At 49.3% G+C, this 60,948-nt stretch overlaps 1 protein-coding gene across 1 annotated transcript; it reads right to left on the bottom strand.

Annotated features, from left to right (window-relative positions):
- Nucleotides 1-3,278: 3,278 nt before the first annotated feature.
- On the bottom strand, nucleotides 3,279-25,166 carry Znf507 (zinc finger protein 507). Its single transcript, XM_051162181.1, has 6 exons — nucleotides 24,997-25,166; nucleotides 17,321-19,404; nucleotides 15,866-15,980; nucleotides 12,075-12,189; nucleotides 3,965-4,099; nucleotides 3,279-3,873 (listed from the first exon to the last, which is right to left on the bottom strand). The coding sequence occupies exons 2-6, from the start codon at nucleotides 19,400-19,402 to the stop codon at nucleotides 3,507-3,509; spliced, it is 2,814 nt and encodes a 937-aa protein (XP_051018138.1). The 5' UTR covers nucleotides 19,403-19,404; nucleotides 24,997-25,166; the 3' UTR covers nucleotides 3,279-3,506.
- Nucleotides 25,167-60,948: the final 35,782 nt, after the last annotated feature.

Here is a 60,948-nt window from a genome sequence, read left to right as displayed (position 1 = left end):
AATTACTCTAACTCGCAGTTCTTCTGGGGGTTGAGGAGCCGGAGGGCTTGCTGCACGCTCCTCAACAGGTGGCCTGCTCCACAAGCACAGCTCTAGAGTTTTGGCTTTAAGGCTCACAGCTCGATGTGCAACTTAACGTGACCAAACGCCGACCGTCCAGTCTTAATGACACGGTTTCAGGAACAACTGTTGCTTATCATGTGGTGTTCCAGAAGTTTCTCTACTTTGGCTATAGAAGCAAAGCCATAGTGTTACACAATATTTATTTCTTTTTTAAAAAAATACATGTCTTTATGCCCATGGATGTCAAACTCAAGTTTCTATTAAATATATTTAGACTATTACTTTGAGCACCTTGCTGTACAACTTAAAAAAAAAAAAAAAAAGGATTAAATAAGTGTTTATGAAACTGAGAACAGAGAAGCCTGCTTGTCTTTGTCAAGCCATGTATACGCTGTGGAGATGTGATGTAAACACGATGCTCTCACTTGTTGTGTGAGGAGGGAGACAGTAATTACAAAGCCAACAGTGGTCACCTTCAAGAGGACTGAGCGGCTCAGGGCAAAAGCTTCAGCTGTGGTCACTGCACAGTGTGGCCTAGGCACAGACACACTGGGTAAACGTGTGGCTGTCAGGCCAGGGAGGGCACCTGCCAGATTCTCAGCCAAGGGATAAAACGACAGGGTCCTAAAACAGTTTCAAGATCACAGCCACCACCTCTCCACCTCATGTTTTCTGAATCCAGGGACTTTTTAAAGCGGTGTTCTCCGTTCCATCTTAGAAGCACAGCTGTGCAGAGCGAGGGCAGAGAACAGGGCTTCCCCTGCTAATGCTTCTAGCAGCGGTCAGTGCACTCCACTGATCGCTGTCCCCGGCCGTGGAGGTGTCTCCCCAGTGATGACAACACACACGCATGCTTCTGTGGCTGTGAAGCTTGCTTCTCGCTAGACACTGGCTACGACCTGCTCGAAGTGCTGGCAGGCTGTGCAGGGAACAGCGCGCGCTACCTTTCCCGGTCCAGGCCAGGGAGCTCACGGGAGCAGGTGATGGGATGGAGGTTTTGAATCTTTGGGTTAATTTTTCCCCGTGGAGTAGCGGAAAATGTAGACTCATGATTGCAATCATAGGGTATGAAGAGACTAAGAAGTCTTTTGAGGAGCCACAGTACTGAAATGGTGGGATGTTTTGAGTGATTACTAATTACTATTTTTAAAGCAATGCTGGAAAATTAAAGTCACAGAAAATTCAGTAAAGGCTACTACTATTTAGGCTAACAGCAAAATGAGAAGTGTGCACAGCAGCAATAGGTGATAAAAATGGAACCATGTATTTGGCATTAAATATGTTTTAATTGTGAAAATATGAGAAAAATCTATCTAAGCCCCTACAGAGTAAATCTAGGGCAATCTAATTAGTATCTATAAATTCACTTTCTTATTAAAATCCATGTATCTGAAATGGATTAACTTTCACAAATAAATTAAGCCTACCTTGGCCAGGTGCAGTGGCACCTGTCTTTAATCCCAGGGCTTGGGAGACGGTGGTAGCAAGAGGATCTCTGTTAAGGCCAGCCTGGTTTTCATAGCAAGTTCCAGGTCAGCCAAGGCTATACAGAGAGACCCTGCCAAACCCAAAAACAATAACAACAAAACTACCTAAAATAAAAAAGTGGCAACATTTTTTTTTATCAATTTTCTCTAAATCGTGTTATCAAATGAGCGGTGGGAAAAGAGAAAGCCTAATCGGAAAGTGTTTCCACATGCTGGCCCTATGCGACAGCTCCCAGTACCACGTGGGAACCAGCACTCACTTTCTGCACACCTGACCGTGGGAACAAGAGGTGTAAAGCTTGTCCACACCCGCGGCCCCTCTCCTTCCGTGGGCTGCCCCCTAACCCGGCTGTGTGAAGAGCACCACGTTAGCAGCGCTGTAGATCTGCTTCAGTGGAACAGCACGTGACCAGAACCACACCACCACCACCACCCTGCTTGCCTTACCCTTGAAAGCAATGATGGCACAAAACGCATAGTGAGGTCACATGTGTGTGATGCAAACTGTAGCACAAATAGGCTGAGCTCGTCTTCAGTCTGTTCTTTGGCACGCTCACAAATGGACTATACCAGCCACCTGCAATGGTGTCTCTGACAAGAAATGGCGTCTGTTGTTTCCTGTGGCTACATGCACACTAGTGTTCAACCGCTGGGCCACAGCCCCAACTCTCCAGACATCTCATCAAAATTCCACCTTTAGAGACTTTATTTTTTAATTAGTGTTTCTGCCTTAATTCTATCTGTGTGCCACATGTGTGCTTGTGTCTGAGGAGGCCAGAGACCACCAGATCCCCTGGAACTGGAGTTACAAATGGTTGTGAGCCACCGTGTGTCCGTCCACAGGGAACCTAATCTGGGTCCTGTAGAAGAGCAGCCAGTGCTCTTTAACTGCTGAGCCATCTCTCCAGTCCTTTTGGAAATTATTTTTCGTTTTTTGAGCCAGGATCTCACTTTGAAGCCTTGGCTAGCCTGGAACTTGCTATGTAGACCAGGTTAGCCTCAAACTCAGGCATCTCCCTGATTCGGCCTCCTGACTACATGAACCACACTCAGCACTTTGCTCACCTGGGTTGCTGTTAAGTGTAACTAACTCATAAACTCTAAGAAGGCAACGTCTCAGCAGTTGTGCTTGTTTTGAGGCACCTGTCAGCCCTCACTCTGCAAGTGATCCCTTTCTTAAGCTCATGAGGCCCAGTCCTGCTAGCCCAGGCTGACCTCAAACCTGCAATTCCTCGCTCAGAAGCACAGGTGCGGATTATAGCCTGTGCCACCACGCCCAGCCTCCCCAATGATTCTTGCCTTGGTGCTAGGCTAGCGCTAAGGCTACGCGATGCGGTGCCAGTCTCTGGCCTCCATTGCCTGAGGAGGCTGTCAGGAGTGCTGTGGTGGTGCTGGAGGGGTGTGCGGCTGTTTAAGTGCGGAGGAGTGGGCTTGGTTTGTTCACACTGACCTCTGAAAAGCCACTCATTGCTGTGAACCTGAGATTTGGGTTGAGTCTTGTGGGAAGTCACTGGAAATTTGAACAATAATTTACTTCTCAAGTGTTTACAATCCAGGAGGGATTTGGGTAGCTCCCTCCTTTTTTAGGGAATAAGGACCATACCCTACATTGAGCCTGTGATAAATTCTTATCAACATAGGTAAAGCTTTATGAAGGCCATTCTACGGCCCCACTGCTCTCTGGAGACAGCGGGACCACTCCTCCCTGCTGCCCATTCCACAGTGGCCCACTGGCAACAGCGGGAACTACCCTCCCCGTTTGCTGCTTTCCCCACCTCAGCGCTGGCCACTGTGCTCTGTGGAGCCTTCTCGACTCATCCACGTGCAGATTCTGAACTATGGAAAGCTTTTAATAATAAACACTCGACACCAAGAAGGGACGACAGAGGCTCCCAGCTCTGTACCCTCACTCAGCACACCATGCTCCCTGCGTCTACGGAGGCTGACTCCCAGCAGCTAGTTGGCGCTCAGGGCCGTGCTGTGGTCCTTGTTGAGGATGATGCTGACGATCTCCCCCTCATGCTCCTTCATGTGATCCAGGAGGCTCTCCTTGCTGGTTGACTCGAAGCCACAGATGCAGCAGCAGAAGAGCAGCACGCAGTACTCGGTGCCCGGTGTGGCCAGGCCGCAGCTCCTGCCTGAGACGTCAGAGCTGGCGCCTGTGGGGCACAGTTTCTCAAGCTCGCTGGCATCTACAACGTCACCAGGTGGCTGAGAAGGCAGCTCTGCGGGCGACACCAAGGTTTCTGGACTGCCTGTGGCGGGGTCAGCTCTCTCCTCGCTGCTGGGTAAGATTGTTCTCCCAGGGGACTTCCCCACAGCTCTTAGAAAAACACAACACATCAGACTTTCAGTGAGTTGCGTGGGAGGGGCAGGGGACGGCCCCGCCCTGCCCTGTGGCTGGGAGGACGTACCTGCTGCTTTGTGAGATCGCGTCGTTGATGGCCTTGTTAACCTGCTCGTAGTTGTAGTTCTGGTCACTCGCATGCTTCCACATGTGTGACTTCAGGGAAGGAGGGTGGCCGCACACATACCCACACAGGGAGCACCTGGAAGACAGGCACTAGGGATGTCACAATCCCCTCAACACGTTCTGACGCCCACGGCTCACTCACGTTTTATGCGAGAGGCACCTTTCTCTTCACTGCAAATGGAGACAACCACAGAAAACCATGACACAACATACTTACATCCCAGGTCCTGCACCTATGCCTCAGGGAACATCACTGAAGAGAGGGAGGAAAGAGCCAGGATGCCAGGACACCAGGAAGTGTGCTGTGACAACCAGTCTCTCCCAGAAAGAGCTGCATATACAAGCCTGGGACAAAGGCTCTATGTATGGTTACGCTAACACAGAGGCCTGGACAAAGACTACAGGTGACTAGTGACTGCGGAGAGGGAGACTTAGCCTCTCCCAGCGATGAGCCTCCAATGCACAGTGGCCATGCCTGTAAACACACACACACACACACACACACACACACACACACACACACACACACACACACACACACACACAAAGCAGGCTCAACAAGTTGTACTTATATATGTTTGTGTATGCACATACATGAAACAATGATTAACAAGGCTAAAGGGCTAACAACAAGTGGTGGGGGACATGGGAGAGGTACAAGAAAGGATGGGTGGGAGGGACTAAGGGAAGAAAGGGAGGAGGGAAAGTGATTCGTTAAATAAAAACATTGAAGGTAAAATTTGAACCGCTCACAATGGCTCTCTAGGCATAACCTCCTAAGCATTCTCAGTTGAGCCACCATTCACAGAATTTAAGTTATTACTGGTGCTAAGGCACACACTGACTTCACAGAGGTCTTAGAAAGAAGTGTAAACAATCACAAGGGTGTGGGGGGGACCCCACAAAAAACAAGGAAAGAGATATTTTATAATATAAAGGTTTTCCAGGAATGTAAACAAACATCCATTTTACTTTAGCTAAAATGTATGTATGATGCAGAAAGATTTCTAACAAGAGTAATGTACAAAATTTTTGTTCTAATTTATTATTATTATTATTATTATTATTATTATTATTATTATTATTATTATTATTATTATTATCATTATTTTGAGACAGGGTTTCTCTGTGTAGCCCTGGCTGTCATGGAACTCATTCTGTAGATTCCAGTGCTGGGATTAAAGGTGTGCGTCACCACAGGTATAATGATCTATTTTGTTTATCAAAAAAGCAGAAAGTAGGATTCGGGGCTGGGGAGATGCTTGGCAGTTAAAAGCACACCAGTTGCTCTTGTGAAGGACCCAGGATGGACTCCCAGCACCCACACAGAGGCTCACAACCACCTTTTCAACTGCAGGGAACCTGACGCTCATTTGGGTATACCCAATGACCTTCAGGGGCAGTGCATATGTGAGGTTCACAAAGTACATGCAGGCAAAATGCTCATAAACATAAATTAAATCAATCTAGAGGAGTGTGTGTGTGTGTGTGTGTGTGTGTGTGTGTGTGTGTGTGTGTAGGTAGGTAGGTAGGTAGGTAGAAAGATGGTTTAGTCAGTAATGTGCCTTCCGCAGTTAAGTGAGCCACCATGTGGGTGCCGGAAACAGAACCCTGGTCCTCTGGAAGAGCAGCCAGTGCTTTGGACTGGTGAGCCATCTCTCCAGCCTCAAACTAAAGTAATCTAAATGTGCTGTATTAGTGTGACTTGTTATCACTCTGAACAGTTAAAGTGGTGCTCAGAATTTGTCTAATTTCTTCTTAGAGTCAGAAAAGCATTCAGCTCTGTGCATCTTGCTGCAGTGTCGTGCTGGGGTGTGCCACTGTCATCAAGTCCTCTGTGCTCTGCTGAGTCACCCATCCCTCCTGTGTCAATTCCAGGCAACCACCAACCCATCCTGTTTTCTGAGTCAGAGTCTCTCTCTGGTCTGGAACTCACCAAGGCTGGCTAGCTCTACCTGCAAGGAAGCCACCAGTCTTTAACCTGTCAGTACCAGGATCACAGCCACCACGTCACTTTAGTTTTCCTTCAGTGAGCTCTGGAGAGACAGGGCGGGGATCATAATGCCTGCTCAGAAGCACTTCCTGCCTGAGCTATATCAGGCTTGCTTCCAGTTTTTGCTGTTATGAATAAAGTTACTCCCAGCATCTGTATGCAGGTCTTCTGAGATAAAAGTTCTTATTATGTAGGTAAATACCCAAGTCTGTTAACTTCTAGCTTGTGTTGTACAGCTACGATCTTTTTATATTCAATCACATACCTAACAAAGCAGACCAGGGCTGGCAGGCTGGCACAGCTCTGAATTAACTCTTATCCTAACTTATCTGTAAGACAGCACGTGGCATTTGTTTTCTTCCATGTCCTAAGACTAAGTATAAGGCTAAGGGTCACTGACCTTGGAAAACACTAGTCCACGCAGCAGCACCGAGCATAAAATCCTCTCCTACCTGGCCATTCTCTGGTAGCCGGGGCCCAACCCCTGGGCCCCACAGAAGGTTGGAAGGAGAAAGTCAACCTCACAACGCTGTCCTGCCATCCACATGCACAATGACTCATGTTCCCACTCACTCATACACACGTGCGTAATAGATTTAAAATTCAGACTGAATCATTGTCATGGTTTATTTTTACATTTATTTATTTACTGAGGGAGAGACGGAGAAGAGGGAGTGAGGAACGGGGGAGAGGGAGAGCAGGAAAAAAGGAGCGAGGCAAACGGCAGGCAGGCATTGCAGGCCATGCCCAGGGGGAGGGAAGAACTGTGGGAGCTGCTCTGCAGATCAAACTCAGGCCACCAGGCCTTCCCTACTGTCACCTGTGGAGTGAGAGCTGCCCCCTGCTGACAGCACTGCATGTGTAGCACAAGCAGGTCACAGTGGGCCCTAGTGCTGGTACACACTCTGCTTCCTGGTCCTCTGAGGTGCAAACAAGCTAACTCCTGTTCCTGCCTTCGTGGTCAAAAGCCATTCCAGTCAGCACGGATTCTACCCTGCCATCACCCTACCAAATGAGGGCTAGCCAGACCCACTCCCCTAAGTTGGTTCTACCAGGTGTTTCATCACAGCAACTAGGAAGTAAGAAATGAATACAACGGCTGTCACAGCACCACCCTATCATGTCACTGCGCTCACCCTCTGAGCCTTAGTGTTATCTTTTTTACCAACGTGTACCACCTTCCATGCTCATACGCTCTGCTAAGCTAGACTGTGAAGCACTGAGCCTACTTCAACCTGACCAAAACCCATCAAGTTCCCAGGGGAGGGAGAAAGGACAACATGTGTGCTAAGAGACCAGCAGACCACATCTATTTGGCACGAGGGCAGCAAGCGCCTACCTCCATCTAGACGCATCCACTGGGAAAGCAGGGGGAAGCACCTGGACACAGTGGCCTGGGCACATTTGCCCTGGCTTCACCTGTCACCAAACTACTCTGCTCCTTTAGTGGAGCTGCCTGCTGCTGCTGGCGACAGAGCCACAGGCACTTCAGCTGTGCACATCTGTCCAGGCAAAATGAGAAGACCATCAGACACTCTGGCTGTGGGGCTCCTCTTGCCTGGGAGTTGCTGGCCATCAGCCCACGAGGACAGGAGCAGTAGAGGCAGGGTTCAGGGCTCAGGAGCAGCAGAGGCAGGGTGCAGGGCTCAGGGGGAGCAGAGGCAGGCACAGGGCTCAGGAGGAGCAGAGGCAGGGTTCAGGGCTCAGGAGCAGCAGAGGCAGGGTGCAGGGCTCAGGGGGAGCAGAGGCAGGCACAGGGCTCAGGAGGAGCAGAGGCAGGGTGCAGGGCTCAGGAGGAACAGAGGCAGGGTGCAGGGCTCAGGAGCAGCAGAGGCAGGGTGCAGGGCTCAGGAGCAGCAGAGGCAAGGTGCAGGGCTCAGGAGGAGCAGAGGCAGGGTGCAGGGTGCAGCAGGAGGAGCAGCAGAGGCAGGGTGCAGGGCTCAGGAGGAGCAGAGGCAGGGTGCAGCAGGAGGAGAGGAGGCAGGGTGCAGGGCTCAGGAGGAGCAGAGGCAGGGTGCAGGGCACAGGAGGAGCAGAGGCAGGGTGCAGCAGGAGGAGCAGAGGCAGGGTGCAGGGCTCAGGAGTAGTAGAGGCAGGGTGCAGCAGGAGGAGCAGCAGAAGGGAGGCAGATCAAGTTTACTACAAGGGCAAGGGGAAAGGGAAGCAGGCAGGAGGTACTGATAGGTGCGCACAGTGTGCTTCATTTGCACTGAACAGCACAGCCCTATTGCCAGTGCAGGGACACTCCCTAATTATCATCTGGCCAGCAGGGGATAGATAGTGCTCTGCAGGAAGCTGTGTCAGAGGCTACTTCTAAGATAAGCCAGGCATCTAGTTCAGGGACACCTTCCAAATAAGGACAGGAGAGAGAAGGAAGCAGTGCTGGGGGAAGGAGCCCTCACCCTGCACCTTCAGGAGCAGGGCCCTACAAAAGCTGGCCAGTCCTCACAACCTGTCAATAAGCCACAGCTGGCTCAAAGCCCCGGCATGACATACCCAACCATTTTCTATGCTGATCATAACACCATGTCCATAGCTGCATAAAACACTATTGCTTCCTGATGTAAGACCACAACACGTTGGCATCAAAGGAAAGCTGATGTGGAGATCTAGGGCTTCTCATGTCTGCTCTGGAAAATAAGTTAGAATTATTTTACAGGCTTTTCATCATTACTTCATCACTAGTACAGCAGCTAATAGTTCCAGAACCCCACACAAGGGCAGGTGCTGGTGCAATCAAGTATGTCCCTGGACTGGGCTCTTCCTGGTTGGTCTCCAAAGTCTGAATTAACTCAACAGCTGCTGTGAGAAGCCGGGTGGGAAGACAGGAGAAGCTGGATGTTTCCTGCATATTGGGGAGGCGTGAGTATGCTTTTACTATGCTCAACACTTCAACAGAAATATTGCAACTGACATTGTGTCATTACATACAATTCATTTTCTATGCATTTGTTGTTGGGTCTTTCTATGTTGTTCTGGTTGTCCTGGAATTCACTATGTAGATCAGACTGGCTTTGAACTCACAGAGATTGGATTGTTTCTGCCTCTCTCCTGAATACTGAATTAAAGGAATGTGCGTCCACACCTGGCTCACTTTCTTTTTTTTTTTTAGACGCATTTATTTATTTTATTGTTTTATGTGCCTGGGTGTACCAGTGCATGCCTGGTCCACAGAAGTCAGAAGAGGGCCCATAACCCTCTGGGACTAGACTTGGAGACAGCTGTGAGCCACCATGTGGGTGCTGAGGATGGACCTGTGTCCTCTCTAAAAGCAGCCAATGTTCTTAACTACTGAGCCAACTCTGCATCCCTCATTTATTTTCTTTCTTCCTGGGTTTTCCGAGACAGGGTCTCTCTGTGTAGCCTTGGCTGTCCTGGACTCACTTTGTAGACCAGGCTGGCCTCGAACTCACAGTGATCCCCCTGCCTCTGCCTCCCGAGTGCTGGGATTAAAGGCGTGCACCACCACACCCGGCCCCAGCCCTCATTTTCTATGCTTTTTGGAAATATGACCTAGGAGTTATGCAATAAAGCGTGAGATGTCTGCAAAGGCTCCTGCCGCCATGGGTACACATTCCTTCAGCTGTCCCCTTCAAAGCCCCATTGCCCACGCCACTGTTCAGGGTCAATCATCTGATAAGCAGTGTTCTTTAAAGTCAACCAACACCTCCAACGTGAGTTCTCCTGTAAGCCAACAGCCCTGACTCAACATGTACAGATTAGAGTCTAACTGCGGTGGGGAAGGGATGTGGCTTTCCAGTCATAAGAGACAGCCCGGGTAGCACTCCACAGCCACAGGTGGAAGACATCTGGAAACGTAACCTCACCTCAACTCAACTGCACATGTTCTACCTCCACTACCCCTTAACCAATCCACTCAGCCAGCACTGCCACTGCATTAGATAGTATAGAGTTGACTCTCTCTCTCTCACACACACACACACACACACACACTTTGTGGAAACACTATATAGTGACGTGATATGAGGGACATGATTTGCAGGCTGGGGCACCTGTGGACATGTTCTGGCTGACATGCAGCCAGCACACTACCAGCCACAGACAGGTGAGGGGGCTTGGGCAAATGAACCCCCAGCTGTCTGCTCTTCTCCAGTTTCAAACCTTCCCTGCAGAGGTTCCTGTTGGAGGAAAGTCCAAATATGTTCTCAGATGCTGATTTCAGTGCCTTGAGATCTGGTCACCGCCCTGCCACAGGCATTGTTATGAATGTTGAACTATCTCCTGTTACCCGTGATGATAAGGAATGTTCCCTGATTGCTGGAGTGTGACTGGGTAGAAGAGAGGGAGGTGGGGTTTTAGGTGCCTGGCTTGGGGTCCAGAGAGAAGAGAGGACAGCAATGGGGAAGAGAAGAAGCCAGAGAGAGGAGTGGCCATGAGGCAAGATGGCCGATGAGCACGTGGAGGCAAGGACAGACTGATGGAGTCATCAGATTTGTATGTGGTGGCAAGGCAGAAGCCCCCAGAAGTTATCAGATTGGCAAATGATTGTTTTTTTATGTGGGTTTAAAAGGTATTAGGATCAGAACAGCTCAGAACCTGCCCAGCATAGTGCTTACTGCTTAAGTTATCAACTGCAGTGTTTTTGACCTGCAAAGCCTTCTGCTCTTACAGACACACACAGCTTAGTTACATAAAATAAAGATTCACTTTTTGAGAGAGACATGGTTTCATGTGGTCTACGCCAGCCTCCAACAGACTCCAGGAGGGCACACAATGACTTGGACTTCTGACCCATGTGCCCTGCGCTGTCTGTGCCCCCACACCCAGTCACACAACACTAAGGACTGACGACAAGACGTCATGCTTGCAAGGCAAGCACGCAACAAGCTGACCTACATTCCCAGCCCCAGCATATAGTCATCAAATCCACGTGTCCTTACATTGTGCTGCACTGCGAAGTTTGATTTTTAAAATTGCTGCTTGAGATACTGTTTTGGCTTGGGATCAAGACAGAATTTCCCACAATTCCTGAAGTGGCCCCAAACAGGCTTGTACTCATGTGAAATGATGTTCTCAGCTTTGGGGAGTAGAGTCAAAATATTAACTCTGAAAAACGCTGAAGATGACCTCTATTCTTCAGCTTCAATCACCAGCCAAGGTGTAATTCTTTATGTACAAAGAGGTAACATCTCACTAACACTGCTTCTGTCTTTAATAAATGCTAAAATATACAGATACCAAATAATGTTTAACAAAAGTTTCCTTGTGATTACCAATAAATGTTTTGATTTGTATGCCTATTTTACACTGTTACATACCTAGAGCCTTTTCTCAGGTAAAAAGGGGCCACAGGTAGAGAAAGTTAAAATTAAAACCATGATTTGGATTAATGGAGCAACTTGTTCAGACTCACGAGCACCACACCGACAACTAGAGGCAGTGAAGTTGGGGAAGAGCTGTTTTGCTAAGGGCTCCTGCTCCTGGCCTTGTGGACAGTGCCTGGCAAGGCTCTGTGACGTGTGGACACACCCTGACAGCGCTCACACCTTTACTCAACCTTTACCCTCCCCACCCCCACCAGGCAAAGTTTATCAAACAGTGGTTGCTGCTTAGCAGCTGATTCTGCCCGGCCAAGGGCACACCTTACTTTCTCTAAATGCATGTTAGGCAGAATCTGCTTTTGTGACAAAACTCTATCGAACGGCACTGTAGGAACACAGAAAACAAACCTTCCACAGGTGTGTGTAGGGCCTTCGTGGCTTTGCTGGGATGTGCACGTGTCCAGCCCTTGCATGGGGCTATGAGCTCTGTAGCACTGGACACTGCTGTGGTAACCTACACCCAAGGGGAGGAGGGCATAGACATGATGGGCGCAGACATCTTCTACTATCCCCACAACCCCAACATGTCTGCTGGGCTAAAGACTCATGTTTCATGTTTCTCAACAAACTAAAATGAGGCTTAAGAAGCCAATATGCACCCATTTCTTAGTTTTCAACATGTGTTTCAACCACACATTTCCAACTATTTCTAAAGTATTTCTTTATCATAAAATAGTCTAAAACAAGCATTAGAGCTCTGGAGCCATCACACTTACCTGTATGGCTTATCTGAGTTGTGGACTCGCCTGTGGTTTCTGACGGCCACATACGTTGTACTTGTGTAATCGCACGCATCACACCTGTACTGCTTCTGAGTTGACGACTTGTTCCCTTCAAGGAAAGCGGGTTAGAGGGATGATTTGGAAAGACTCACACAAGAGCACGCATACCCCACCATGAACCATGAAGGAGTAATTATGACACACCATGCCGACATTTTAGTCAAGGCTCTCTCACAGTGTAACTAACACATTTAAGCAGCTCCCTAGACTTTCTTGCATCTAGACCACCAGCAGCATGAGCCGGACGTCATACCAGTCAGCAGACTGTAAACACGGGCAGGTTGGTCTGGCTCTGTGCAGCCATGTCCTGGGTTCTATGGTAGAGTGAACTGTTGTGCTGACTGTTGATACACTGTGAACTTGAAAGGTGTTGTTCTAGTCATGGTCACGGTGTCTTAAAGAAACACTTATTTGCCAACAAGCTAAAATAATGAAGTATTATCAAGTGTGGCCAGAGGCTGGAGAGATGGCTCAGTGGTCAAAAGCACTGGCTGGCTCTGCAGGGGACCCAGGGTTAGTTCCAAGCACCTACTCAGTAGCTCTCAATTGTTTGTAACACATCTGTGACTTCAATTCCAGGGGATTCAATGTCTTTTTCTGGCTTCTATGGGCAATGCACTCATGTACATAAATGGAGGAAAACACTGATCCACATAAAACAAAAATAAAGAGTAGCCACGAGTCATACATAGCGAGCTACATACAAAAAGTGTGAGGTTTTTACCTACAGGCTAGCTTGGTTTGCTAACTGTTGGCCATCACTTAAGACTGCAGAGGAAAGGCAATTGCCAATTCTGACGCGCTCTACAATTCAGCACAGTCAAACCTAGCAGGCTGAGGGGTTTGGGGGACAAAGGCTGTGAACACGCAGCTTCCCTCACGTGCAGTAAACCTGGATCCATGCACACAGGCGCTACTGCTGGCTCTTTCTGCGACTGAGCAGTTCCCACATGATTAGACAGGCTGCAGGGTGCCACCCTGAGCCCTGTCTCCTGGAGACAGCCTGTGCTCTGTGTGCCCAGGGCAGCTCACCCTTAGGCAGGGTGGGGAGAGCTGTGTGCTCTCGGCAGGAAGCAAGCCAGGAAGAAAGCCGAGGTGGGAAGGAGTGCACACAGTAACAAAGTAATACCAGAAAAGAAAGAAAACCCACGCTGCAATTTCAACAAAGAAGATTCTAAAGTTAAATTTAAGGTTTCTAAAATTGAAATTTTCTTTGGCTAATAACTACTGCTAGGCAGAACAAAATGTCCCAATTTCCTGGTATAAATCTATAACATTAATACACTAATCATAATTACAATCTAAGTATTGCTCTTAATTGGTAGGTTAAAAACTTGGACTTGATTATAAATGGCTTTGTTCCAAATATAGTTTAAAAAAAAAAAACTTAAAAAAAAAAAGCGTGAAATATTGGATAATGGTTTTTGTGAGAAATATTACAGATCAATGACAACTATTAAACTGGCAGATGGAGAAGCCTAGCAGAGAACAGCAGGAGAGCCCGTGCTACTTCACGCAAGCGCTCCCAAAAGAATCAGGACTGGACCTGGAGCTCAGCAACTGGGGCTGCCTTCTGCTCGGCTACTGGTCTGAGAACGAGCGAGGTATGTCGGCTCCCGGGCCTTGCTTTGCCTTTCCCAGAGGGTGTGAAGCAGGGGACACCCCCCATGGCTGAATGCGCTGTCTTCTCCCTGCTCATATACAGGCACAGTAAACCCAGGGCTGCACAAACGACAGCTCCAACGAAGGATAATTTAAGCTTCATAAAGAGACTGCCCAAAAGTCTGGAAGCACCATGCCAGAACATCTGCTGCTGTCACATCGGCTAGTCCAGTTCTGACTTCCTCAAGGGCACTGACACCCTTCACCTGGCAAGAGACCCTCCTCAAGATCACCGTGCCCTGCCCTTTGCCTGAGTGGAGCTGTGCAGTAAAGCAGTACATCAGTTCTCTGTACTGAGAGCAGGCTGAATGGTGCCTGTGCTGTAGCCCCAGCAGACTGCAGCGACAGTCACCACCTCTCACCTTGTCTAATCAGCATACAGAACAGGTAAGAGAATGCTAACTGAACACGGACCCCAGCCATACCGAGCCGTCCAGGTGCGCTGTGCAGGAAGACATCAGCTCTGCCCGCTACACTACCACAATACAACAGCAAGTGCAGCTGAGGGGGGTTAAAACTGACAACACCGCAAGGGCTGGGGTGAAGCTGGGTTTGGAGAGTGCTTGCTCGGCATGCATCTAGCCCCAACAAAACCAAACACAGAACAAAACCCCTAAACCAAGTCAAAACATAAGATGATCACGGTATGCAGTTTAAAATCTAAGCAAGTATATAAATCACATAGGAAAGCTGTGCAGAGAGAGCAAGGTGTGGACACTGTGACTCTGGAGTGGCTATGTTGATGAGGTTTTCACTAAATCTGCTAAAACACTATGTAGCTTTAAGCCCTTGCTGCTGCAAAGATGGTCCCAGCATCAGTCAACTGCAGGTGGCGCTACTGAGTCGCAAGCACTTTACTCCCTCATTAGGATTTACGGGCCAATCATGTCTAATGCTTAATGTCTCCTTTAGAAGGGATATGGAAACATAATGAATTAAAATAAAAAGAGGCATTTAGGGCTATTCTGTAGAAAGGAATCAAAACTGTTTTCGCTCAGCCATCCACCTCGGAAGCAGATGCCATGTCGTAAACTCCTTTTGTTTGGGACGGTTTTACGGGGATGGCATCTGTTTGACAAGGGGATTCCGGTGCTACAGTGGTGTCAGAACCAGTTCCTTCACAAACATTCTGGAATCAGTTATGCTTTCTGGGGTATAATTTAATGAGACATTATGGTAAAACATTTTACTCTGCAGTTGTTCCTAACTTTAATTCTTAGGAAATCTAAAAAGGAAAGTCACCCCAATATGTTTTATTTCCCATAAACACTGTGTACCACACTAGAGACATTTAAAGCACATCAATTTACGTGAACCAAAGCCAGGAAGCACAGCTTACCACACTCAATCCCTCATTCTCTGGATGTGGCATCCGCCTTTTCATGGAACTCTAATTAAATCTTCTGATTCTAATATTCCTATTACCAGCTACTTGGCCGACTAGCACCTAACTAGTACATAAAAGGCTCCTGTGTGTGTTTAAACAATGCAGATGAAGTCTGGGAGCCACACTTGGAAAAGAGTAAGATCACAGCAGGAGGCCTCAGCTGAAGTTTGAGGTGGGGGCTGCCATCTGCAAAAGCTCTGCCTCCTCGGAAGGTCCTTGTGCTGGAGAGGGGGAGCAGGGGCTTGCTTTCCAGGGCTCCCACTTTCCTGGCTAGCTGGTCATTACCTTCTACGAGGTTCTGCTGTAGTTTGGCTCTTACAGACCTCTGCAAATTTTAACCACAACATCTACTTGCCTGGTTGCAGCCATGCCCTAATTTTGTGTTTCTGACCCAGAACTAGATGTAATTTACTTTAGTCAGTTCTAGGAACAAAGGGAAGACTCAGCCCACCCACAGCCCAGAAGCAGAGGAGAATATAACACAGTGTTCCATGACAACCAAGAGCATCTTCACCTCACGAGCTTGTCAGTGCAGCCTGTATTTAACAAGGCACAAGTGAGGATGACGGGGTGTGTGTGTGAACACGATCAAAGTACATTACACACATTTACAAAAATGTCCTGATGAAAGCCACCCTCCTGTACAGTTAATAGACGCTAATGAAAATGCAGATACCTTCCTGAACACACTTTCCATCAGCGGCATCACGGGAAATTCTTGGCTCATTCGAAGCTACTGACAAGGTGTTGGGCAGGCAGTGCTGCTCTCTCTCATGATTCCTCAGTTGGCTCTAAAAATTAAAATAAAATAGAGCAAGAAAATTAACCCATTCCTCCCAGCAAATATACCTGTGTGGCTGCCGGGAGGCTACGTGAGGGGCTGACTGCTTTTGGGACGTTCGGCCTAGAATGCATTAGCAATTGTGTTCTAGGGTGTTTAGCTTCCCGTGTTTTTAAAGAATCACCACCTGGACCCCACCTACTCACCCAGTTGCAGCCAACTCCTTACTAATTTAGCACTTGCTTTTTAAAAAATTAACATTTTAAACACAAATCTACTAAAAATCATGTGGCACATGTGAAATCACAGAAAGACACCGGGTGATTGCAACTTCATCAAAAAGTCAGTCTCTCTTCTCATGCTTTCTGAAAGGTGGCCCCTGTTTTCTGAGGTATACAGGCCCTAAACGGGCACCGTCCCCAGATAGTGAGCAGGCCAGAGGTGCTGCAAACAGAAACTTGAGCAGCAAGCGCTGGCCTTCTTGTGACACCTGCCTCTGAGAGCAGCTAGACAGGTTACAGGGGCTGACTCCACCCATGTAAGGAGGGCAGAGGCAGCAAAGGCAACGGTAGCTACTTCTGGACCTTGCTACTGGGGCCTCTCTGGATGTGCTGCTTGGAATTTCATGAGTGTAATCGAGTGCCAATGAACCTCGGACACAGGCAACTTTTGTTCCTAAAAAAAAAAAAAAAAAAAAAAAAAAAAAAACCCCAAAAAAACCACACACACACACACACACACACACACAAACAAAAAAACCCAGATCTGGACCCAGTCTATACCCCAGTTGGCCAATAAAGACTCATCCTTGTCACCTGAGGGTTAGGGAGATATGGCTCCCAGACTGACTGCAGGTACCCTTTTCAAAGGTAAGACACTGTATACTGGCTGCTGGCTCGCTATGTAAGATAAAACATCTGCCTTGAATACCCATGAAAGTCCACTCAGTGGCCATGTGTGGGGATACAGCCCTGTAATCTCAGCACGCAGGAGGGAGCCTGAAAGACGGAAAGTTCAGGTTCTGCCTGGGACACCCAGCAGAGTCTCCCAAAACCAAGGGCTAGGAACGCACCTGCCTAGCAGGTGTGAGGTCCTGGGGTTGATCCCCAGCTAAGTCCCTCCAAGCATCCTGCAACAGCAAACAGGGCCTCACTTCTATGGTGCTGCCTCCCGGTCAGTCTCACAGCCTGCTTTTGTATCTGAGGTGCTGAGGCTACAAAGGAGGTGTGTGGGGAGGTGGCTCTGGGCAAACTACCAAACTTCCCTGGAATTCATTTTCACTGCTACACGAAAGGAGAGGGCTGGGAGTACAGCCATCAGGTCCTGCCAACCCTGGAGACCGCCGCTCACCTTGTAATGGAAAGACTCTTTGCACTGCTTACACTGGTGTATTCTGGTTTTACAGTGGTTGATCATGTGGCTTTCCAGGTCTTTGCTGTTCTCGGCTATGTGCTCACAGATAGGGCATTGGTAAGGCTGCCTCTGCCGATGGACACGCAGGTGCTGCTTGATGTAGCCCCTGTTCCCACTTGAGTAGTGGCACAGGCGGCATCGGTAGGGCCGCTCGGCATCTGGGATGTACTCCACCACATTGGACCCCAACAAACTCCCATCACTGCTGGGCTGACACTGGGCATTGTCCTGCAACTCTTTCAAAATGTCATCATCTGTCGCATTTTGGTCTGTCCTTTCCCTCAGTTTTTCTATTACGGTAAGAAGGGACATACTGATGCCTGTCTTAACTTGACCATCTGACACTTCCTGCCTTCCCTGCGGGAGCGCTACCACAGTGGAACTGCTTTGGTTTAAACTCGTCACTCCATCTGCAGAGTTCTTAAGAGGAGACATGATCTTTTTTGAGTATGCTGCCAATGGGCCACTGACCTGCCTTTGTCCAGTGTCTGGATCTAAAAGGTTTATGTCCCCATAGTGGCCAAGGCTGGCTCTCGTTAGTTCAGCAGCTCTTATTGGCATGGTGACAAGGGCTTCTGCTGCTAAGGAGTGTAGCCTGAGAGACTCAGAGTTTGTCCTCCTTCGTCCTGGTGGCGCATTCTCATCAGTAGCCAGGCCCTTACTTAGCTCACTGTCTTCCTTCTCTGCGCTGCTCCAGCCGATGATCAGCCCCCCAATATCCACAGCACATTTATCAGCGTGGTACATCTCCCCTGCTCCTCCACACTCAGCCTGGGCTTCGGTCGCGCTCAGGCTCTTCCCCTCGTCCATTTCAGCATTCACGAGGAAATGTTTTGGAGGGAGGGTTTCCTCGGCACTAGGCAAACGTTCCACAATGACATTCACATGACCTTTTTTGTTTGGGCTGCTGCTAATGATTTTCTGGGCTGATGAGAGCAAACTATCAGCAAACAGATTCTCCTCAGAATCAGACATCACCTCCAGCATCTCCTCATCATTAGGGTCCAGGGTGACTGGCTGGCTCAGGCGCACCCCCTCCCCCGTGTTCGGTTCTAAAGAAGATAAAGATGACGGTGGCTCAGAGCTGCAAATCTGTACTTGCACAGAGGGCCCGTTGTGGATGCTCAGTTCACTGTCCCCAATAGCAATGACAACTGCATCGACCCCACCAGGTACAGCAGACACAGAAGAGGCCAGGAGGCCGAGGGGCTCCTTCTCATTCTCAAAGATCGGGTAGGAGCAGTTAACCTCCCCGGCGTGTTTCCAAGCGTGTGTCTTGAGCATGCGCTGCTGGCCGCAGGTGTAGCTGCAGAACAGGCAGCGGTACATGCCGTACTGCTCATATGCGTACCACTTCCTCCTGCCTGTCTCCGCCACGGCTGCAGTCTGCACAGCATGGGCCTGCGCACTGCCCACCGGGATGTCCAGCACAGTCTCCCGCTTTCTTCCTCTGGCTCCCGGCCAGGAGCTGCTGGGCTGGGCGTGGCTGCTGGCGCTGTTCTCGTGCTCACTTGCCACGTGGGCCTCGAGCTCCTCCTGGCTTCGGGAGGTGGCGTGGCACTCAGAGCACATGAGCACCACGTCGCTCCGCTGCCCATGCAGCCGCATGTGCTCCTTCAGCACGGAGAAGGAGGGGGACAGGAACCGGCACAGGCTGCACTGGTAGGACACCGCCTTCCCATCAGCTGAGGCCAGGGAGGCTACAGTGGAATTTTCTGGTGACACCCCAGCTTTCTTAACCTCAGTAGCAGGAGGCTCGGCTGCCTTAGCTGGGACCTCACAGTCCTCTAGGGTTCCAAGAGAGGGTGCTGTCGCGCCTGGACGTGGGCGCTTTTTCCCAATGAGAAGGCATTTTTGTGACTTTTCATGCCCCACTATCTTGCTTAGCTTCTGGATGACGTGGACTAACGGGTCCGCTTTGGTTTTCCTTTGCTCGTCAACCTCTCCTTCCGCAGTAAGCACCGCCTCCTGCTCTCCGATCTCTGGCACCAACATGGCAATGCTGCTGCTCTCTTCCATATCTAGGGACAGTGCACAGCAGAGGGCACGGGTGAGGGGAGAATCACAGACACACATGTGAAAAGCCAATGTCAACGCTGGCGTCTTACTGAAAGGTTTAGATGGTCCCTATCAATGCCCCTGCTTGTCCCCAAACACAGACTTAAACAGCCCAGAATTCCATTTTGAAATGCAGCTTCCTAGAGAGAGGTGAGAGACACACTGTCCCATGGGAATGGCGTTCCCACCTCATCCCGCATCCCCACCCTGCCCTCTCTCTCCCTCGAGATTCTAGAACTAAAGAGACACGGATTCTTCGTGTAAAGAAATAGCCATCCTCGTGTGTGGTGGTGCACGCCGTTCATCCCAGCACTCGGAAGACAGAGGCAGGCAGATTGCTCTTAGTTTGAGGCTAGCCTGGCCTACAAAAGTGAGTCCAGGATAGCCAAGGCTACACATAGAAACCTTGTCTTAAAAAAAAAAAAAAATCAAAAAGAGAATGAAAAAGAAAGAAAAAAAGAGCGAGCCATCCTCAGGGGCTAAGGATTCACCTCAAGTTACTGGGAAACATTTGTCTGTAAAACCAAGGTGATTTGACACAACTCTGGATAAACTATTTCTCATGACACATTTTTAACTGTAGATAATGAAAATTACACTTTTCTGCTCAAATCTTTGAAGTGCTGAAAATACATTCATGTCCTACTATAAAGGACACTGAATTTTGGGAAGTGCTATGCAAATGAAACTAAGCAGTGATGCACTTCCTCCTTTTCTTTCCTTTATGGTCCACCAGACAAACCACAAACTATGTTGTGGCTTCTGAGAGGTCACAGCAGTGGTCAGTGGTTCCTCACTCTCATACAAGCTTCTCTCCAGAGCAGGGAACGGGGTCAGAGGAGGGAAAGTGCAGACAGAAGGTGGATACGGGGTTATCTTAGGCTGTGATCGTGCAGCAAGGCACGAAAGTGTGCAAGCACAACACACGCAGAATCACCCTCCCTCTAGGCCTTTGAATAGACATTATAATTCCTGGCAGCCCTTTTAACTCAGACATTTCCTTTGACTCAAAGTGAGATTATTTTGTTGACTTGGATCGCATTTTTAAGTTTAGGCTTTTTTCCAGCAACAAATTTTGTTTTTCCACATTTTAGGTACATTCTGGAACCTTACTCACAACATTCAATAAATGCCAACTAGATTTTTCAGCACCACAAGCTACAGACCACAAACTAGGCGCCATTCGTAAAACTCCAGTAACAGGCTTTTATGCTCTTCTCCACACACGGCTAAATCCTATATGAGGGCCCTTTAGCTCCAGCCAGATCACGCCTAACCCGCCAGGCAGGCTCCACCCCAGCCAGATCACGCCTAACCCGCCAGGCAGGCTCCACCCCAGCCAGATCACACCTAACCCACCAGGCAGGCTCCACCCAGCCAGATCACACCTAACCCGCCAGGCAGGCTCCACCCCAGCCAGATCACACCTAACCCACCAGGCAGGCTCCACCCCAGCCAGATCACACCCAACCCACCAGGCAGGCTCCACCCAGCCAGATCACACCTAACCCGCCAGGCAGGCTCCACCCCAGCTAGATCACACCTAACCCACCAGGCAGGCTCCACCTCAGCCAATCACACCTAACCCGCCAGGCTGGCTCCATCCCAGCCAGATCACACCTAACCCGCCAGGCAGGCTTCTATGGACTCCTCCCTGCACTTGGACTTGCCTGGCCTTTCTTCTTTTATGTCCTACTCTTTCCAGCACAACTTTTCTTTATCTAGGTCCATGTCAGATAAAAATGCCAATGCTTTATTCTCGGCTAGCATCAGCTTTTCTTCTTCTAGGGGCAGCCTGTAACAACCATCTTATAGAGGAGAAGATTCCAGGGCCACAGTAACAGCCATCCTAGCTCTAGAAACCCTCTCAGAACATCTGCAACGTCTTTTTGTTGTCCTTAGAAAGAACAGTCTTTTTAGATTTCTACATCAAACTTTCAGCTGCTTCAGAAGAAACTGTTACGAGGACAATGTGGTTATTCAGGGGAAAAACAACAACAAACCAGAAAAATCTTTTTGTGACTTCTTAGAAACATCTTACAGTGCTACGGTTCAGTTTTAGGGGCTGGGAGAACGTGCATGCTGCAAGCCTGAGGGCCTGAGAGAGGATGCCCAGCACGCATGGGAACGCAGCAATGGAATGGTGTTAGGAAGCCAGGTGGATCCTGGGATTGCCTGGTGAGCTACTTTACAGAAACAGTGAGCTCCAAGCTCAGCACCACCTTATCTTAGAAAATACGGTGAAGAGCAGGAGAGGAAGACACAACACTGACATCTGATCTGCGCAGACCCACTCCAGACAAAACAAGAATCCAGGGGTTTTTGGCCAAAGGGAGCGGTGGCTCATCATGTGACTGCTGAGTTCCCTGTGGGGCCATAACGGAAGGATTTCTGTTGTCATTCAGTTCAGCTGTTAAGAATGTATTAGTTACATAATGAGAGTAACAGAATTCACACACATTTTCAGTTTGTGGCCCAGATCCAGCCCTACAGTACTGTAAACACTAGGTCTCCCTCCCCACGGGTGTGGCAGCCATGCAGGCTGACTGATGACCTGGAGGAAGACGGCTGAAGCCTGTTCAGCAGACCTCACACCTACTGTTACAGAGGTCACCCCTGACTCCTCTCTTCTACTCAACGATCCAACGGGAGGAAGTCAGCAGAGCAAACTGCTCCCCACGGACAGACATCACTGTGCTCCCGTAAAAGGAAAGTGAAGTCAAGAGGAGGAGTTCATCTTAGCTCAGGAAAAAGACGACTACAAAAGAATCTGACACAACACTCACTTTCAGGGCTGTGTGTGCTCAGGCATTGAGAGCTAATGGCAACTTGCAGCAGATGCTCCAATTTCCCCAGAACGTTTATGTAAGTGCCTCATTTTACAGGCTGCATACATTTGGGCATAAGTACAGTAAAGCAGCTATCAAGCAGATATGACAACATAAAACGCATCAAGAAACACCTGAAGAAAACAGTGTAAGTCTGCAGGCGAAACCAACAAGCAAGCAAACACTCATTAAAAGGAAAGTCTGTTAAATAAAAGGTCACAAACAGCCACAGTAAAGTACACAGAAGAGGGGGGTCACTCAAGTCAATCCTTCAATGTCCACAATTCTTCGTAGACCATTCATGCAGTCCATGTGCACTGTACACACAGTACATGTAAATACGTGGATATTTATATACGCATTATTTTTATCAAGAGAGCAAAAATTCACTTGAGTTAGACATGAAAAGAGTCAGCATATAGTTAGTACTAGTGACTCAAATCACACCACAGATCACACTAATCTGAATACCACTATCCTTGGACTTAAGAGACCGACGCAAACATCTCAAAGAAATGACGATGGGGGATGGACGACGGGGAAGCCGGTGACGGTGTCACGACAACCGACTCTGTCAGTGAAGGTAGCATGACGACCTGCTCCTTATACTCTTCTTCCTACCTGTGCAAATGCAGAAGCCGCTCATAATAAAAAGGACCAAGAAATAAAAACAGTCCCCTCCCCGCAGATATCCCCAGGTGCAGGCGCAAGGCGACTAGATGGGACAGGAGCATTTCACACTCACGTAGTCACCCACAGGTGCATAAGAAGCACACCGAGAAGCTAGGCAACACTGAGCGCTGGCTTTCCAGCACTGTGCTCACACCAAGGCTGAGAACACACGGCCAGGTCCTCAGAGAAGGCTCCTCTGTGCGGAGAGCAGGCACTCGGCTTCTGGAAGAGGCAGGTTATATCCCCCAGCCCCAGCATCTAGGGGCATGGCAGACATCAGCACCTGTGCTCTCTGGGCTCTTGTGCCCTCCTCTCTATGGAACTCTCTGTCCCAGAAAGGATTTTTATCACTATGCTTCCTGGTCCTCCGGCCATGTGCTGCCAATGGAGAGCATGAAGATCAGAAGGACACAGGTGAGAAAGAATGGGGCAGCCACTGTCCCAGTTCCCCACTTCTAGGTCACCCTTAACTGGTTGCTCCTTAACAGAAGGCCAGTCCTTCCCAGACAGCTGTTCCCTGCAGATCTCCTTCTGGCTTTGGTACTTCCCTGTTCCTGCTGTTGCTGACCCCACTACCTCATCATCCCATGGCTGCTTATGGAAGCCCAATACCCATATTCACATTAGCTCTATAAATACAACCTCCTTGACTTGTCCTGATTTGAGGGGCTGCTGTTCGCTTTCCTACTGTTAATACAAGGGTAAGAGTGACAAGAAAGGTCGAGAGACGAGGAAGCCTGCTCTAGCATGACATCTTCTTACAAGCAGGAATAAGCATGCTCCCCAAGGTATGAATGGAGGAAAAGCACTGCGCTGGACACAAGCAGGAGCTTTCTTATTTGGAATCACTAGACACACGAGATCGTGTCAGAACAAGTAAATAAGCTCTTGTGCTGAACCAGGGACACTCTACAGTCTTTCTCCCCGGGCCTCTCCGATCTGTCTCCTGTAATCCACAGGGAAAAGCTTGTAATTAATGTCTTTCCCAAGAAAAGTGAACAAATTCAGTTGTCTTTATTTCCTTGTGATTTGCTATTTGGTGTATGTATGTATCTAATTAGTTCCTTTTAGTTCTAGCAGTATGATTACAAGTAGAACTGAGCGAAACAGTTCATGTGGGCTTGAAGAAAAGGCTGGAATTTTCTGCAGATATGTGAAGACAGAACAAGATAATATAAGGGACATTTTCTTTCAGGATAAGGATCCCCCCCCCAACTAAGCAAATAAACAAACAAAACCCCCAAACCCAAAACAATAGAAGTGATGGCCAATGAATTTCACTCTTTCAGAGTCTCTCTGAGCCATGGTTCAGCTAAAAGAAGGTGGGGCCCTCCCTCTTCTGAAGTCACCCAGCTCCCGCTGCAGCAGCCGTGTGACCAAGGTGAGTTAGCGTCTGTGTTAGATTCTTCTGCTGTAAAATGTGAGGAAAGAGCTGGTGCACTTCTAGAACATGGAATTACAAAGGCTCTAGGACAAGCAATCTAAAAACTGACTTTTACTTTAGAGCTCACTAAGGTCAGCTATCATTTCTTTAAAATCTCAGCTCAGTGTAACAGGAGCTACGAAGAGAAAACCGAAGTATAAACGGAAGTGTACGGGTTTCATGGTCTAGAGTTTCTTGCTGGCATCTCGCCTGAGATGGGACTCTTACTTAGCAGCAAGAAGTAAGACTCGGCCCTAACTAGCTCCAAGCAGCACTCAGCTTCGCTGTAACTTGGGAAGCACCCAGGCCGAGCACAGTGCTGCAACTCCAGAGTAGGGCCTGTGTCCACTCCCTGTAACGGTCATGTAACTCCTGGTCCTCGGTCTCCACTTTGGAGACTGTTCCGTACAGTAACCTGGAGCTCACAGACGTGAACTGGTATCTGGAGCACCAGAACTCATGCTTTCCCCCAGAATACCAATTTCCCTATCCATCCTCAAGGTGAACGAAGTGTCCACACGGAGCCCCAGGAACAGACAGCAGGAAACGGCTTCATTTGCTCAGAATCCTGTGGGTGTGGCAGCAGTGTCCGTTTATAGATAAGGCAACGCAGAGAGGTGTAAGTTACTTACCCAAGGTTACATGGCTGTGAGTGGCAGAGCCAGGGTCTTTGCAATCAGTTCCTGAAATTAATAGTCTCCTGGATCAATATTCACAATCCAGCTGTGGCCAAGAAGGAAAGTAAACACCGTCAAACATTCTCTTCCTTGGTGGGTGAAACAAACTTACTTTGGCAGGGAAGGAACTTCCTACACTTAACATTAAAAAGAAATTTCAGATGGCCGTTCATGCAATGTAAGTCTGTGAGGCAAATTTACATAATTTCCTTAACAAGTAGAAGACTGTGAAGAAGCTAAAACAAATGAGTCTGGAAAACTTCTAACAATCGTATAGTCTAAGTCCTCGCTCCCCCTTCTTGTAAGCAATTCACTCAGCAAACTACTGGTTTTACTGACATAATTTTCTAACCAATATGGAATAATAAATGACACATTGCTATTTTAACTTTAACCGAAATTACAGCCTAAGGGGTGATTATATAAATTATGTCAAACACAGTGGGCAGACCGGTACCATGAAAAGATATGACAGCGTGGCTTGACCTATATATTTTCCAATGCAGTTTCCTGCCCTGGTCCTCCACTTCTTTGCTCCCGCTTCCCATAGCTGCTTAAAGAAGTATGCTCCTTCGGTTCCCGTGGAACGTAACTTAGCGATTATAAGTTAAGTAAAACTACTACACCGCTAGGGAGTCCTCCTGGAGTTAATTTCCCAAACGAGTTACCACGGTAAAGAACTGAAGGGTCAAGCTTTCTCTTTTTTAATCAATATAGCAATCCATACACGCCATCAGGCCAGTACAGCACAAAGTAGAAACTCAGAAACGGTGATCAACCCAGTAATTGCCTTGAGCGATGTAGACTGATAGCAAATTCCAGTCCACTGCTGTCAGCAACCTCAAGAGGCCGCCTCGGGTTGGGGAGTTGGGGGTACGGGGGGGGGGGTGTGGAGGTGGAGGAGGATGCCTGGGCCTAATTAATCACCCAGGCCTCGCACTCCAAACAAACGATCGGGACGTCCCAGGTCTGTAAAAGATGGGCAACCTTCCCCCCGCAACGGACTCAAGCGATCTCCAGGAAAAGCCCAGCCATCGCAAAGGACGCGCTCCGCGTGCGGGAGGGAGGCCACGATGGCTCTTTTCCTCCTACACACCACGCACTGGTTCAAGAGGGGCCCGGGGATTAAAGCAATTTAAGCCTCCATCCAGGCTGGCCTAGGCGATTCCAGGCCGCCTCGGCGGGGCCTGAGTTGCAGCGGGGGGGGGGGTCCCCCGCGCCCCCCAACGCCCCCGGGGGCACGGCGAGCCCGGGGTCCCGCAGGGGGGCGGGGGGTGGGGAGACCACCGTGCACACGGGGCCCTGGCGCTCGCCCGCCTGCGTGGCAGCGCCGCGGGCGTCCCGGGCTAGGCCGCACATGGCCGGCGGCGCTCAAGCGGAGGGGCGCGGTACCTGCGGTCGGGGTGGGGTGGGGGGGTGGGCGGGCTGTTGCTTCTGCGAGCCTCCTACGGGCCGGCCGGGACCCCGCTGTGCCCTCGCCCGCGTCCGCCTCGCTCCGTACTCTTCTTTTCCTTTTTTTTTTTTTTTTTCCCCTTCTCTTTTCCCCGGTTTGACCGCCCGCCCCCCCCCCTCCTCGGCCGTGGCTACAAGATGGCGGCGCCGAGACGGATCACGTGAGCGGCTGGGCCGGGTCAGGTGAGCCTGGAAGCGCGCGGCGGGGGCGGGGCCCGTCGAGGGGGCGGGGCCACCGCAGGCCACGCCCTCCGGCGGACGGGCCCTAGGCTCCCCGGGGCATCCCGGCAGATGCTATGGCAACCAGGTCCCGTCGGTGCCTGCACAGGTCTAGAACTTAGTGAATATCCGCTGTGGCCTCAACCTGCTGGCGCATTCTTCACTTCGCCCTCCTCATTTCACCCTTGTGCGTGTGAATCTGGCTGGAGTGTTCTTTAAAAAAAAAAAAAGTTTGTTGGGGGCTGGAGAGATGGCTCCGTGGTTAAGAGTACTTGTTGCTCGCGTAGAGGACCCAGGTTTGGTTCCCAGCACCTACACAGGGATTCACAACCATGTGTGTAACTCCAGTGCCAGGGAATCGGAAGCTCTTATTACCTCCACAGACAACAGACACACACACGGTGCACAGATATATATATATAGTTACACTGTTCACACACACAAAATAAATCTAAATATTTTAAAATGTTTATTATTTACTTATTTATTGTGTTTGTGACAACTTGTTGTGGTCAGAGGACAACTACCGGGAGTCTGTTTTTGTCTTTCCTGATATCTAACTCGCGCCTTTAGGCTTGGCAGAGAGCGCCTTTACTCACTGGACCATAATACCCCGCCTAGGCAGAGATGCTGGGGAGTGAAGCCAGGGCCTTTCACATACTAGGTAAATGTTCTTCCACTGAGCTATATCTCCCCCTCTGCTCCCCGCCCTTTTCTCTTTTTTTTTTGTTGTTTTTTTGTTTTTCGAGACAGGGTTTCTCTGTGTAGCCTTGGCCATCCTGGACTCACTTTGTAGACCAGGCTGGCCTCGAACTCACAGCAATCCGCCTGCCTCTGCCTCCCGAGTGCTGGGATTAAAGGCGTGTGCCACCACACGCCTTTTTCTTTGAGTAATTTGAGACAGATGGCTCAGTCTGGCTTCTAATTCCTTATGTAGCCCAGGCAGATCTTGAAGTTGTGATCTTCCACACTTGCTGGGAGTGTAGATGTGTCCCCACCGTATTAGGCTGTCGTTGGAATGATTATTTTTGAGGCATTGTATGTAGAAAATGTGCAGGCAGGTCCCAACCTAATGCAACGCAGGTGTTTGATGGGAGGCGGTCCTGGTGTGGAGGAATCTCTCTGCTCAGAAATACCTTTCTCGTGTGTGAGTGTGCCACACCGTGTGTGTGTGTAAGCCAGAGGACAGTTTGGTGGAGCTGGTTCTTTTCTTCCACCATGGAGGCCTCGAGGACTGGTCTCGGGTTGTCAGCTTTGCCGGAAAGTTCCTTCACATGTGGAGGCGTCTTGAGGTCCTTGAAAGATATATTTTGGGGGGTGGTGACGGTGTAAGGTGTGAGCTGGTGAGCTTGGCCATGTGACTCTAAATGAGCCGTCATGTTTGTCACTTGCGTCGGCTTCGTGAAGCATATATGCCCTGCCGTAGCAAGCCCTGTTCGGTCCTGTGCTAATGTCGTTGCTGTCCGACCTGAGAGAAGCAATCTCGCCCAACTTTCAAGGCAGGAATAAGCGGCCATTAGTGAGCTCTTTTGGCCTTGCCTCCCCAATGATATGCTGTAACCAACCTATAAGCCAAACAACCCACTTCTCCCCAAGTTGGCTGTGGTCAGTGTTTTATCATAGGGATCAAACCCAAACTAGTTATGAAATACAAGGTCTGATTGAAAACTGAAGACATCTTCAAAAAGCCTGTGACACAAAAACTACAGCAACTACATGTGTATATATATGCACATACATATAAATACATGTATATTCAGATATATACTCTCATACACACATACACACAAACACACACACATACACACACATATATACACATACAAACACAAACACACACAAACACACACAAACACACACACATACACACAAACACACACATATACACACATACACACAAACACACACATTCACACACAAACACACACATATACACACATTCACACAAACACACACAAACACACACACATACACATTCACACACAAACACACATACACACACAAACACACACATTCACACACACACACACAAACACACATATACACACATACATACACACATATACACACACAAACACACACACACAAATACACACATACACACAAACACACACAAGCACACACACATACACACACTTGTGTTGCGGCTGGAATCCAGGACTTCATGCCTGCTAGCCAAGTGCTTTGCTCCTGAGCTACATGCCCACGTCCCCTTTTCACTTTTATCTTCAGATATGGTCTCACAGAGTTACCTAGCCCAGCCTTGAACTCCCTTCCGTAGCCTCGGCTTAACTCGATTCTTCCATCCTCCTGCCTCTCTCTCCCCTGCGCCACCAGTTCTGCTTATACAACTTTTCTAAAAAAAAAAAAAAAAAAAAGACTCTCCAGAAAGATTGTAGTAAACATTTTTTTTAAAGTCAGAAGAATGGAAAGATCCAGGCAACGGTCCACTAAACTTGTGGAAGTCTCCGTAGACCTCAGCACCTTGCACCTGCCACAGGATGGCTTTCCTGTGGTTTAATTAACCAGCCACAGCAAGATTGCATGCTCCAGATAGGAAACATGCTTACTCAATTATCTTGCCCTTGTTCGATGCGACTGGATTCTGTTCTCAGATGAGAGATGACCCTGATAACCACGCCCCTGCCTCCACACACCTCGTTATTCTACCCTGAGGTCCTTAATTAGTTCATAAGATTAAAGGGTTCACTTCCACAACCGTCCTGGGGCTCTGCCTTCTGAAGTGACCGCAGAGTATGATACAGCTTAAGCCAGCTGGCTGTTTCATTTGGGGACCACAGAAGGCAGTGCAGTGAGCTGCAGGCTCGTCGTAACTGGCTAGAAACTGAGTGACACGCCAGAGCAGCTGGACCCTTGTTTCTGCGTGGCTGAGGTGGCCCAAAGCTGCCTGCCGCCAAGCCTGAAGGCCTGAGCCGCACAGTGAAAGGAGACAGCCTATTCCTGAAAGTTGGTCTCTGACCTCCATACATGTACCGAGACATGGGTGTTAACAACGTACACACACACACACACACACACACACATACACACATGGGATAAATAAATGAAAGTCTTTCAAGCTAGGGTACTTCCAAAGGACACTTTGTCTTTGGTAAAATAAGATTAGAGGCCGGGTGTGGTGGCGCACGCCTTTAATCCCAGCACTCGGGAGGCAGAGGCAGGCGGATCGCTGTGAGTTCGAGGCCAGCCTGGTCTACATAGGGAGTCCAGGACAGCCAGGGCTACACAGAGAAACCCTGCCTAAAAAAAAAAAAAAAAAAAAGATTAGATTAGGTTTCTTGTAGAGAAATTAATCATATACGTCTTTGGAACAGGACAAGGAATTGAATGAGGCAAGTGGCCCTGTATAAAAAAAAAATACAGTAATTAAGATTTTTTTTTTCTTTTTTGAGTCAGTGTCTGGTCTGGAACCACAGATTTTCCACTGTAGCCTCTCAGGTGCTGGGAATACAGACTTTTGCCATTATGTCTGGTTGCTACTAACTTTTTTTTTTGTGAGATTATATAATATATATATATATATATATATATATATATATATATATATATATATATACATATTCTCAAAAAATAAGATTAAAAGATTGGTTCTGAAGAGATGTCTCTTGGGTAAGAATGCCTGCTGCTCTGCTAGAGGACCCAGGTTTGGTTCCCAGCACCCACATGGTGGCTAACGACTGCCCGTAAGTCTGGATTTGCGGTTCTAGTGCTCTCGTTGGCCTCTGAGAGCACCTCGAGTGTAAGAGGTACTCTTACAACATGTAGGTAAAACTCAAACATATAACATGTTATTATTATTGTTGTTGTTATTTGGTTTTTTGAGACAAGGTCTCTCTGTGTAGCCTTGGCTGTCCTGGACTCGCTTTGTAGACCAGGCTGGCCTCGAACTCACAGTGATCCACCTGCCTCAGTCTCCCGAGTGCTGGGATTAAAGGCATGCGCCACCACCACCCGGCCACCAAAGATTATTTTTAAAAAGAAAATAATAAAACCACTGTAATCTCAGCGAATCAGGCGGCAGAGGCAGGGGCATTACAATGAGTTCAAAGTCCATCTGTCTCAAACAGTCCAAGAAGGGCTGAGGTGATTGTAACTCTGGGGCAGAGCCCATGTCCACGGTGTGCAGTCCCCACATGGGAAACAAAGAAAAGAGAGACAGAGGGAGAGCTGGCAGAAGGGGAAGTGACACAGCATGGTCCCCAGGAGGGGAAGGGACACAGCGTGGTCTCCAGGAGGGGGAGGGACACAGCGTGGTCCCCAGGAGGGGAAGGGACACGGTGCGGTCCCCAGGAGGGGAAGGGACACGTGGTCCCCAGGAGGGGGAGGGACACATGTGGTCCCCAGGAGGGGGAGGGACACAGTGTGGTCCCCAGGAGGGGAAGGGACAGAGCATGGTCCCCAGGAGGGGAAGGGACAGAGCGTGGTCCCCAGGAGGGGAAGGGACACGGCGTGGTCCCTAGGAGGGAGAGGGACACAGCATGGTCCCCAGTCCTGCTGACTCTGCTCTTCCTTGTCCAGGGCACTGAGCAGGTAGGCTCTGTCCTTTTTGACACTTTTCACCTCTCTTGTAAAACCAGAAAAAGTTCAATTTCTCCTTTTTCTAAGCTTCAGATTGTGTGGTGTGTGGAGGCTCAGGGTTTAATTACAGGAGGGGTCCTCTGGGTTCAAAACGGAACTTCATCATTAAGAGTAATGGCAAAGCCTTGCCTTTATTAATGAATGAAAAGTTTGCTCGGTATGCGTCAGAAGGGACGTGTGAGGAGAAGACATGTGATGTATTATCACACATCTAGCTGTCAGCAATAAATTAACATTAGCACTGGATTCTGTACACTTTGCATCCTCAATATAGACCCAGAAATACTTCATAATTATAGCTCAGGCCTCAAGAACCGTCATAAATTACCCACCTGCCATTCATTCTCCGTGAGGGCTGCTGACTCCTGTTTCTTCTGCAGCGTGTTGGCATTTGAAGTCACCAGGGCTAGGGGAGTCAGGAAGCTGGCTCAGTGGCTTAGAAGTGTTTTCTGTGCAAGTGCAGGGGGCCTGAATTTGAATCCCCAGAACCCCCCAAAACTTGGACACCTAGTGTGAACAATTCCTAGCGCTCTTAGAAAAGCAGGGGGACCGAAACAAGGGGACCTTTAGAGTCTCCCAGGCCAAGAAGCCCGGTCTCAGGTGAGGTGGAAGGCAGCGGCCAACACCTGACGTGGTCCTCTTGTGAAAGGGACTTTTATTCTCCTGGCTCAGTTGTTGTCTCAGAGGCTTCCTGCCTCCTTCTGCTAACTGAGGCCTAGTGCTGGAAGCTTCTAGTCTCTGTACAATCTAACCCAGGCCTAGAATGTTTTCAGCCTCTGAGACTTACTGCTGAATAAGCTCACCCTTACTTGTTCTTTCTGAGCTCTGGGCTGGCTGGGTCAACTCGCCTGTTCTGGCTGATTCAGTCTGGCTTCTCTCTCGATCTCGACCCAGAATTGCTCTGCTTGGCCTCCAAGTAACTCAGCCGTCTGCTCTAATGTTGTGGCTTCTCTTTTTCTGGCTCATTCCGTTTTCATCTGAGTTCTCTCTCTGCAGCCCATCTCTCTATTACTGTCCTGGTAAAAACTGCCTCCTCTCTCTGTAAAACTGCTTCCTAAGTAGCTTCCCTTTCCTCTCTCTTCTCATGAGAGTTGAGAATACCCTATTCTGTCAAGTCTTCTCTGATTGGTCACCTTTTCTGCCACCCAATTGGACACCACTTTCAAACACGGGTGCTTCCTTCTACAAACTAACTTTACCTTCCTTTGGAGTAAAGGCGTGTACCACCACACCTGGACCTAAGCTTTTCTTTACCTGATACTTGCTCTATACCAGGATGGCCTTGAACTCCGATCTGTTTGCGTCTGTCTCCTGGATTAAAGGCGTGTTTGCATTCCAGCCGGATCACACAGACCTAGGCTTTGGAAGTGATCTCTTGCCAGAACAGCCATGTTCTGAATTAACATTCCTCTATATCCTCTGACCTCTGTCATGGCCCATGTGTGTTCACAAAAATATAAATAAAAGTCATAACATCTCTAGTGATGTGAGGCACACTGCTTTGTCGTCCCTCTCTCCTCTTTTTTTTTTTTTTTTTTTTTTACACAGGCTCTCCATGTTGCCTAAATTGACCTTGAACTTTTGGCCCTCCTGCCTCACTCTCCTGACCTGGATTAGTTGACAGGTGCATTCCAGCATGCCTGGCTTTGATCTTTTTTTTTAAGGTTTACTTATTCTTATTCTATGTGTATGAGTGTTTTGCTTACTTATGTGTCTGTGTGCCACACACATGCCTGGTGCCCGCAGAGGTAGAAGAGGCTCTCTGATCCCCTGGAACTGAAGTTACAGATGGTTGCGAGCCTCCAGGTGGATGCTGGGAACTGAACCCGGGTCCTCAGCAGGAGCAGCCTGTGTTCATAACCATTGAGCCATCTCGCCAGCCCCTTAGCTTATCTCCCGTGAGGTTCTAGATAAGGCACAAGAACGTACAGCAGTTGCCTAAGGCCAGGAAGAAGAGGAGACCGCGCAGAGGGGCCTGTTGTGACAACTGGTGTTTGCTCTCCCTGACGTGGGTCTGCCTTAAGTTTCAGCTCAGCTGTTTCGATGTGAATTTGTTTAGAAAAGTTTCCTTGAGGAGCCCAGTCATGATAAGCAGAGAAGCTGTGCCATCGAGGCTGAGGTAGAATTTAGTCTGGAGCAATCCTTGCTGGAGGGTCCGTCTTAAGGATCTGGGTGCAAGGCGTGACTTTCGGGGTGAGAGTGGCCTGGGTTCTACTCCTAGTATTGGAGGGGGGAAAAAAGGAAAAGATAAGAAAAAGTTACGTGATGGGTGTAGTGATACATATTCCTGTAAGTCCGGAAGCAGTGCAGGGAGATGAAACAGGAGGAGCTTGAACTCAGGGCCAGCCCGGCTTAAAACAGAAAAAAATCCAACAACAAAACCTATGGTAGTGACATCTAGCGGCCCATCTTGGATGAGCAGTCATGCCACCAGGCACTCCAGTGGGAAGGGAGCCATTTCCCTAGTCTGTCCGGCTGGCCCAACCCAGGGCGTGACCTTGGCGCCCTGAATTAGCCTAACAGTTTGGTTTCAGGCGTGATTCCCCGAATATGTGATAGTGTGTGGTGGTGGTGGTGGGGATCCAGGAAACTGCAGCAGCAGCCTTGGAGTAGGGGACGACGGGAGGCTCCCTGCGGACGAGTCTACAGGTGCCTCAGATTTGGGCTGCTGGGAAAAGAGGCGCAGCAGGGCTGCACGCTGGAGCGGGTGTGAGGGGGTGAGGGGTGTGTGGGGAGTGTGGGGGGTGGGGAGTGGTGGGGGGTGGGGGGCCTCGCTTCCGCCAGACTGTCTCTCCGCCTCAATGCAGACGGGTTATTGGCAATTTTTAAGGAATTTTCAGTCATCTCTGTCAATAAAGCTCTGTCAATTTCTGCCAGGAGAATGAAAAGGAGAGTTTTGAGGTCTGCAAAAAGAACTGTCTCCTTTTGCCACTTTATCGGGCTAGGAGCCTTGCTAGGAGCCCACCTGAAGCAGAGTGGGAGCTATTTGCTATGTTTCCCCCCCTTCCCAACCCAACCCTGGTGACACCTGCTTCTCTCAGGGGTGGTAATCAGGTAATGCTGAATTCTTCCCGGAGAGGCCGGTGCTTCCCTTCCGGCTGAGACCATTATTGATGGGAGCGGCAGAGGAAGAAAATGAAAAAGCGGGAGATGAAGAGAGACACCGACAGACAGGTGACTGCCTATCATCCCAAGGAAGTCTAGCTGAGGGGGTAATCCTGGACTTCAAAAACACGTCATTTGTTATTTTGACAGCTCCTCTTGACGTGATAGACTGGGAGGAGCCAGCAGCAGCAGTAGCAGCAGCCGCTGCCGCCACCACCAGCGTGGAGTTCTGATTCTTCCTTTAAAAAAAAAAAAAAGATTTATTTATTATTATGTATACAGTGCTCTGCCTGCATGTAGGTCTGCAGGTCAGAAGAGGGCATCAGATCTCATTTACAGATGGTTGTGAGCCACCATGTGGTTGTTGGGAATTGAACTCATGACCTCTGGAAGAGCAGTCAGTGCTTTTAACCGCTGAGCCATCTCTCCAGCCCTTCTTGCTTTTTTTTTTTTTTTCAGTGGTTAGGAAAGCTGGTCTGGTGCTGGATGCCAATATTCCTGGATCTTAGAGGGAGCCGAAGCGGAGGAGCCTAAGTTCAAGGCCAGCCTGGGCTACATAGTAAGACCCTGTCTCAAAATAAAGAGAAGACCTCATCATCAAACGGATCATGAAGCCAGTTGGTACCCGGCCAGTTATCCCAGGTCCTCAGAAGGCTGAGGCAAGAGGATTGCAAGTTCAAGGCCAACCTGGACAACTTAGTGGGACCTTTCTCTCAAAAGTTTTAAAAAAACTGGTGGGAGAAAAAGGGGTTAGGGATACAGTTCAGCTGCAGAGGGCTCGCTTCCCATCTGGGAGGCTCCAGCTTCTTTCTCTGGTATCACATACAAAAATCAAACCAAAGAGCACAAACACAGAAGAAACAACCAACCAACCAGAGATAGCAATAGTTGTCTTAGGCCCCTCAGCTTTTTTTTTTTTTTTTTTTTCGAGATAGGGTTTCTCTGTGTAGCCTTGGCTGTACTGGACTCACTTTGTAGACCAGGCTGGCCTCGAACTCACAGCGATCCACCTGCCACAGCCTCCCGAGTGCTGGGATTAAAGGCATATGCCACCACGCCTGGCCCGGCCCCTCAGCTTTTATTTCTTCATATACTATGAAAAAGCAGGCACGGGGCATATTAGGAAAGGGAAGAGAAGCTCCCGGAGTGCGCAGAGGAAGTCCAGGACAAGGCTTGCACGCCCTTCCTGGCCTTATCGCAAGTGGAGGTGGCACAGGTAGGAGGGCCCTGCTGTAATTATCTCGAGCTGAGCTGGGGCATCTTCAGTACCAGGCACGTGGTTGGCTTCGGGCTTTTCTGAAGAGGTGACCAGGCTCCTGTGACATTCGTCTTGCTGCTCTGCCTGTCATCTGCAGGGATTGCCTTGTGACCAGCTCTTGGGAGCAAGAAGCCTCCAACACAGGACATCATCTCAGGGGCCTGGAGAGATGGCTCCAGCTGTTAAGAGCACTTGCCGCTCTTCCAGAGGGCTCCGGTTAGATTCTCAGCCACCCCCCATGAGGCTTACAACCATCGGTGACTCCAGCCCGAGGGAAGCACATGGCTTCTTCTGGCCTCCATGGACACGGCATATACACGGTGCACAGGCATACCTTCTGGCAAAAACATCCATACATATAAGATTAAAAATATGGGGTCATCCAGATGTACGCAAAGGAAGCAGACTGGCTGCAGCACAAGGCCGGGATGCTGGAGGGTCCTCTGACTGGCATGGAGGGTTGGCCTAGGACAGTGAGGCAGCTGGAAGGCCATCTTGGAGCTGTGGCTGAACCAGGTGGAAAACGCCTCATGAGAGCTTTGGGGGGGGGGCGGCGGGCGTGGGGGAAGTCCTGTGCCTGGCACTGTGCCCTGCTTCCTCGCGCATTTGGATGTCATTAGTCACAGGTGCCGCAGTTGCTGCCTCAGCATCTGTCTGCCGTGGTGGGGGTGAGTCCCAATCAGCACCGGAAGCCTGCCAGTCTTGTCCTTGATATTTCCCCTGGCTGGGGACAGGGTTTTTGGATGTCGTCAGTGATCAAGTGAAGTAGTAATTTCACTTAGCACACCCGCTCCTAGCTCCACGAGTCACTCGGCAGCAGCCCTTTGGAGCTGGGTGTGGTGGCGCGTGCCTGGTATGCTAGTAATTGTGGGGCTGGGGCAGGAGGATTGCAGAGTTGGAGGGCAGCCTAGTTTACCGAGTGAGAGCCTGTCTCAATGAACTAATACCCACCTCAAAGAGAGTATTGGGACGAGGGTTGGCTTAGGAGAGAGAACGAAATTGACATCCACTTAAGGACCTAGATGTTGGTCTTAGTGATGGCTTGGGGGTTCTAAGAGTCTAGCCTGTGAAATGAGCTTCAGAATCTTCTAGCACCTGCCAGCTGTGTGACCTGGTGTGTTCCTGAACCTCTCTGTGCCTCACTTTATCATAATATGGGGACTGTGATCCTCAAAGCGTTGTTACCAAAGTTTACAGCAGGACTGAAGAGATGACTCAGCAATTAAGAGTACGGGCTGTTTTTCCAGAAGGTTGGGGTCCAACTCCCAGCACCCACATGGTAGCTCACTGCTGTCGATAACCCCAGTGCCATAGGCTCCAACACTCTCTCCTGGCCTCCTCGGGGTGCTGTGTGCACATGGTGCATATCCATATATGCAGGCAAGATCCCCATATACCCTAAAAAAAAGTTTAAAGGACTTAATATGTATGAGGTACTGATGTGACTGCTTGACGGGAAGTAATCAATAAATTGTACATTGGCAAAAGAGTCAGACAAGTGTGACTTTCCGAAGAAAGGACACCATGAGGGAACTTAAGAGCTTTTGGTGCCTGATTGGAAACGGGATGGAGTTGAGAGGTGGCCATGCCCTCCGCTCCTTCAGCATGTCCTGAGAAGGATTTATTAGTGTGTAGTGCATACCAGTGATAGCCAGCCACAGACACCAAAGGACACACAGAAGAGGAGACATGTCCCCCCGCGTCCCCTACCCCCTGCCCACCACTCTGTCCTCAGTTTAGAGTTGTGGTGTGAGCTTTGGGGCCAGGTCACATATGGCCACGTGGGGGATCTGCCTGTTTTTCCTAAGTATGGATTTTGTTGGCAATTGAACGCCCCCCGACACCCTGTGATTTAGAGATGTTTTGGTTAAGAGGTCCAGAAGCCTGTGGACTTGGCTCTGACATGTTGAAAGCGAGCAGAATTTACACGACTTAAGTGGCTTACTGAGATCCACAGATTGAAATGTTTGAAAGGCTCCGAATTTGATATTTCAGCAGCAACAATGACATCTAGGGGCGGTTTCTCCAGGTTTCACCCGAGAAGATGTCCGCTCTCTGTTTGGGAAAGCGAGCTCGCTAATGCGTGTACCGGCACATAGAATATTGGCTCAGAGCGCAGGAAATTGGTCGGTGGCCAGGGTGACACTCGGGGATCAATGGAAGGAAGGTGTCAGTGGCCTCAGCTGTCACCTAAGAACAATACTCCCCTTCTACAATGACAGCTTCACATTGCTGCTTCTTCTTCTTCCTCCTCCTCCTCTTCTTCCTCCTCCTCTTCCTCTTCCTCCTCTTCCTCTTCCTTCTCTTCCTCCTCCTGCTCTTCCTCCTCCTCTTTTTATTTTTTGGTTTTCCGAGACAGGGTTTCTCTGTGTAGCCTTGGCTGTCCTGGACTCACTTTATAGACCAGGCTGGCCTCGAACTCACAGCTGATCCCCCTGCCTCTGCCTCCCGAGTGCTGGGATTAAAGGCGTGCGCCACCACCACCTGGCTTGCTTACTCTTCTTATTTCCCTTTGCTCTGTTAAGTTAGCTGCACAGCACCCTTTGTATTCTGTTTGATCCAAGTCCTCTCTGCCAGATGGGAGGACCCACCTTCCCTGTGTGGGAAGGGGCCGAGACTCCGGGTTCTGGGTCATTCTCTATGTGCATTCTTTCTTCTAGGAACCTATGGAACATGTTTTGGAAGTCCGTATAGTCTCTATTCTTTTGATTGATGGATTGATTGTTTTTTTTCGGGGCTGGGAACCGAACCCAGGACCTTGAGCATGTGCAGCGAGCGCTCTATCACCGAGCTGCACGTTTGGCCCTGTCCTGTTGTTTTCTAAGACTCAGATTCTTCTAAATGGAAACACGATCAGTTTCTTTGTTGTGTGTCATTGACCATCAGGTTCATTGTCAGTCTTTGGTTTGTTGTCAATGAGTCAGTCAGCAAACAGCATCTATGGAGCATTTTCTGGGTACACTCTGTGCATGTGTGTACGCACGTGTGTGTGTGTGTGTGTGTGTGTGTGTGTCCATCCTACTGTTTGTATGTGAGTAAGGGAGGCTTGAAAGGCCATACATGTAGGTCCAGTCCACAGAAACACATACAGGTTCCAAACATGTGTTCCAAACATGGGCCAGGTAGATGGCTCAGAGGTTAGGAACACTGGCTGCTCTCCCAGAGGACATAGGTTCAATTCCTAGCACTCACTCGGCAGCTCACAGCTGTCAGCCACTTCAGTTCTCGGGGACCCGACTCCCTCCTCTGGCCTCCGAGTGTACTCTACACATGTAGTACACCAGTAGGAGAAGCACTCATACACACAAAGGAAAAATAAGTAAAATTGAAAAAAAATAAATAAAAAGCGTTCCAAACATGCACATTAGTAAGAAATAAAGTATTCATGAAAGCATCTGTGAGAGTGCTGGAAAATGCACAAATATTCAGATGCTGTTTAAGGTTCCTCTCAGCAGGAAAATTTTGTGATTTTTTTTTTTTTGTGTGTGTGTGCAGATTAAAATTAGCACCCTGCTATACTCTGATGCATAGTGATATTGGAATCGGCACAGGAAACGCGGCCACTGCATTGCCTTTCGGTGTGTTAGCTTCAGTGGCCATGTAAAATACAATCCAGCTCCTTGGGTGACTGAAGTGACCCTCGGTGCGAATAGGCTTTGTGGTTCATTTACCACTCGCTTGCAGAGCCCTGCAATGGTGGAGGCGAGGCCTGGCCTAACGCGTCTCTCCCGGCATATGTGCCCTGAATGCTGCCTCTTCGGATTTCTTTTCTTTTAAAATGATATGAGTATGTGTAATGTCTGGGTGGGGGGTATGTGCATGTGTGAGTGCAGGCACCTGAGGCGGCCAGAGGGGGCATCAGATACTCACCTGGAGCTGGTGTTGCAGGAGGCTGTGAGCTGTCTGATGTGGGTGCTGGGAATGGAAGGTCCTCTGGAAGAGCTGTAAGTGGTTTTATGAGGCATCTCTCCAGCCTCCCTTTTTTTCCCTGACTACTTTAAGAGGACCTTGAAATCCTTTTCATCTTAACCCCTGCTGTTGGCCTTTCTTTGTAGTCTTCCTAGCCTGTCTTCCTGTTTCCTGTTCCGGCAAAGCTGTTGCTTTAACCTATGGAATATGTGTGTTAGCCTATTTTAAATTTTCTATTGCTGTCTATTGCTTTCCTGGCCCTGTTGCTTTGGGCCTGTGCCCGAACAGGACATCATGGCAGGAACATGAGACAGGGCAGCGCTGTTGGCCTTGTGGTGACTGAGAAGTAGAGTGACAGGCTTGGGGTACAGGACCTGTTTTGTGGACACGCTGTCATCCTATTTCTTCCCACAATATCCCACCCTGGCTCCAACCATCTCCCTTGCCCCCCACCCCCATAGTGCCAAGGTCCTGTGACCAAACCTTTCCTAGGTGGGCCCTTGGAGGACAGTATGTAGTCCTTCCATCTTTCCCTTTCTCAGGGACCCTGAGAATCTCCAAATGGCATCCTTCAAGGTCCAGCCTGAGGTCTCTGGTGCTGCCTCGCCTCAGCCTCAGCTCCATCGTGTCTGCCCATCCTCACAGCTGTGTGTTGGCTTTCCACATGCTCCCTGCCCGTCTCCCCAGAGTGCTTTGCTCGGTCTTTGGGTCTTAACAAAACAACTCTTTTTCAGGGGACCCTTCCTTGACATTTCTGGCCAGGGTCAATCTCTTACCAGCTCTCTATGTCTCAGGCCCCAGAGCTATGGTTTGTGCGTGTCTCATTAGATCAGTGTTAACTCCTTCCCATACACCGCTGACTCGAGGCTTTGGTTCTGGTCTTCCATCACAGCCACAGTAACCTTAAGTAAGACAGTGGGCCTCGGTGTGGTGTATGAAAAATTCCAGTTCTTCTAATCGCTGAACTCAGCAAAGGTCTTCCTGCCCGTTAACAGTGAGAAGGTGAAGAATAAACGGCACTTGATTCAGCACTTTTGCATCTGTGAGATGGTCACCTCTGCTTCTTGAGGATTCTTGTAGTCAAGATAGTTCAAGGGGTGGGGTTGCCTTCCCACAGCCTTGGATGGATAAAGCCACTGTCCACTCTGTGGAAAGACTGCCAACCATCGTCTACCTCGCTAACTTCACTCTAAGTACAGCCCTGATGCTTCATCTGTAAAGAAAGTATCGGGAGATATCCTTACTTGGTGTGCGCTCATGCGTCTCTCTGTATGCCACATGAGTGCAACACCTGAGGAGGCCAGAAGGGGGCGTCAGATCCCATGGTTCTGGAGTTACAGGTGGTGGCAATCCACCAGGCCTGGGTGCTGGGAAGAGGCAAACTCAGGAGGTGTAGCTCATGTTTGTAACCACTGGGCTATCTCTTTAGTCCCCCAAACAATAGGTTTAAAAAAAAAGATTTTTTATTTTATTTATTGTGTATGAGTGCTTTATCTGCAGAAAAGAGCATCAAATCATATTGTAGATGGTTGTGAGCCACCATGTGGTTGCTGGGAATTGAACTCAGGACCTCTGGAAGGGCAGTCAGTGCTCTTAACCTCTGAGCCATCTCTCCAGCCCAACAACATGTTTTTATTTCAATTATTAGATGTCTTCATTTTATTTTATGTGAGTGGACATATGCATGTATGTGCCCCGTAGCTTGGAACTCAAGGTCTTTCTACCTCAGGACCTCTTGAATGCTGAGGTGACAGGTGTGTGTCACTATACTTGGCTTTCAACAAACACTCACTTATTCCTCTGTGTGTGCGCATGCTAGTGTGTGTGTGTGTGTGTGTGTGTGTGTGTGTGTGTGTGTGTAGGTCAGAGGACAACTCTCTGGAACTGCTTCCCGTCTTCCACTTTTCAACAAACACTTATTCCTCTGTGTGCATGCTAGTGTGCGTGTGTGCGTGCGTGCGTGCATGCATGCGTGTGTGTGTGTGTGTGTGTGTGTGTAAGTCAGAGGACAACTCTCTGGAACTGCTTCCCTTCTTCGGCTTTACGGGATCTGGGGATTGAGCCCAGTTCATCAGGGCAGGCCTCCATACTTACACTTCTACCCACTGAGCCATATCATTGGCCCTTGAATAGTTTTTGATGGTCTACCGTGTGGTGGCTGCTGGGTCTGGCACTCACAGACCAGCAGTGGAAAGAACAGAGTGAATGTCTGCTCTCACGGACCCGAGAATTTTACCAGAGAGACAAAAAGAGGCCAATGAATAGACAAGCAAATAGTACAACGTTGGTGCTACGAACAAAGAGGTGGAGGGTGCAGGATGGCTGGGCGTGGTGGCCTCACACCTTTAAGTTCTTGAGAGGCAGGGGCAGGCAGATCTCTGTGAGTTTGAGGGCAGCCTTGCCTATGTAGTGATTTCTAGGACAGCCAGGGCTACATAAAGAGACCCTGTCAAGGACAGGAGGGAACAGTCAGGGAAGACTGCCTTGAGGTAGACCAGAAGGACGAAATCCAGAGATGAGTTTCCTAGGCTTGGGGTGAGCTAGAGCCTAAGCTGGATATGTTGGAGAAAAGAGCCCTTAGGGATGAGGAAGAAAAGGCGGAGGGTATTTTATTTAGGACTGTTGGTGGGAGCCAACAGTCTGCTTTTGCCTCCCTCGCCTTTGGGAAGGGTGCTCTTGTAGGGACTACAAACGACTCTTAAGCTCCGGCCCCAGCACCAGGCTCTTGCTGTCTTCTTCAGCTGGGGCCACGTCAAGCGATGCCCCTTTGTCTCCTCCGCACCCCCATCAACCCCACCTTCAGGACTGGGAATCTGCCGCAAAGTCTGTGAGACCAGCAGAGAAGCTCAGGAGCAAATGAGATTTTAAAGTTGTTAGGGCATGTTGGCATTCAGCCCCCCCAAGATGAGCAAAGTGTCTTGTCTGGTAATTGCAATTAATGGCCCTGCTATTCAAGCATATCCGTCAATAAATCTCCTCTAATAACCGATTGGGCACAGTCGTTGCCATAGTTATGTCTCTAAATTGAGCCCAGGGTAGTTGGCCACGGCATGACCTTACAGGGGTCAGGGCTGCTTCCTGACTGTGTGACTCCATATCTCAGGAATTAAAGCCACCCTTGCAAATGGCTGGCTTCCAGCCAGATGAAAGACAATCTGAGCTCCCCAGCTTAACTGCCTGGAGATTTCCTGTAAATCTCTTAAATGTGGAATAAAAAAAAAAAAAAAAAAATCTTTGAAACCCTGGCTCACCAAGTGATGGTTGTAGAAGGATTGTCCAATCCACTTTGCTACTGTGCTGCGAGCACAAGACATGGGGATGTCACATTGGATTGGCGAGAGCCAGTGATAACCACGGCAGATGCCGCGACAGAGACTTCCTCACCAGGCCAGACTCTCACTGTGAAGATTCCTTACTCCTTCCCTTCTAGAGAATTGCCCCGCCCCATCCACAAGTGCTGTCTTTGTACAGGGTTTCTCTGTGTAGCCTTGGCTGTCCTAGACTCACTTTGTGGACCAGGCTGGTCTCGAACCCACAGCGATCTGCCTGCCTCTGCCTCCCGAGTGCTGGGATTAAAGGCGTGCGCCACCGCGCCCGGCTCATAAGTGCTGTCATAACCCTCCCTTTCAGCTCTCCCATGGGCGACCATTCTACAGCCACGCTTGCTTGTGGGCTCAGGCAGTTCTCTGAGGTGCCAGCCATGGCTTTGGAGATGGAGCTTGGCCTTCCCCGCTCCTCCTGACATACCTTCTACCTTCAGCAAGGCTTTGGTGTCTAGAACACTTTTTCAGAACTGAGTTGGGGGCCACCTGCTCAGGTGGGAGTATTTTTTTTTTTTTTTTAATATATCCACTTGTATGTTGGTGGTGATGGGTAATTAGGAAGAAAGGGAAGGCTGGACATGGAGGCAAGATACTTTTGAAATGGTCTCTTAGTTTATGTGCATGTAAAAAAGAGCCGGGCGTGGTGGCGCACGCCTTTAATCCCAGCACTCGGGAGGCAGAGGCAGGCAGATCACTGTGAGTTCGAGGCCAGCCTGGTCTACAAGGCAAGTCCAGGACAGCCAGGGCTACACAGAGAGACCCTGTCTCAAACAACAACAACACCAAAAAAAACAAAAACAAAAACAAAAACAAAAAAAACACTTGGAAAGGAAGGAAGAAAGAGGTAAAGACGGTGGAAGGAACGAAAAAGAGAAAGAGGAAAAGGAAGGAAAGAAAGAGAAAAGGAAACAAAAAAAAGAGGGGAGGGGAAGGTGGACAATGGGCATTAGCTTCCTGTCCCTGCTGGGTTCAGGCTTGATTTCAACTTTGGCAATTTTCTCCATCGCTCTCCACGTTTGCTCCCCTGGTCTTTTTTCATCGTTTATCTTAGAGCTTATACCCTAGAGTGAGAGCTGTCTGTCTGTCTGTCTGTCTGTCAGAGAGAAGCAGAGCAGTCAGGGGGTGTGTCCTGGGCCACAGCACAAAGCTTCCACCTAGACCAGCAGGCCCATCTCGGCCCAGTTTCTGCACCACCTTCCCTTCTGGAAGCGCGTCTAAGCAGGGTGTTGTAGTTGCCTTCCTATTGCTGTGAGAACAGACTCTGAACAAACGCGACCTAGCTGAGGGACACGTACGTCCATCACTGAGTAAAGTCAGAGCAGGAGCTTAAGTAGGAATCTGAAGGCAACACCTTCCTGCATGACCTCCTGTCAGGTAACTCAATTCACAAGGAAATACACGAAGGACCGCGGAGAATGCTGCTTGCTGACTCGCCCAGATTCATGCTTCCTGCATAGACCAGAACCACCTGGCTAGGGCAGGTGTAGGCTGGCACAGTAGGATGGGCCCACTGTATCAACTAACAATCAAGACATGCCCCCAATAGACACGCCCACAGACACCCCCCACAGACACACCTCCCCACAGACACCCCCCACAGACACGCCCCTTGGCCAATCTGAGCTGGGTGCAGCATCACTTGAGACTCTTCTCAGGCGGCCCCAGGCAGTTGGCAGTTGAAGCTAGCTAGGGCACAGGGAGTGTCAGGGTGTAGCTTGCTCACCTTCTCTGGAGGGTGGAGAAAACGAAGAGACTTCCGTACAAAAGAAAAATCCACCAAGGTATCTCTCTAAGGCAAAGAGAACGCTTTAATAGTTTGCTTCTGACTTTAAAAAGCAGTTTAACCGTCTTATGTGTATGTGTGCGTTTGTCTGAGTCTAAACCTGCGGATCATATGCAGGTGCCCATGGAGGCTGGAGTGGGCATCAGATCCTCTGGCACTGGAGCTGAAGGTGGTTCTTAACAGCCCAGTGTGGATGCTGGGAACTAATCTTAGGTCAGCTGTCAAACTTTTGGGCCATCTCTCTGGCCACTAGTTTGCTTCTAACTTTCCTTTTGTTGTTGTTGTTGTTGTTTTTCGAGACAGGGTCTCTCTGTGTAGCCTTGGCTGTGCTGGACTCGCTTTGTAGACCAGGCTGGCTTTGAACTCACAGCGATCCACCTGCCTCTGCCTCCCGAGTGCTGGGATTAAAGGTATGCGCCGCCACCACCTCCCGGCTAGTTTGCTTCTGACTTTTAAAGATTTGGTTTCATTTTTATTTGTGTGTGTGTGTTTGTGTGTGTGTGTGTGTGTGTGTGTGTGTGTGTGTGTGTGTGTGTGTTTGTACACAAGAGCATAGTACTCATATAGTCCGGAAAGGGGCCTCAGATTCCCCTCGGAGTCACAGGCGGTTGTGAGTCACCTCATCTAGGTGCTGGGGAGTAAATCTGGGTCCGCTGCAAGAGCAAACATGCTCCTAAGCACTGAGCCATCTCTCTGGCCTCTGTGTCTAGCTTTGCAATTAGCCTCCAAACACAGTGAAAATGATATAGCTGTTTTTAAAAGCGCAATAAGTGGGCGTGGCGTGGGGGTGGCCTGGAGAGATGGCTCCGAGCTTGAGAGCACTGCCTGCTCTTCCAGAGGTCCTGAGTTCAATTCCCAGCAGCCACAGGGTGGCTCACAACTATCTATAATGAGATCCGATGCCCTCTTCTTGTCCTGTGAGTGTCTATGCAGGCAGACAACTGTATACATAATAAATAAATCAATCTTTAAAAAAAAAACAAAGTGCACGGGCTGGTGCAGGGATGACTCCTAACTGCTTGAATTGTATAGTATTTTAAATTAGTAACAAAAGAGACTCAATCCGTGTGTGGGAGAGTTGGGCAGCAGAGATGTGTGCTTGTGAAATGCTGCACACCACGGCTTAGGGAAGTGTTCCGGCGGGTGGCATTTTGGACTCCGAGTCCCCACATAATGCCAAATAGAGCCTTGCCTTCACTGTTACTATGTGCCATTGAAAGGAGTTACAGAATGATCAAGAGATGTTTTAATAAAAGGGGGGGGGGAGGGGAAGGCAAAGGAAACCCAATCAAGGCATGAAGCCAGGAGCTGGCGCCAGTCTGTGTTCTTTCCCTCTGTCCTCAGCGCCTCTGCAGAGATCTCCAACACGGGAGGTGTCTCATCAGTTCACTGTGGCCCTGGGTCCATTCGTGAAACCGTTAAGTACTAGTTCCTTTTGTGTCACTACGACCGAAACGCCGGGCAGAAACAAGGAGAGGAGGATTTATTTTGGCCCACAGTTTCAGACAGCTCTGCTCATGGTTGCTTGGTTGCTTGCACCTGAGCAGAAGATCGTGGCTCGGGGGTCGGGGGTGGGGTGGGGGGAGTTTGTGGCAGAGAATAGCTGCTCAAATGGGGCCTGACAAGGAGAGGAGAGGGAGGGTAAGGGGGAGGGAGGGAGAGGGGCAGGAAGAGGAAAAGGATGGGGGGGGGGGAGAAGAAGGAGGGGGAGAGTGGGAGGGGTAAAACACACCTTCTGAGGGTCTTCCCTCCTCCAGCTAAGCTCCTCATCCTAAAAGTTTCCAGACCCTCCCAAAATAGCACTGCCAGCTAGGGACCAAAACTTAAAAAAAAAAGTGGGAGACATTTCAGAATCCCTGCATAACTCGGCGAGTCTTGATGATGCCTTCTCCCAAGTTTGTGGCATTTCGTTTTTCTAGATTTCTCGGCCTCCCTCACGCATCCTCCCGGCACGCTGGCCGGCGGTAATCAATGGGAGGATAAGTTCATGGCTATGGCGCCTCCGAGAAGAAGCTGAGGCACAGACAATTCCGCAGACTACTCTGAGTCCTAGTTAGAGGGCGGGTGGCAGATGGGGCTGGTAATCTTCATGCGGCTTCTTCACACTCTTTGTACGTCCAGGGTGCACGGAGCGTGTACCTGGCAAGCAGGGCCGCCTACTGGCACCAGGAGCAGGAGGGCTGGCTCTAAGCCTCCTGGTGGAGAAGACGACAGAGGCTCCTCAGAGGCAGGCAGAGCAGCGCGAGGCATCAGACAAGTTGAGATGTATGCGATCAGTTGACTTGAAGGAAAGTGGACGGCAGATCAGAGGAGACTGGGAAGGGATGCGGCTCGTGCTTTCAGAAGACCCTGCCCCTGACCAGTCTTTCCTCCCCTCTGTCCCTGTGTCTGTCTGTCTCCTCCTCTCTCCGCACTTCCAAGCCTTCTTTGTCTTTTTTTTTTCTTTCCCTTCAGTTATCGACTTTCATGATGAATTGCAATCCAATGCAGTGTTCAAAAGGTTTTATTTTATTTACACATTTGGAGTCATTAATAAGCACATACAGCGTAAAAGTCAAGGCAGAAACGGACACACTGACAATGAGGTCTCCCTTATGCCTAACTACCAGTCCCTCTACAAAGAAACCCCTGATAATGATTTATTGTATTTTTTAAAAAAGACACTTTATGTAAATATATACACACGACACACACACAGTTTTACACATTGCTCCCCAGCTTTATGCAGCCATATGATTCGGGAAGTGGTGCCATATTGGTACGCACAGAGCTGCCTCGCTGACTGCGAAGACTGTGCAGAATCCAATCTTACGGCTTCACCATCCTTTGCAAGTCTTATGTTGAAGGACACTTACTCGGTTGGCAATCCTTCCATAGTTAGTTACCCCGTCGACGTGTTCTGGGCCACATGCACTTTGTGCTAGAGGAATGAACTGCTAGAACACAGGACTCCTGGTCAGAAGGTATATATATGTGTTTAAAAATTTGGGGGCAGGGGACAAAAGTATCGACCCATTTCCTTCATTTCTATCTTACAGCTCCACTTTGTTAAGCCATGCTATTCAGAGCTGACCTCTGACAGTCTGGTAGCAAAGCCTCAGTCTTGGGCCTGGAGAGATGGCTCAGTGGTTTAGCGCTTGCTTCTTATACTGCTCCCGCAGAGGACTTGAATTTGGATCCCAGCATCCTTTTCAGGTGGCTCAGAGCCACCTGTGACTCCAGCTTGGTGGGAGGTGGGCGGGGTGGGGTGTGGGGGTGTGAGGTGTGGGGGTGTGTGGGGTGAGGAAGATAGCTGATGCTCTCTTATAGCTCCCAAGGGCACTTGCACTCATTGCTCAAGCCCACACAGACAGACACAAATAAAGCATAAATTTAAAAAACAAAACAACATAGAGTGAGAACCCATGAGGTAGTTAGTGGGTTGTGATTTCCTTTGCTGGTATGAGGGGTTCTGAAAGAAAGAAAAGAAAGAAAGAAAGAAAGAAAGAAAGAAAGAAACAGATGGGAGTGTCAAATTCATAGAGGTCATTAAGTGAAAAAGACTGGAGGTAAGGGAAGAGCCAAGAAAGCTTAACAAGAGAGAAACACACTTGGGCACCATTTTTCTTTTTTGTTAAAAAAGAAGCTACCGCATCTGGATTAAGCCACACCAACATGGCAGCTCTGCACGGTGTATTCAGTTTGCTGTACTGATGTTTCTTCTCCCCCCAGGCTGCCTCAGAGAGCTTTCTTCTTCTTGGACCTGAAATTCACAGTGCACACTACCATCTCTGGAATATGCTTTCCCTGGAAATTTCATATAAAACTCATGGCTCCATTGCAGATAAAAAGTTTAGCTCTGCTGTGACGTGACTGCAGAGTGGTCACGTCCGTGTGTGAGTGTGTGTAGGCTGAGCCGAGCCTTCTAGAACATTTCCAGTCAGGGACCTTGAGGTGGCAGCAACATCCCATTCAATTCAGTGCTCTGAGTCCATTACAAAGGGAAAGTAAAAATCGCAATAAATCAGAATAATACTGATTGTTATAATTTTATTATCAGAGCATTAAGTCAATAAAAACTTATCTAAAACGTTGTTTGAATTGTGTACGGTTTTTACTGGTAGCCCAGCATGGTCCAAAAGCAGGTTTAAAACAACAAAATGAAGAAACCAGTGATGAATTGTGCAAAGTCTGGGGCTTGCCTCATGCAGTAGTAAAGCTAGGTTTTTGCATTGTAAAATAGCCCTTTTGAAGACGTTAACGTACCCATAATGCCTTACGTCTGCCCGATTGCATTTAGTGCCCTATTGTCTGCTTACGTGTTTTCTTATCGTCTAGCCGTTTGCCATTTATGGCTTTATAGAGGAACGGTTGTCTTATAGATGACATTCCTTCGGGTGATTTTTTTTTTTTAAGATGAGAAATAATGAAATGTGCTTATGAAAGGAGCCAGAAACATTTATTGAGAAATGACCATACTAGGAGCAGGAAAACGTTCGAACCTCCTTACTAGCATATTGACTGCTGGGAAGTGGTGTCCAGGCTGTGGGACAGCGTAGTAAAAGGCAGCGTGTTGCTCCCCTCACGCACAATACACGATGATCGTGCGTTTTTATCTTGTCAACTGCTGTCAGATTATCACAGCATCACAGTATAATTATTTAGGATACAAGACGCCAAAATGTTTACACCTCTAGTTTTTTTCATTTTATTCCTCTTTAATTTTAAAAGATGGATTGCTGGATGTGTCATTTCTGGGTTGGAAAGGTAAGCTCAGAATGTGCTGCTGGCTTTAAAAAAAAAAAAATCTCTTTGTCCTGCAGGCTGGCTTTGAACTAGCTGCTGGGATTACAGGCATGTCCCAGTATGTTGAGCTCAAAACGATGTTTTCTAGACAGTTATGGCTCGAGGCGCCCTGCTGTGGACTGGTGTTCAGACACTGGAGTAGATTTGGACTAGGAATCACATGTTTGGGGAATCTGTGGACCCAGATCCCTTTTCTCCTTGAACTCAACACACCTTGTTTGTACATGGAGTAAGCATGCAGTGTGTGTGTGTGTGCGCACGCGCGCGCGCGTGTGTGTGTCTGTCTGTCTTCCTGCTTTTTTGCTCATTACATGGATCAGGTACATTCTGGATCCCAAGGAGGCCAGAGGTCAGACTACTCGAGAAAGATCCACCCTGAGCGCGCCTCACCAGCCCCTCGGCGGTTCTAAATCCAGTCCAGTTGACAGCGAAGATCTACCAGGACACAACCGAGGGCACAGAGAACTCGCCTGCGTGAAGACTCAACCCCAGAGGCTGTCACGTTGAAAGCACTTGCTAAGTGTTTTCTACGACCACCGTTCTGACCCATGGCCTTTTGCTCCTGGGCAACTGTCGTAAATAGACACGTCACAGGCGATCCAAAACTGGATTCCATTAGATGCTCACATTTTATCTGAGTGCGATTGATACCAAGATGGATATCGGGTAGGGTTAAACGTAAATAACCGAGAAATAAGTGCCTTTCGGTCACAGCAGCCAGCACTGCAAATCTCAAATAAGCTGGTTATTAGATAAAATACTTATTCCACGCTTGCAAAGAAGTATTGATTTAATTTGGGTGACAGCGTCAATTTGAGCGAGTTGATGGACTGTGTTGGGAAGTATTTGAGTCAAAGGGTCTAACAAGACAAATTCTTTGAATCGCGCTAATGACAGCGTGTGTGTGTATGTGTGTGTGTGTGTGTGTGTGTGTGTGTGTATTTCAGAAGTGACCTGCGTCATGGCTGCTTGTGTCACATGCGGAAGGAACCCACCGAGAGGCGGAGTGATAGAGACAGCAGAGAAATTGAGAGCAGGTTTCCTAAGGTGGTTGATTCTTGTTCCTAGAACACATTCAAAGGAGTGACGGTGGAAAAGACACAGGGGTGGGTAGCTGAACAGAACCAATGTGGATGCCGAAAGGATTCAGGAGCCTTTGACACACCTAACTCAGAGTCTGCTGTTGTTATCATTTTAAAATTGTTTTTATGTGTACAGGTGTCTTGGTCTGAATGTAAGTCTGTGTATTATATGCGTGCCTGGTACCCAAGGAGGTCGGAAGAGGGCATTGGATCCCCTGGAACTGGAGTGACAGATGGTTGTGAGCTACAGTGTGGGTGCTGGGAACTGAACCTGGGTCTGTTAAGATTTATTATGTATACAGCGCTCTGCCTGCATGTACACCTGCAGGCCAGAAGAGGGCACCAGATCACATTATAGATGGTTGTGAGCCACCCTTTGGCTGCTGGGAATTGAATTTAGGACCTCTGGAGGAGCAGTCAGTGCCCCTAACCTCTGAGCCAGCAGCCAGTGCTCTTAACTACTGAGCTATCTCTCCAGTCCCAACAGGTTAAGTTTTAGAAGTCATTTTGAATTACGTCTATGTGTGGGTGCATGCATGTGCCTGAAGACGCCAGAGGAGTCATATCCCCCTGGAGCTGGAGTTGCGATCCTGGGATCCTGGGAACCAAACTCAGATCCTCTGCAAGAGCAGCTAGTGCTTGTTTTTTTGTTTGTTCTTTCTTTCTTTTTTTTTTTTTTTTTTTTGGTTTTTCGAGACAGGGTTTCTCCGTTTAGCCTTGGCTGTCCTGGACTGGCTGTGTAGACCAGTCTGGCCTCGAACTCACAGCGATGCTCCTGCCTCTGCCTCCCGAGTGCTGGGATTCTAGGCGTGGGCCACCACCGCCCCGGACGAAGTTGGTTAGTTTTGATTGGGCATGTTAATTAGGGCATCCGAAAGGGGCGGGGTTTGGTTGCTGGACTTTGCTTTGCTGACCTTAGTGGTCAAGGGAGTGGACCTAGATGGCTAGCTTTAGCACAGCAATCTAACGGGTTGTCAGGGTACAGGAGATGGGGGAGAAGGGTAAAAGGCAAAACCCATTGGCAACATGTTTGCCGTGTTCCAGTTCCGGCTCCCGGGCTCTCAGCCCAAGGGACTGCGGCTGGAGGGTTGACCACACTGGGAGCGGGCACTGTTGGGAACGACCATCAATGTCAAGTTGAATCAAGTGCTCAGCTCTTCCTCGAGTGCACTTCCAGAACTTTCTTGACAGTGTTCAACTACGCAGGGCCGTCTTTCTGGGTTTGGTAGTTGAGAAGGACCAATGAAGCTTGTCAGAAAATCAACGGACAGTTGGGCTTCTGGAAGTTTGAAGCACGCGCGCATACACACACACACACACACACACACACACACACACACACACACACACACACCGTGAATGTCTGACGTACCCAACCCCTCAAACACCCGCTCCTTTTGAGTGCGAGCGCATTTGCTTTTGCAACTTCTCTAAGTGAAGAAAGCCTTTCTCTTTCAATATAAGTCAAAGGCATTTGTTGCTAGCCCGCCCCAGCCCTGGCTAATTGTCATTTCAGTCTCATAGGTTGACGGGGGGGGGGGTGTGGGGTGTGTGGGGGGAGAACAGCTTTCACCGTCTGGTAGGTCTCCACAGCCTGTGGGGGGAGGGAGGGGATGGGTTAGGCAGTTCACAATGAACAGAGGCTGAGGAAGATGAGAGGTGTCAGTTCTACAGTAGAGATCAATCCTCTCTCTGCCTTACCTCTGGCCTTGTGGGAAGGGTTGACAGCCATCCCCTGGCCCTCCTTGGAGTGAGGGCTACCAGCCGTCTATGCTACACAACCTCCCATTCTTCCGACGTCAAAGCTACGAGACCCTCTTCCCTTCTCTCCAGGGTCTCCTGTTTCTGCCCCTGTGTACTCCAGGATATCTGGCTCATGGGCATCCAGGTGATTCTGTTCCCACTTCCCACTTGCTTTATGGGTGCTGGGGTTACAGGGCCATTGGGTCTGTTTTTGGACGAGTTCTAGAGGTCAAACTCAGGTCAACAGGCTTGTGCAGCAAGGCACCCGCCCCTCCTGAGCCACCTCACTGGGGGGACATTTGCGTTTGCCACCGAAGGGCATGGGGTTGGATCTGCGTTAATGCCTTTCACTCTTGCCACGACCAGGATATGGAAGGAGCTTAAGGCAGGGGTGGTGGTCATTCTGGCTCACAGTTTCTGAGGTTTGAGTCCGTTTTCTTAAGCAGTGGATCATGGTGGTGGGGACTCTTGTCGGAATAGCCTGTCCTATAGTGGAGAAGAAGAAGAGACTAAGAGAGACAGGAAAAGACTGGGGGAAGATACAGCCACAAGACTACACCTACCCTGACCACATTTTCATACTTGGCCCTATCTGCTACCCTACCCCACCTGCTACCCTACCCCACCTCCTACCCTATCCCACCTCCTACCCTACCCTACCCCACCTCCTACCCTACCCCACCTCCTACCCTACCCCACCTGCTATCCCACCCCACCTCCTACCCTATCCCACCTCCTACCCTACCCCACCTGCTACCCTATCCCACCTCCTACCCTACCCCACCTGCTACCCTATACCACCTCCTACCCTACCCCACCTCCTACCCTACCCCACCTACTACCCTACCCCACCTGCTACCCTACCCCACCTCCTACCCTATCCCACCTCCTACCCTACCCCACCTCCTACCCTACCCTATCCCACCTCCTACCCTACCCTACCTCCTACCCTATCCGCCGGTGTAGGTCGGAGCCCTCAGGACCTAACTGTCGCTGGCAATGGCATAGTAGCGTCACCCAGAGGCGGGCCTCACTCAGAGTCCCCAAGGCGTTCCTTACTCAGGTCAAGCTGACAACCACAGTCCACCATCACAGATGACTTTGTTTCTAAATTCCTACTCATGGGCACCCGTTTGCTCTGGACTTAAAGTCTTGCCTACTAGCTAATTAAGTAACCCTGAGCGAGAGTTTAAAGCACAAAAGAGTTCAAATAGAAGCCCATGAATGGCTGGACGGTGCCTCTCCCAGAAGCTGTGAGTTATTGGATGAAATTCGGCATGAGGGCCTGGGATACCCCCATAGAAGACACTGGTCAGGGCGGCCCCAGAGGTGTCCAAGACAACCTGCCTCTCACCTTTGGCTACTCACTGCAGCTGCATGTCCAGACCCTATTGCTGGGTTCAAAATGCCAACACAACAATCTGATTAAAATCTTAAAAAAAAAAAAAAAATTTATTTATTTCATATACAGTGTTCTGCCTGCATGTACACCTGCAGACCAGAAGGGGGCATCAGATCACATTATAGATGGTTGTGAGCCACCATGTAGTTGCCGAGAATTCAACTCAGAACCTTTGGGAGAACAGACAGTGCTCTTAACTGCTGAGCCATCTCTCCAGCCCTAAAATCTTCTTTTATTCCCTCTCTCCCTCCCTTTATTCTCCTCCCCTCTCCTCCCCTCCCGTTCCCTTCCATTCTGATAGGGTCTTGTTATGTCAGCCAGGCTGGCCTTAACACTCTCATGATCCTCCTGCCTCGGCCTCTCGACACGCCGTCAGAATTATGGGTGTGGCCCACCGCCACGCCCCACCTCTGAATCCACCGCCTTTATCCTCACCCCTGCTCCCGCCAAACACCGTTTTCTTCTTCCTTTAAGAAAAGCAAAACCCCACGCAGGATTCTGGCTGCCCACCCAGAAGTCTCACCCACCAGGTTCACAGGCTGAAGAGTTAAAAACAAACCGCAAATCGCCGAGCTGGCACCGAGCGGGTGTGAAATCCAACTGGCTGGATGCTGAGTCTCATTAGACAGAGGCCATGCGCACAGGAAACCGGAAGCTCTTGGAACCAGTCAGTGCGACTCCTTTGCAGGAGGCGAAGAGGTGTTATTTGCTGTTAGGCAGCCAGTCGCTTCCCACTAATCTGTTTGCAGTTTCTCTTTCTCAATGCTCTTGCCTCTTGGAGAAATCTTACCATCCCTCCCCAGCGAGCACCCTCAGTTTGCTTTAGCCTACTCACTTCTAGCACACACAGTGGGGTCCTCACCAAGGGACACTCCATTTGGTTAGCTTCAAGACCCATGGGGTGGAGTTTGAAGTTTGGATCCCCAACCCAACAGTTAGGTTAAGGACCTTGTCTACCCTTTGCAGATAAGAAATGGGGGGGAAAACCACCTCATTTTGGCAGAAAAAGAGCCTGCCTTTGCTTGACTCTTCACGGAGTGGATGTTTACATTTATGCTAAGATTTCTTTCTAACCTCTGCTTGGCATTTGTTCTGCTGAAGAAGTAGGTTAAAACATTCACATGCAAACAAAATGTAAAATATTTTTTCATGTTGTAGAGTCAAGTGCTAACCACCCACTCACATCTCATGCAAGTTAGCTCCTCAGCGTCTGAAAACAAAAGCAACAGAACAAACAGAAATACCTGAGAATGGATTTTATTTTTTTTTTTTAAAAAGGGCTTTTTAAAATTTATTTTCATGCCATGTTTAATGTGTATTTTGTGTATATGTATATGGTACCGTGTGTATGCAGTACCTGAAGTGGCCAGAAGAGGGTGTCAGAGCCCTGCTGCTGGAGTTAATACATAGTTTCACACTGTCATGTGTGGGTGCTGGAAACTGAACCCGGACCCTCTGCAAGAGCGGCCAGTGCTTTTAACCTCCAAGCCATCCCTCCAGACCCTAACGGGTTTATCGTTAACCTCCACATTCACAACTCATCTCCATCAATCTGTACAAGTTCTTCCCCAAACGCCCAAAATTCCTGATTTTTTTTTTTTTTTTTTTTTTTGAGACAGGGTCTCTCTGTGTAGCCTTGGCCATCCTGGACTCACTTTGTAGACCAGGCTGGCCTCGAACACACAGAGATCCGCCTGCCTCTGCCTCCTGAGTGCTGGGATTAAAGGCGTGCACTACTACCGCCCGGCTCCTGAATTCTTTTTTTCACACCCATTTTAGATGCTGTCCCCTCACAGGTGTGTTCCCCGCCACCCAGACTGCAGGGATGGTCACCCCAGCCTTGCCAGTACCTCCTAATAATTCAATCCTATTCTTGTCCTCCTAGCTTTCCAACTCTTTTTTATTTATATAGCCCTGGCTGTCCTAGGACTCTCTATGTAGACCAGGCTGGCCTTGAACTCACAGAGATCTGCCTGTGTCTGCCTTACAGAGTGCTGGGGATTCAAGGACTGAATCACCAGGCCTGGTGCTTTTACAAGATTTTTTTTTTTTCATGTGTACGAGCATTTGCTGCATGTATCTAATGCGTGTGTGACCGCTCTGCTGCCTGTGGTAGGCCAGAGAGGCCACTGGGTTTCCTGGAACTGGGATGAAGGATGATTGTGAACGGCTCGATGTGGGTGCTAGGAACCTTGAACCCCAGTCCTCTGCAAAAAGCAGGAAGTGCTCTCAACTTCTGCGCCGCCATCTCTCCAGTCCACATTCACAGCCTTTTGAAGTCCTGTTATCTGGTACGTTTACAGCATGACTGTCCATCCTTCTTAGCTGTGAGGCCCGGGATGGACTGTTCTGAGCAGGGCAGGGATCCCGCACCCAGGACAGATGGATGACTATTCATGAGCTCCCTGCTACTTCCATCCCCCACCCCCTATTCCCCCATCCCCCCTATCCCTCTCCCCGGCCCCCCAGCCATAGTGTTTTCCATCTGTGATGTCTTTCTCTGCGGCGGCAGCCTCTTGATGGAGTCTCTGCTCACTTGACAGTTGTTGCCCGTGTGCAGTCCTTCCTGCCTCACTGTGCGTGACTTTATTTTTTAAACAGCCTTGGAGTTGCACACCTTGCTGTTCTGTCATACAAGTTGTTCTCCACAAAGCCACCTGTGATTGTTCCCCAATATCAGAGGCAGGATGGTGCCCAATTTTAATACCTTGCTGCTTGTGTGCAGGGGTAATCCGTTCCGTGGTGACAGGGGATCAGAGGAGAGGCACTACAAAGGCCCTCGAGGGATCCCAGGCCCCTGGATGGCCCCTGCAAAGCCAGAAGAGGCCTCTGCTGGGAGATCACCAGCCTTAGTTTGGGAGGGCTGGTTCTGCCTTGACGCCATGTGTCCCAGTAGTTACGGAAAGCAGTGCAAAGAAGGGACCATGAGCCCTGAAAGAGCCTCGTGCAGCAGGGTTGCCTAGTGCTGCCCATAGACGGTCTAAGGCTTTATCCCTCAGGGGCATCTGAAAACAGGGAGGATGTTTCTTTATCACAGAAGATGTGTTGTTTATTGTAGAAGGGTGATACACACACATGCACACACATACACACACAGAGACATGCACATACATACACATACACAAAAAGATACATATGCACACACCACACACGTGCATACACACACACACACTCACACACAGACATACACATATACACAAACACACCTACATATGCACACACCACACACACTCACACAGACACACACACATACACACATAAACACACATACATATGCACACACGTAGACACACACACACTCACACACAGACATACACATACATGCACACATGCATACACACGTACACACATACACACACAGACATACACATACACACACGTGACTGCTGGTCCCATTATGACATCTTGCTGTGTGACACTATTACCGGGGGAACGAGAATAAACGCCTACTCCTTCTAAACAGGGAACTGATGACAAGGCCAATGGCACAGATAGTGACCCAGTGATTTTTTTTTTTTTTTTGCGGTTCCTTACAGGAGTATGGGTGAGGGGTCACTTACAGGAGCAGAAATGACTCCGACACAGCCGCATCACCAAAGCCCGACCCGGCATGGGTGACAGCTCACAAAGCTGGGGCCCCGGAAACACAGCCTCCAGACAGCATGGTAGGTCCGAGAGAGTCCTCAGTAGGTCTGAACCTCTTTCAGGTGGCTCAGCTGGTCCGAGAGAGTCTCTCAGTAGTCCTGACTGCTTATGCATGCCTGGGGAGGAAGGTGCTTCCTGTAGCTGGTCAGTTTCAGGAACTTCCGGAAACCCTTGAATTGTTTCCTTCCTGAGCTTAAGGAGCTCCCCTGCAGGATTTAATGGGTCGCCCCTGGCCATTTAGGATACTCCAGTCTTAACGAGCTTCCCTCCAAGATAGAACATTTAACTGGGAGGAAAATGCTGCCCAGCACACCAGCTGGAAAAGTTCCCATGGGCTCCGGGAGACCGGAAGCCATCATCCCTCTGGAAGGACGAACCTGGTATGTAAATCAGCTTCTTTCCTCAGACTCCCGGGTCCCGAGAGACTTTATGAACTAATGACTAGAAAGAGAAGTTGGAGATTGTTCTGCCGGATAAAAATCAAATCGGGGAATGGCTTCAAGGAACTCGGGGAGAGAGAAAACTAAAATAATGAAAACCAACAGTGCATCGGAAGTGATCTTACAGGCCAATCTGAGCGGCGGCGGCTCTCCGTGCCCGGAATCGGGGAGAAAAATTCATCATACCCGTGGCAGCGAGCACACTTTATGGGCGATATATGGCCGCCCTGCTAATCCCCACCAGCTCACGCCGCGTGGTGTGGAACATCAGCATACAGTGACAGTCCTAGAGTCCCAGGCTTGGAAAGGCGTGGGCTCAGCTGGAAAGGAAGTTCTCCGGAGGAGCCTCGAGGACTCAGCTGCAGAGCCGGGGGCTGCTCTCGCCTCTGTCCTGTCCCCTGTTGTACCCTTCCTCCGGTGAGCGGGTCGTCTCTGCCCTTTATCCCCTGCCTCCTGGCTCTGAGTGTGCTGTGTGCGTTTGGCTCACACGACAATTTAGGCAATTGCTCGCCAATAGTTCTGTAGTCCTTACCCACGAAACCTTAATGGTTGTTGTGATGGCAAAGGTGTGTGGGGCAGGGAGAGGTCTGTGAGATAATAAGAAAAAACATTCAGGTCCCAGGCGCGGTGGTGGTGCCTGCCTCTGATATCGGCACTTGGGGGACTGAAGCAGGTGGCGGTGAGTTCAGGTTTAGCCTGGACAAAGTAGCAAGATCAGACTGGGTCATGTAGTTAAGAACCGGTTTCCCTCACGTCCCCTCAAAGGCAAAACCAAATCAAAACAATGTTTAATCTTTTATTTTTTTTAAGATTTATTTATTTATTATTATATATACAGGGCTCTGCCTGCATATACACCTGCAGGCCAGAGGAGGGATCACATTACAGGTGGTTGTGAGCCACCATGTGGTTGCTGGGAATTGAACTCATGACCTCTGGAAGAGCAGTCAGCGCTCTTAACCGCTGAGCCACCTTAGTCCTACATCCCTAGCTTAGGCCTCCCAAACCTCAGTTTTCCGAGTAATAACACTGTCTACAGCCAGCTGCGTCTGAGTTTATGTCCCCGAGGTGACAGAGGCTGGGCCTCTAAAAAGCCGGTTACCGGAAAGACCAAATAACTAAAGGGACAGAGACTGGGAAGAAGTTATTGGGATTAAATTCTAAAAACTTTTGCATGAAAGGAGATTGGCGACACCGCTGCCTGTAATTGGAGTCCGAAGCCGGGGTCCTGTGGGGCCTGATGCCTCTCTGCTCGGTGTCAGAGTTGAATCACTAGACACCCAGGTGCTGTATGGCGACAAATGGCCGCCCACACATACAAGGTCAGGAATATTGTAGGCCACAGCAGAAGGGCCTCGAAGCACCCTCTCCAGGCGTTTCTAGCTTCTAGTGACTAATCTCTCTCATTCCCAGTGGCCCCCAGCTGGTACCCAGACATTCACCGTTCACCCAGGTCGTCATCACATCGGGATGCGAAATCTTTTTTTTTCCCTTTTTCTTTCTTTCTTTCTTTTTTGAGAGAGGGTTTCTCTTTTTTTTTTTTTTTTTTCTGGTTTTTTTTCGAGACAGGGTTTCTCTGTGTAGCCTTGGCTGTTCTGGACTCACTTTGTAGACCAGGCTGGCCTCGAACTCACAGTGATCTGCCTGCCTCTGCCTCCCGAGTGCTGGGATTTAAGGTGTGCGCCACCACCGCCCGGCTGCGAAATCTTTTTTCTTTTCTGCATCACATGGCTCTGTGTACCCACACGGACAGAAGAAGGACAGCATCCCCCAGGCAGCGTGGCGTTCACTGGAGGGAGGCAGGCACACCTCTGTCACAAGCCCACCCTCCTAGAGTGTCACCCCACAGCACAGGAAGCTTATCAGAGGGTTTCCTCTAAGCACAGGTTTTCTATTGTCCTTTAAAGGTGGTGTTTTGCTAAATAACATATCCCAGGCTAGACCAGATCTCACTATCACCTTACCTCGGCTCCCCCAGTGCTGGCGTTACAGCTGTGTGCTGCCGTACTCAGCCATACATGGGTTTTCCCAGGATGAAATCTAAAATGAAAGGACTCCTTCCTCTCTTCCTCTCTTCCTTTCCTAGTGGTGCTGGAGACCGAGCCCTGGGCCTGTGCATGCTCGGGAAAGGCTGGCTGTACCCCTGAGCTACACATTTCTCTTCCATTATGTGGGCTCCCATGGCGCCTTCCTAGGGGCTCTCCTGTCTCTGCTCTGGGACCCCGTCTGCCACCTCCCATCAGACCAGATCTACAATTGACACAGGCAACAACATATTCCCTGTCAGGGTGACGGGGTGCGTACAGCTAGCTCACCCTGGGGGAGGGGGTGCCACAGTCCTCTCAGTTTACCCAGCCGCCCCATGGCCTATTTCACGGAGACATGAAGGAGGGTGCACAGAGCTGGCTGGTGACCTGCAGAGAGGGGACCGGTCTTTTTTCATTTTTTTTGTCAGTGGGCGGGCTGGGGTGGGGGTCATCTGCTGCTGAAGGTTCATCCTGGGGGCATAAAGATCAGAGAGGTGGAGAGTTGCAGGTGACATTCTAGCCAGGAGGCTGCTGGGTGCTTGGGTAGCATCCATCATAGGGTAGCATCCGTCGCTGGTCTCCTCTCACTGAGCACGTGGGAGAGGCACACTTAGCAAAGGGGTTTCTCTTGTTCTTTTGTTTTGTTTTGTTTTTTGGGTTTTTTGGTTTTTTGAGACAGGGTTTCTCTGTGTAGCCTCAACTGTCCTAGACTTGCTTTGTAGACCAGGCTGGTCTCGAACTCACGGTGATCCGCTTACCTCTGCCTCCCAAGTGCTGGGATTAAAGATGTGCACCACCACCGCTCAGCTTTCCTCTTGTTCTTATTGCAGGCCTCCCTTCTGCCCACAGTCTGTCCTTTACCCTCAACTCCAGATGTCCTCAACTCTCCTTTTCTATGGTCCGAAGCTGTAATCTTTTATATGGCTCTTATCTGTGCTTTTAATGTAATATTTTTAGCTAAAAACAACAAAAACATATGTATGTGCACGCGCATGTGTGGTGTGTGTGTGCTGTGTGCATGTGTGTTGTGTGTGGTGTGCATGTGCATGTGTGCGTATGTGTGCGGGGTGTTTGTGCATGTGCATGTGTGCTGTGAGCACGCGTGTGTGAGTGTGCGTGTGTGCACCAGTGTGTG

The sequence above is a fragment of the Acomys russatus genome, chromosome 19 (assembly GCF_903995435.1).
Source record: "Acomys russatus chromosome 19, mAcoRus1.1, whole genome shotgun sequence".
Taxonomy (NCBI): domain Eukaryota; kingdom Metazoa; phylum Chordata; class Mammalia; order Rodentia; family Muridae; genus Acomys; species Acomys russatus.
Note: the sequence above shows the minus strand (reverse complement) of the source record. Positions and strands in the feature narration are given on the sequence as shown.

What these genes read in the sequence shown, in the direction of transcription:
- Znf507 (XM_051162181.1), bottom strand. Translation starts at nt 19,402, where the DNA reads ATGGAAGAGAGCAGCAGCATTGCCATGTTGGTGCCAGAGATCGGAGAG. An exon ending in TGGAAAGTGTGTTCAGGAAG is followed by an intron (nt 12,190 to 15,865) that starts GTATCTGCATTT and finishes CTTTCCTTGAAG; the next exon opens with GGAACAAGTCGTCAACTCAG. An exon ending in AACTCAGATAAGCCATACAG is followed by an intron (nt 4,100 to 12,074) that starts GTAAGTGTGATG and finishes CCTGTCTTCCAG; the next exon opens with GTGCTCCCTGTGTGGGTATG.